Genomic DNA, 72,089 nt, shown 5'->3' on the forward strand with positions numbered 1-72,089 from the left:
CCAGGAGGGATGTAATGAAAATGGCCCAGCCCGGACTGCATGGCGACAAAATGTTTCAAGAGCCTTAATAGCTACGAGGGGCCAGACAAGCCTGAGAAAAGAGATGCTGTCCAGACTCTCTCCCTGTAAGTGTTCATTCCACGAGTCACTGGGTGGAAGAGTGTTGTAAGGAGCCGAGCACAAGTAGCTGTTCATCTGCTGACTGTCCTGTCTATGATCTCGCTCTGCTTCGCCGAGTCAATGGCAGATGGGAATGCATCAATATTAGAGGGAAGCCTCAACCTGCACGGACACGTAGCGCAAAGTACAACAGTGCCAGGCTCCTCTTTGACGGTTGTCTTGCCGTTTTAAGGTAGCTTGCCTCTGCCACTTTAAAGAGAGTTTCAATGATGAGGATTCACCATGTCAACTTGTTGTGGTGGTTTAAATGTTTGGAAACCATGTTATGTCGGCCAAAGTAAATGCTTGACTCCTGATGCGACAGCAGAAACCTCTGAGAAACTAAAAGAAGCCAGACACACAGAGGGGTCATTCAATATAGTCAGTTGTGAAAGGTGCCTGTAAAAAAAAAAGAGTTGTGAACCGTTTGACCCCCCAGCCAAGACCAAGACTTAACTCAAAGAACACCTGTAAGGCACACAAAGCTCTTATCATTGATGGCATGAAACAAAAATAAGATGAGACTTAGTCAACCAACCTGGCATAAATTGACTTATATCCTACTCAAGGAAGCATCATATCTGGTTTTCATTGGGTTATTTTTTTACTCATTTCCATTGGCTAATGCATTTTCCTCCTGGAAAAAGGCTAAGTTTGACCAACAGATACATTTCACATGACATGTTGAAAAGGGTGTCCACCTTACTCACTCTTAATCCAGATATCTAAATCTTGACACTTTTATGGAAGGATAGGAAAAAGAGCGTGGAAGTTGCATTACAGTGGAACAAAACAATATCTTGGCTACAGTTGCTAGGAATTTGTCCATGGTGGAAAGAAGCAGATATGAAAGATTAAGTTTCAGATGTGTGCTGACACACCAATAGCCAAGAAGCCTCTGCAACAGCTCACTGAGGAGATATGCACTACACTTTCCGTAGGCCACGAAGCTAGTACGAGATGAATTTTGCTGTGATATACATATCACATTTACACATTTAAGATTCAGTAAATGTTTGGCCATTAAATCAAATGTATATAACATGACAGCTGATCATGAAATAGCTGACAGGCATCTTTTGGCACTATGATCATGCACCTCCTAGTCACTGCAAGTGGATTGACCCCCTTTGAAATTTGAGACTTAGTTGTACTGTGGAATTTACAAACTTTCATCTCTATAGTCAAAACTTTTCACCGAAAACAGCTTAAAGGGTTGATCTGCCGTCAGTTAACTCAAGTAAAAGTAAACACTCTGAAAAAGGCATACACTTTGGAGAAACGGAACACTTTTTTTTAGGATTACGTGAACTATGAGATCAATTTCAATTGTGAGAAAAAAAAAACACTTGTGTATACTTTGTGTAAGTTAACTATAACAAGTGCTATGAAGCAGCCTTCACAAGGTCATGACAGCTTGGCAGATAAGTAGGCTATAGGTTTACCTCAATGTTTAACCTCTGTGCAGGCCAGTGGAGGTCTTCCACACTGATCTCGGCAAACCATTTCTGTATGGACCTCGCTTTGTGCTATGTGTAGTCATGCTGAAACAGGAAAGAGAAAAACTGTTGCCACAAAGTTGGAAGCACAGAATTGTCTAGAATGTCATTGTATGCTGTAGCATTAAGATTTTCCTTCAATGGAACTAAGGGGCCTAGCCCGAACCAGGAAAAACAGCAAACTTTACAGTTGGCACTATGCATTTGGGCAGGTAGTGTTCTCCTGGCATCCGCCAAACCAAGATTCGTACGTTGGACTGCCAGATGGTGAAGCGTGAATCATCACTCCAGAAAACGAGCTTCCACTGCTCCAGAGTCCAATGGCGTAAAGCTTTACACCACTCCAGCCAACGCTTGGCATTGCACATGGTGATCTTAGGCTTGTGTGCAGCTGCTCGGCCATGGAAACCTATTTCATGAGGCAGTTTGGAACTCGGTAGTGAGTGTTGCATCCGAGGACAGACGAGTTCTGAAGTTGCACGCTTCAGCACTTGGCGGTCCAGTTCTGTGAGCTTGTGTGGCCTACCACTTAGCGGCTGAGCCGTTGTTGCTCCTAGACATTTCTACTTAACAATAACAACACTTACAGTTGACCGGGCAGCTCTAGCAGGGCAGAAATGTGATGAACTGACTTGTTGGATAGGTGGCATCCTATGACAGTGCCACGTTTAAAGTCACTGAGATATTCAGTATGGCCATTCTCCTGCCAATATTTGTCTATGGAGATTGTATGGCTGTGTACTCCATTTTATACATCTAACAGCAACGGGTGTGGCTGAAGTAGCCAAAACCACTCATTTGAAGGGGTGTCCACATACTTTTGTATTCGGACAGTGCATTCGGAAAGTATTCAGACCCCTTGACTTTTAAAATGTTTTGCTACGTTAAATCCTTATTCTCAACTGGATTAAATGGTTTCCCCCCCTCATCAACCCCATACTGACAAATTCTAAAATAATGTTTGTTTTTTAGACCTTGTTTTTAGACAAATGTATTAATGGGTATGGCGTTACTAGCTTGGCACACCTGTATTTGGGGAGTGTCTCCCATTCTTCTCTGCAGATCTTCTCAAGCTCTGTCAGGTTGGATGGGGAGCTTTGCTGCATAGCCATTTTCAAGTCTCTCCAGAGATGTTCGATCTTGTTCAAGTCCAGGCTCTGGCTGGGCCACTCAAGGACATTCAGAGACTTGTCCCGAAGCCACTCCTGTGTTGTCTTGGCTGTGCTTAAGGTCGTTGTCCTGTTGGAAGGTGAACCTTGGCCCCAGTCTGAGGTCCTGAGCGCTCTGGATCAGGTATTCATCAAGGATCTCTCTGTACTTTGCTCTGCTAATCTTTGCCTCGATCCAGACTAGTCTCCCAGTCCCTGCCGCTGAAAAGCATCCCCACAGAATGATGCTGCCACCACCATGCTTCACCGTAGGGATCGTGCCAGGTTGCCTCCAGAAGTGACACTTGGCATTCAAGGTCAAAGAGTCCAATCTTGGTTTCATCAGAACAGAGAATCTTTAAGTGCCTTTAGGTGCCTTTTGGCAAACTCCAAGTGGGCTGTCATGTCCCTTTTACTGAGGGGGGAAAAAAGGCCTAATTGGTGGAGTGCTGCAGAGATGGTTGTCCTTCTGGAAGGTTCTCCCATCTCCACAGAGGAATTCTGCAACTCTGTCAGTGACCATCAGGTTCTTGGTCACCTCCCTGACCAAGCCCCTTCTCCCCTGACTGATCAGTTCTAGGAAGAGTCTTGGTGGTTCCAAAGTTCATCCACTTAGGAATGATGGAGGCCACTGTGTTCTTGGGGACCTTAATGCTGCAGAATTTTTTTTGTACCCTTCCCCAGATCTGTGCCCCGACACGATCCTGTCTCGGAGCTCTACCAACAAATCCTTCAACCTTAGGGTTTGGTTTTTGCTCTGACATGCACTGTCAACTGTGGGACCTTATAAGGACAGGTGTGCCTTTCCAAATCATGTCCAATCAATTGAATTTACCACAGGTGGACTCCAATCAAGTTGTAGAAACATCTCAAGGATAATCAATGGAAACTGGATGCACCTGAACTCAATTTGGAGTCTCACAGAAAATTATCTGAACACTTATGTAAATAAGGTATTGATGTTTTTTTATCTATATATTTAATCCATTTTAGAATAAGGCTGTAATGTAACAGAATTTGAAACCATGCATCACACGTTTGGCTCTAACTTTTGAACGGTTGGGGCTCCCATCAACCGGTTGGGAGGTTGGGGCTCCCATCAACCCATGGAAAAGAGGCCATTCTCAGCAGCATTTAGATAAGGAACAATGTACTTACTGTGTTTACTGTACTTTGTCAAATTTACCTGGAACATAACTTGTGTACAACCAAATCAAATATAAGGGAAGGGTAAAAATCCTGTTATAATGAGCAGTTGTTGATCTAAAATCTGCTGTAGAATCAAATCAAATCCAATGTCAAATCAAATGTCATTGGTCGCATACACATGTTTAGCAGATGTTATTGTGGGTGTAGCGAAATGCGTCTAGCAGTGCAGTAATATATGACAATACACAACAATACACATCAATCTAAAAGTAAATGAATGGAATAGAGAACTAACGAGTGCGGCGTTCAGGTCAGGATGTATGCTTGCCACAAATTAGCTGTTGTGTCCTTCTTCAATCTGCTTTGTACAGGCAGTTATTAAGTAATGAAAATGTATGTGTGTGGTTAAATACAGAGAAACAGGAAACTCAAACTCATCGGCTAGAAGGGGAATTTATTTGTGTTAAGATTACATTGTTATTAATCTTTGTTGTACCAACTTCCCACTGGGCGACAAAAAAAAACCTGGTTGAATCAACGTTGTTTCCACATCATTTCAACAACAAAAACGTCAATGTGAAGACATTGAATCAATGTGGAAAACTGTTTAAATTTGCGATAAGTCCTCAACGTAAGGGAATTTTGTATTTTTTTTTCACCCAACTTTTATCCTAAATCCAATGACATGGTGACCTTTCTTGTTGACGACACGTTGAATTCACGTTAGTTGACGACTCAACCAAAGGTAAATCAAAACCAGATGTTGAAATGACGTCTGTGCCCTGGTGGATTAATTTAGATGTTGTTTTTAATGCAACCCCAGTTGCTTCAGTGGTGAAACTTAACATACTCAACAATGACATTCTGTGTGTGTTTTTTCAAGCTTCGTGAAGGGAAATACTTATGTTGAGATTTGTTAGTTGCCCACAGATGATTTGAATGAATGAGAAAAACAGTGGAGCTGTCCATAAGAGAGTTCCACTGCCTTAAAGATTATTTTCTCCCCTCTACTGAAAGTGCAATCATTTCTTCATTAGTCCTTTATTTGTTTCCAAGTGTTCGTCTTCAGGGCTAACATCTAGTTTATTTGGATACTCTTAATTACAAATGGGAGAATGGGTTCCCCCCTTTGAAAACGAATCTCTATTGCCAACTCCTAAAGGGCAAAAATAACTTAGGGGTGGACAGCGGGCAATTGTATTTCCAAGATTGATGAAGTTAGTAAAAGACTGACCAGATCAATTTGACCCAATTTCATAGTGTTGTGATGAAGTTATTATAGTGGATATTTTTGTTGAACCACAGAAAAGGAAGATGATGAGTTAATGTTCTTCACCTGTTTGGTAGTTTTGGGATTTATTAAAGAAAGCCTGAGGTGGTAGACTGAACCACAATAAATTACATTTATGGCAGTGTCTCTCCGGATAACAACATTTGGTAGCACAGTTTCCTTAAGGATCTTTTCATTTTTCTCTGTGTTATTAAACCCAAAGATGAAACTCACAGAGGTCTACCAAGACATTCCTTCCAACCTCAGTCTCTTGTCCGTCACTCAAGGTTCTATCAAGGGGTCAGACCTGACGACACAAGCTATAGTTATCCATCATCACCTCAAGACACAGCTTGTCTCGAGTCACAACAGAGTCACGGCATTGGGTTGGCATCAAATCACAGAGCATGGCCCTACACATCAACTCCTCCCCAATTAACTACAACCAAAGGTGACATCATGATTCATGCATTGTTTTATGTTAAGTCATCACCTCAGAGACACCTGCCAAAACATCTCCCTGAAAAAACAAATGTGAATGATGCTAAAAGGGGCAACTCATCCACAATTGATTGTAGACATGGAACACAGAGCACAGAGCACATTAATTTGACGGAGCACAGAGCACATTCATTTGGTTTAAAAGCCATTATTAAAAGAAGAAAAAAATTATGCTGGAGCTTGCAAATAGCAAACTACGACTGTCAGAGGCATGATGCAGGATGGGTTATTACATTGCCTTCATTATGATTAATAACATCGGAAGGATCCTCCACTCTTCTCGTCGAGATGGAAAACGTAATTAGCCCGACCGGTTGGCGCTAAGGCAGGGCCTCGTCTTGGCTGAGCTCTCACATTAAAACACCCAGGCAGCTATAGAAGAGAACATGGAGGCAGCATCCACCGTATAAAGTGTACCGGTAATGCATTCTGTTTCCTGACAGCGAAATCCTATTTATTTCAGATTTCCTCTCCCGCCTGAGGTTTTTATTAAAAGCTCTATTGAGCAAATAAATATTGTTGTGCAACAGAGGTCCTTTCGCTTTTTATGAACGACGACGGCGGAAAAAGGCCCTTTCCCGGTGACAGAGAGGGCATTGAGGTTGGGAGGTAGAGAGAGACTGAGAGAAATGGAGGCAGAGTGCGTTCTCATCGGTCTGTTGGTGCACCTGCGTCAGGCACCTGTGAAATGGATATTCCTAATGATGAATGTCGTATAGGCAATATCCTCACAGCAGCAATGGTCACACTGAGTCACTGGATTGTGTTACTTTTTTGCCTTTAATTTTCCCCTTGTTTTCCCAGCCAAACATACTGTTATCATTGATCCCGCCTCACAGTTGAAGGTTCTTCGTGAAAAATGACTGCTCGCTGCTGTAAGATCCAACTAAACTTAAAAAGGCGGGGGAGGGTGAGCCAACAGTGTTTTGGGTACACCATGTTATGTCACAGACTCACTGTACATCAATGTTTTGACTTGATTTGGTCTACCTGGCATTCCACCTTTTAGTGACACATTTCAGGAAAAATGCTTTTGTGGGTGACATGTTATTTTCATATTTACCTTGCAACACTGCTTGGGTTAGTGCTTCCTTAGTTTTCCTTCTGGTTCTGTATAGTGAAAGTACAAGAGTGAGGCTTGGGACATGGCACCTTCAATGTAGCTTATTTTACAAGCAGTAAACATTTAATTTTCAGAAAGCATTTAGGACGAATAAGTGTTTAAGATCACCGCGCCAAATACAAAGACATTGCTCTCACCACATGAACAACATGCTTACTTACTTCTCACTAGAAGTACACAAATGACCTAAATCCAGCTATTAGCTGGCAGGTAAGACTATTAGCACTCATCAATCACTCTCCGTGCTCATCATCCCGAACACAAACAAGCAATCAATTGTTGGACTCGGCTTGAGTCTGGTTACAGACCAAACACATTTATCGAAACTCGATGGAGGTAGCTGAGGTAATTCTTACATTTGTGAGACATTATGTTAAAAATAATGCCTGCTACATGACTCATTCCCACAGTCTAAATTACATTCTCATCTTTCCATTCTGTTGTTTTGGCCTGGTTGCAGTAAATACTTTTATTTTGAAGTAGGGACTTCTTTATATGGAGCCATACAAAGTTTCCTTTGGTCCACAATAGCCTCTTCCTTTGCTCAGATAGTGCAGGATATGAGAGAGAGAGAGAGAGAGAGAGAGAGAGAGAGAGAGAGAGAGAGAGAGAGAGAGAGAGAGGGAGAGAGAGAGAGGGAGAGAGAGGCCATGCAGGTTTTGTAATAATGATGTGCCCTCAGGCCTCTGTGGCTGTGCTGTCTATCACTCTGCTCCATCCCGCCCACTTCCCTTCTCCCTCCCTCTCTCTCTTTGAAACGAGAAATGCACACAGACTGTAAATTGAGGAAATTTGACCAGATTTCTGAAGGTTTTAAGCAATTGAATTTCCCAAACCACTAGCTCACCACAATGCCACAGAGGTCATTGTTGCATTCCGCCACCCCTCATCTTAAAGAGATATTCTACCTCTAACTTGGTTGAAATCCTATTACATCTTTCATGTTCTTCCGATCTGTATAGGCCTATGAACGTTGGTCCAGTATGTTCTCAAGACATGGATGAGTTCCCTCATTTAATGGGTTTTCATAGGGTTTGGGGTATTGGGTATCATTGCCAACAGTGGCTAACAGAAGGTCCCTCTCTACATCATGCCTCCAGGCCACACTACTGCGACAGAGCCCGGGGTGGCGAGCTGACAGCCGGCTGGTGGCTCCTCAATGCGTCGGAGGAAATTAAATTACTGCTCGTGCTGCTCAGTTTGTAAACAACACAAAGACAATGATACGCCCAATTACACTTCAATGCAATGCATGTTAACAACCATGGAGTGTCCTGAACCCCAAAAGGCAACCACAGCCATACACACAGAAAAAGTTTGGGATAAAATGAATGAAAAAATGATATGTCAACGTGCTCTAACAACTCACGTGTTCTGACAAATGATGGGTGCCGGTATTGTGGAACTATTTTCTGATATACAACATGTTATGTTGTTGTTTTTTTCTCTCACGAAACCAGGTTTAACAGCCCACTTGTTATTATGTTATTGAGCCGCAACATACATTTTCACCACGTCCTTGTTGTAGTGCTTGTAACAGAACGAAACCTAAAAACTATCTGCAATTCATTTATGATCTGTATTGCATCATTATTACAAGGCCCATTTGGTTACTGTAAAGCGGATTATTCGTTTCTAATCCTTTTCTGTCGTCTTATTTGTTTATGTTTAAACGAGCAGAAATGTTTGACAAACATCTTGTTCAATGAGATTTTACATCGAAATCATGGAATTCTTCTTCGGGGTCATTTTATTTTAGTTGAAGTCATAACCTTAATAATTTGATCACGTCGAAATTAGTTGAATTGCTTACCACCAGTCAGACAGTAAGGATTTGGGGTGGAGAATATTTACCATGTATCTGCACACTTGTTTGTAAATTACCCAGCTCTAACTTCTTTGACAATAATATATTTGACGAACACCAGAGGAGAATGATTAAATAAAAAAGTATTGATTATATCATGGGTAAATTACATTCATCTAATTGTCATGGGAAATAGAAGTAGCCGAGTCTCGAGAATTCACTTTGAAACGAAAAAGTTGGGGTTGGAAGTGAAACTGATATCTAATCGATATTGGAGGACAATATTTTAGACACAATGCTGAAATGCTGAAATTGGTCATTTCATGTATTTTGTAAATTGGATAATGGTTCCAGTTTTCAGAACAAAACACTTCCATTTCAATTTCAAGTTGTCAGCGTGAAAAAGTCAGCTATATAAACCGATGTGATTGATTGAGTAGGCTACCAGCCTCTGCAATTACTTTCAGAAGACATTTATTTGATTTGACAAAGATGATCAACAACCCAACGTAAACACTTTTCAGAAACACAGTCCATGGAAAATGCAAACGTGGGACATTGTTTACTTTATAACGATTAAATGTTCTGATGAGGCAGAACAGTGCAAAACAGTATTGCTGTATAGCTGTATTAGAAAACATCAGTAGCAATAATGATGATATTAATAATATAATATGAATAATAGCTTATTAACACTAATAATAGCACGTCTAATAATAACAATAATAAATTGCCTCTATAATCATCTAATTATGTTTTAATTAAAGCAAGACATGTTAAAGCCAATATAATCACTATAGAGACCCTAAAGCAGTCTTCATGCAATTTGATGAGTGAATATCATTTGCACAAAAAAAATCTTACATCCCAATATTGCTATGGCGACAATAACAGAAGGGCATAATATATCTTCTACAAATTAGTAAAGCAACAGTCACCTTTTCCTGTGCCTTGTCAATTTACGTTATTCAAGATGCTATTCTTGAGCGATGCTGCTTCTGTACGGTTCATCCTCCATACAAGATGACGTCTCTCAATACTCCTGAATAGCCTGCATCTCAGCGTTTTTCTTTTTTCCCCCGAGTGGTCGGTCGACTCAGTCCAGTTACAGTCGTCTGATCTGGGCAGGAGGCGCCAGGTTATCCCCGGGGAGCTGGAGAGTCAAGGACTGTAGCTCGAAATGCAGAATAATGTAATTCTATCTGGTCTGAATTCAACCTAATTACAGCAGAAAGCAAAACAGGCAGAGAGGCTAGCGACTGCAAATGGGTCGGGATGACAGGCCCATCAGCTTAATGCCCAACATCCTCGAGTGGAGAGCTTTGGAAAAGACTCACCAAAGTGCGCGAGCCTGCCTGAGTGACGGGAGTCAATGCATCTCAGAAAACACATTCTCTTTCTTGTGATTATCGAAAATAAAGGCTCCTTTAGGCCTATAAAAACACAAATAGACATAACAGCAAAATTATAATAACAATTCGCCTACAACAAAGTCATAATTATAAATACTGAGTGATAGGCTATTAGGCTGCATTATTAGTATTATTGTTGTTATTATGCAGTCTGTGCAGGCTGCTATTTACTTCTTATTATTTTCACAGAACCTTGAGAGAAACCTTTGTACTAATTATGAATGCAGTGCTGTCTGCCTTTTGATGATAGTCACGAATTCAATCAGTTAAGGTGGATAACCAACATCATAGAATATCAACTGCATATACGGCATCAGTAACTGCACAGCACAGAATATAGGCCTATAGCTTAAAACGAGCCAACAGGTGCCTGTCCCCTACAATGATCACAAACAGCCTGTTTTTGTTCCAATTTGACGGTTTGTTTCACATGTCACAGCCCATCGCCGCTTAACTGCAGCGTTGAATTGTTAATTTGACAAGTTCCTAGAGGACTGATCTTTAAATGGCTCCTAACTATCCCAGTTGTTTGCAAACCTCTTGAAGCCTTCTGCAGAAACGTTGCACTGGGGGGTGGGGGGTCACTATAATATTTCGGGGATCCAACTGTGACAAATTCCTTTTGTCTGTGCTTTGCCGCTACTTTATTACCCAGACGCGCAACACTGCCTGGAGACAACGATTCATCACAGGCTGCATGGAAGTCACCATAGACATCGCCTCCGGGCAACCAGCTAAAGGCTTTCATATTTACATTTGAGAAGGGGATTTGGGGGGGGGGGGGGGGGGGGGGTTTGATTAAATTGGCTTAAATCTTAATATGGATGAAATCGTTGTCAAAGTTGGACAGAAAAATCTATGATTTTCTGATGGCAAATGTTTAATGTCAAATCCACTCCATAGTTTCACATGTATTAATGTGCCCGGTTCATAATTAACTTACAGTTTAGGCCTATTGCTTAGGCCTATGTATGTTGTCTTGGAGTTTTATTGGATTTGATGCTATTGGTGGCTTATCATATTCAATTGTGTTAAAAAATATATGGTGCATCAAAATAGTGTTTAACTGTTGTACCTGGCTGATTCATTTCATTTCAGAATGAGGCGTTAAAAACAGGTTGTGAAATGAAACACGAGTTGGGTAGGTTCAAGTTGTCAGGTTCCATAATGAGAGCTTCTTACTGTTCAAAAATAATTGGGACATAAACGAATTAAAGCTAACCTTTTGCCTCTTCTTCGAATTGGTTTTGAGTTTAGCATAAGGCTATATGTGTTGGTGAAAGTAACTCGCAGGCCTATAGGCAATGATCTATCCCATACCCATAACATATGCCTATGTTTTGGTCAATTAAACTCGCTGCCAAGCGATATGACTATATGGTATAGGCCTATACATGACTCTCATTCGGCTAATTCACAATGTGCTCCATGAGTATCTTAAATAACTCTCAACTGCGCCCACACCTTGCGTATGACCTAAGGGCGCGCGCAGGTACACCGAGACATATTTTGCTCTCGAGGCTTCGTTGTGAAGAACCAAAGAGATAGCCTCTCCGATAACCGTTATGTCACCAATTGGAGATGATGTGTGATACATCATGGTCGTTTTGCACATTCATAAAGCCATAATGACGCATTCATCGTCCAAATGTCCAGTGGCATAGCCTGTCATCCCCAACGTGACATCAATAGGTAGGCTAGGCAGTTTAACAGCAATTGAGTTACATTTTACGCGCTTCCCAGGATGGCTCTCCAACATATTCGTTGCCTCTTTATTTTATTCGATCATGTTTAAAAACAAACACATCTTAGGTTTACAGTACCCCCATTCTCGTCGCCTCACGTATCAACGTCCATTATTGATATAGCTTTAAATTCATACAATTGATTTTTATGCTTCCCTATAGCCAGTTTGAGCAGTTGAGAGATATCTTTATTCACACGGAAGCTGAAATAAGCCTGGCCTGAATAAGTGCGTAATAAAACGAAGATATATTAAATCCGTTTTCCCCGTGTTGCAGTTTTATTATGAGTCATTTTTCATTGTTATTAAATTTAGACCGGGAAATCCGCACTCTTGCTTCAGGCAGAGAAAGGTTAAATAATTTGTGCCAATCAACACTGTGTTTTGCATTGTCAAGGGTAAACCATGATTCTCTTATGGACTTTATTGGCATAGTCATAGGCTGGTCTAATAATCTGTACTAATCCAAAAATAATAGTTTTAAACGTATGCTGAGGCTATATAGTGTTAACAATTGCTTTGTTTATAAAACAAGCTTATATTTTGGGTTCTGACCCCTCGGCAGTTGAACTAAGCTCATGAGGCAATTTAAGTCATATTTTTTGAAGAATCAATGGGTACATATCATTCATTTATAAGTAAAAAAATGGATGTTGCAACTGCAGATTGCCGCTTTAATTTATTTTATGAAACCTTATTTTGTGTAGGCCTATCGGAGAGTGTGTTTATGTCTTTCTGAGTTGTTAATGCACAAGTGTTGTTGGACAAGTGCAACATTCACAGTTTGCTTTGCAACATATTTTTTTGTCTTCTTGAGTGATGTTACTAATTGAAGACCATCTTGCCATAATCATGATTAGGCTATATAGCCTGCCCTATATTCCCACTCCTCGCTAACCGTTATCTTCTTGCATATCAAATGTTATTGGTGCGTAAAAAGGACCACATAGGCTTAATTGTAAATTAGTTGAAATTCTCGTGGCTCGATTGTCTAGTTAGGCTATTTGGCTGCTATCAGGCTTTACAATGAAAGGGCAATAAACAGGGATGTGTAATATCAAATAAAACCCATAGTTACATAGCAATTAAACCATAGTTTCATGCATGATAGTCCATATCTATTAGCTAGTTGTTCATGTCTTACCGTTTTATAGTGGGATTAAGGTTGGTGATAGCCTATGTGCTTAAACTCAGTTCTATTCTGATGTACACCGCATGTCATATTATACAGCACAATAAAACTGGGGCTGCGGGTTCTTTAAGAGAAGGGAGCAGGCTGCAAAACATTGAAATGCGTGGGCCAATGGATGACCGAATGGCAAGAGTTAGGCAGGAGGGGTGTCTCGACAGCTGCTAAAATCACTTCAGATTCACTGGAACGGAGCTATCTTTTCCAATTAATATTCATGTTTAGCACAGTCAACACTTCATTTTGTTACATATTTTGATACGATGAGGATGAGTCGGCAATGGCCTCTGCCTTTGTAGATGTTGCAATATCAATGCCAGAGAAAAGAGCCGGTATCCGCTTCACAGGAACTTGGGAACTGCTCAAATTGAAGATTTGGCTGTAAGTAGTCTGGCTAACTATTTTTACATTACCAATAAGCTACTCATCTCTTTCGATTAATGTGCAAGTAAATATGTTAAAGATCATGCTACAAGGTGATGGATATGCATTTTAAGACTCCCCCAGAACCTATCCCGATGGATTATTAACAGTGCATTTTAGTACACTCCAGTTCTATGTCTTCCGGACAGATAATGGAAACGCTTCGGACGGTGTTGGTCGCGCACTGCTCAAGGAAGTATCTTTAGGCTAAAAGATCTGAACACAGACGGGGGGCATCATTTCTGCATCCGATACTGCGACAATAAGGGAAACAAATAGCATACTTTTCATCAACATATGAGACGTTTTGAGACGCTAATATGAATACAACAATGGAGCACACTGGAATTGAAGAGGTAAACCAGACACACCAGCAGCACGAGCCCATCAGCTTTGGAATAGACCAGATTCTGAACAGCACGGACCAGTCCAGCAGCTGCATGCTGCCCAACCGAACCAGCGACACGGATTACACGCTTGCCCCAAACGTTTACACCAATGGCTATAACAGCGTCTATAACCCGGCCTGCTCTATGGCGGCTGGACTCGCAGGTTCCTATAACGTGAACATGAACATGAATGTCAGCATGAACATGAACGTTAACGTGAATGGTGGGAACGCCGGTGGTGTTATCAGGGTGCCAGCTCACAGACCCATGCCACCGAATCCACATCAGCCCCCGTCTACCCATCCACCTGGCTTCGCGGGTGGCATCACCTCAGTGACTTCAATGCCAAGTATGGGAAATGCAGCAAACTTTACCTTCCCGTGGATGGAGAGCAGTCGAAGGTTCGCAAAGGACAGACTCACTGGTAAGATTCATCTAAACTTCTGAAAATGTATGTTTCTGTAGACAAAAAAAAAAAACATTGCTTCGTGGATTTCCCCATAGGCCTATCATACCTGATATATCCTTTTCAGTTGAAAAGAGGTTCACACTTCAATATAATTCGTTTGAAAGTTCACATTTATTTGTTGTTTTTCAGTTTAACCCACATCCTTGCAAGCAGGGCGTATGCCTAAGCAAAACATTAAGCATCTTGACGCTGTCAATTAAGAAGGCATGGTAGGCAATTCTGTGACTGACTCATTTATCAAATCATATGTGCGACTGGGCATATGGCATGATGTGCGACTGGGCATATGGCATGAGGAATTCGATTCTACATCAAGGTCTGTCTATATGTATCATATTAGTTCATTTAAAAGGCAAATAAATACTTGCAGGTATTGTTATGAATATATGTTGTGTACATTTGTATAATTATATGGTATAATGTCAGCCGTTAAGATTGGCTTTCCGTTTAATAGGAGGGAATAAATGTGATAAATCACTGGCACCCTAATCAAAATGATAGGTCTCCATAGCCTACAAAATGTACGACATGATTTGAAGAGATTTTTCCCTTTCAAAATGCAATAGAACAGATATATTTCTGAAAGTAAAATTCACCGTCCAACACCATCTGAATAATCTTAATAATAACAACATCAATATCAATATACCTATAATACAATTAATAGGTTAACGCCAATAATTCTAACAATCATAATAATATTATCCTAATAATAATAGAATAGAGTATTGCTGTTATTAGGTTATTATTATTAGTAGTAGCTATAGTAGTATTGCTTATTGTAGCAGCCTAATAATAATATGACAATTTGCTATAATAACAGCAATAAAAAAACAACAGTTTTCTAGCTTATTATTATCATTATCAGGCCTATGATACATTTACTTTTAGAGGCATATAGTAGCTAAGCTTTGCAGTTGTGGAAAATAGGCCTACTCTAGCTCCTTCCAATACAAAATGGGCCCTAAACTAGCGAGTCAGTTTACGACAAGGTAGGAATTGATGATGCCCGCCTGCAGGTGTGTTACGTAAATAATTCGTACCCTGATGAAGACAGCTTGGCTGTCGAAACGTTGGTAATTACATTTTTGCATCTGAGCTCCTAGAGTGTATTTTCACGTACATAATTTGTGTCTGGGCTCTACTGGCCCATTTAGGCCTATAGTTGTGTATACAGACGACGATTAGAGAAGATAGCAACACTGTCACTATCAAATGACACACTTGTTAGGCGTTCTGACATTTCCCTTTCCACGTTGAACGTCACGACAGTAAATACAAATAATCTATTCGTGTAGGTCTTGAATAAATGCTGTCTTATTTGAATAGAACCGTCTTCAACACACTGTTGAACAACTATCCAGTTACGTCCAACCTAATTGAACCATTGAAATCAAATAAAAAGGGAACATAACTGTGACAAATTCTATACAAACCCTGAAGCATGGCATTTAAACATGTAGCGTACGGCCCGCCGTGTTTATTTCATCCATAAACCTTTGAATGTACGTTTATCTTCACCATTGGGGTGTCAAGGTAAATGAGATGACATTGCGAACGCTTCAGGTTTCGCCAGATGTATTGGCCTATATATGTGACATTGGCAGGTGTAATGCATTATCTATCTACTATCATTCACATAAACAAATTCTTTTTGCTGTAGGCCTAAGCACAAATGTAATGGTATAATATATCTCACTCAAGTTCAGATTTCTCTTATCTTCACGCGCTTTTAGTTTAAGCTATCAGAATACCCTATTATTGCGTAATTCAGGCGTTTAATCTGTAGATTAATAATTAATACATGAAAGTGTTGTGTCTGGGATTGTGAACAGGATTTAGGCCGTACTGTATATCAATGCCTGCAGGTCCTGAATCATTTGACCAACGCTTTTCTGGCATTTTGGGGAATTGGAAAGTGGCATTTGGTTCAAAATAATTTTTCACGTAGGCTCTAGGTGTCTGGTGTTTTCGATTAGCATAGAAAAGGGCACAACACAAAGGGTTGCATGGGCCATGATAGGCCTATAGGCCTATTGTTTAATATTTTCTAATTCGAGGAACATTTATTTTAACGATTAAGGAAAGAGAAGAACGTGGTAAATTAAATCCTAATTCGATGGCCAGCTTTTGGCCTGTACATATTACAATGACCATAACCTCAGCTCCCACTCGGCCGAGATATTAGTTTTTCTGGCATGACGTCACCACAATAAAGACGAAAATTAGGATCATCATGTATTAGCCCTCATCAAATATTAACAATGCTATAGCTCTGTGCTTCCCTCATTAATTATTTAAACCAGAACAGATATATGAACTATAAAATATATGGTGTAAATATGCGTACCTATTGTATTCATAGTCACAAAGGGCTTCTCGTTTAATTTGGTTTATCTTTGGTGTTGGTTATGTAGCCTCATTATTACCCACCAACAAACCTTTATTTTAAGTGAGCACTTTTTGTTATCATTTGTGATCAACATTTGAGAAAAAGGCCTATCTTGAAAGTGCTTGAGGTATTTACGGTGTAGCCATTTGTCAACATTGTTTGAGACATTCATTTTTTAAATCACACATCGTAGGCTAATATTCGGATGTTTTTGCCATCGATTTCATTTGAGTTTAATATCATAGGGGCCTAATTGTATTTCCACCTTTAAAAATAATCACAAATAAATTCCTTTCGGGATCCCTGATAGGTCTACTAGGCTACAAATGATAGGACAATAGTTTTAGTTGCTGGATGGACTTAGTTCAGCATTCAGCGCCAGTCTTTTTGGTTGACCTATCTTAAAATAATATCTCAAATCGTAATGCGTTTCTCTGGATACTTGAAATAGACCTCTCCTTTTTTAAATAAATTATTCCCTTTCATATTGAATTGCAGCGCTGCATTTCACCGCAAGCGTCAAAGCAAGTGAAACAGCGAACAGGCCTAGAATTGGAGATGCGATATTCACAACAGACCGGACAGATTGGGAGGCGCTGAAAGGGAATAACACATGTTTTTATGTTAATTGACTTGGCAGTTTGCAAGTTTGAAAAAGCAGAGAAGTGCATAAACAGATGTGTCCCATCAAGTCAACAAACATAGTTGATCTTGTGGCTCTATAGGTTCTGTGGAAATTGTAGGCCCTTGGTCTGTTGTTAGTTTCATAGCAAAATATTCTTACCACCAAAGCCATTTAAACTTTTACAATATCTGCATGTATTACCACAAAAAAATATATCCATACTGTAATACACTATAGTATTGAAGTGAGGTAACAAATAATACCAATCTATATCCCTATAATAAATGTATTTTGATGAGATTTCAGCATTAGGAGAGTTGATAAGTGGTTATCACTCTTTAGAGAACTATAAATACCTTAAAATAACGTGATGACATATAATTACACAAACCACGAACAGATATAACAGTTGTAATTACTATGTAATGTGTACTGCGTATTACATTGCACCTGCTTGTTGTACCTGTGCAATGTCCCATAATGGCCATTGAATTTAGAGCATGCCTTATGTTAATGCATAGAGTAAATCCAATTGTATTCCTGTAGTAGTGTTCTATCTTAGTTAAAAAGAATGACCTTCCTCACAAATATATAAATGTAATGATGGCTACAGTAATTGGATGTTAATGGGAAAAGCCGTACTGTTTTCTCTGGAAGTTGCTTCTATTCTCAGCCAGTGTGGCAGGGGCAAGTGGCTCTGTTTTGCCTCACAGTGTAATAAATAGCAATAAATGTTCATGTTATATTTCAATACCCCGGTAAGAATCCTTTACGGACATATTTATTAGATTGCTACGCATGTAATATCCGTAGTGGGGAAGAGAGGCGCTCTCACAGAAAGGTGTTATTAAGTATATTTGGCTTTATTATTTCTCCACGGTAGCATTTTATTTTTTGATATCCTTATGCTAAATCATATTACCCAGGCATCAGATTTAGTATTCTCCACCATTTCCTTTGTCATCCGTTGTAAAAAAAAAAAAAACATTCTCACAGAATCAATTCTTGCAATGTTTTCTTGAAAACAAGATACCCACCTTTCAAATACAAATGAAATAAGATAATTGAATGAAATAAAAATGTATAACATTTAACCCTTTTGAACACATTCAATTTTCTCTCCCCTATGAAATACATTGATCTTGGGAATTGAATGGTGATGTGGTAGTCAAGTGAAATGTCCTATAGCCTCTGTGGCCATATTTGGTCTTTCTCAGTTACGGGAAACAGTATTTTCTTCAATGAATACAATTATTGTGGTAAGTGTTAAGTGCGTGTAAACACTCTGACAACTTCTTGCAATATGGGCTGTAATTAAAAGCAATCACATCAAATTATAAAGCCTGTCACTGTAAAGAGGCTGAGGGCTAAATTTAACTAACTGCCTCGTTCCATAAATGTTTGCAGGTTTTGATAACAGACAGGTGTGTTCTGGGCTCTTGGCACACTGCTGCATTTAGTGGAATACTACGACACACTTGGCTCTTTATTTTGGAAGCTGGTCAAAACTAGCAACATCACAGACAAAGTCAAATTAAAACCTATTTTACAACGTCTAGACCTTTTGTATTTTGTTCTATTTCCACATTAAATTAGTCAATCATCATCAATATGAATATTGTTACGTTTCAACTGTTTATTTGGAATACCTTATGTCAGAATTAAAGTTAGGTTGAAGGGAACCTTTAGCATGTTCGACTGGATGACAGTCTGTTTGCATGTTACTCTTGGGTTGCATATGAACGTGCTTGTACTGTATGTGCCTGGTCCATTAGCTGGTCCACAGATGGCCTGAAATAGAAGTCTAATGTGGTATTATCTGTACCCAGACCTGCATGTTGAGCCTGGAGCAGACCTGCTTGCTCCAAATGTGTGACCTATTAATCGAAACTCCTCAGGCAATGAAGGGTTGGACCATCTATAGATTATACATATTGTTTTAAACACTTTTTCAACACTCAACACTTCGAGTCACTGCAAATGTATTGCAAATGTACCCAATTTACATTTTTTTAAGTATTGAAAAAAAAAAAAGTGTATTTATTTATTTATTCTGCCATTTAGGTTTATAACCAATCAGAGAGGTTGGGAGTGATTCAAAATTATTGTTGAGTGCATTATGTGGCTTATGTTTCATTTGTGTTTTACCTCATCTCCAGAGTGCCTCTGTGGAAAATACATTTTGATTGCTCACACTGAATTCCTGGTTACTAAATTCTCAACACAGTAACATGGGTCCCCCCAGGACACATATGGAGATGTTTTCATATGCATTTTGGCTCCTGGTGAGCTCTCTGACAGAACTAGACACATAAACATACCGTAAGACAACAGCTTGTGAGGAACAGGGAAGCCTACTTCCGATCCCTTCGACAGAAACATCTGTTTTTACAGGTTATGTTTGTATGACAATATGGCTTTAGAAAGGATTTATATTCAAACATATTATATTGCGTTTATGAATGTTCTGTTTACTCATGCCCGACACCAGGGGCGCAACTTTCACTGGGGACAGGGGGGACATGTCGTCGTCGTCGTTGTCGTCTCCCCCCCCCCCCCCCCCCCCCCCACAGATTCTGAAACTGCATTTTTGTCCCAATGCCATTTCTATAATTGAAAAGTGAGTGATACAAAACTCCACTTCTAAAACCAGTGTTGCGCTGCTGCCTGACGAATAGACGACATGCACTAATAATTTACCTCGGCAAAGTGCTTGAGATTGGTTCTTTTCCTTTGTTTCATGTTTTAATTGGTTCAAAAGTAGCGTGTACATATCGCCTAAGTTACTATGTTTGGCTGGATAGCTTAAAAAGCTAACTGTAATGATTCGGCATCAAACCAAATGTGATACTTTTGGCCTAACCAATCAGTTTAATGGTCCTGAATGGTTCAGTTGGTAAAGCATGGGATTAGTAATGCCAGGGTGTGGGTTCAATTCCCAGGGCCACCCAAATGTGAAATCTATTCTCACATGACTGTAAGTTGCTTTGGATAAAGCATCTGATAAATGGCATATATTATATATAGTTATTGTACTAAATGACAAAAAAAGACAAATGTAACAAATCCCCATCTTGACAAAATAGCAATAAGAGGTACTTCCAGAGTACCCCCACCCGACCCCCACAGCTCCATGTGGGTCCCTGACTGTGTCTCCCTTTCTTTAGCGGAGCAGGCAGAGGACAGACAAGCAGGAGACCCCAGTGGGAGGCCAGGAGCCCCCCCGGCCCTGCCAGGCCTCTGCCCTCTCCCCAAGGGGGACATTGGCAGGGTCCCTACCTGGAGCTCTATGGAGACATTAGCCAAACACTATTACCCCGAACTCGCTCACCTGCGAGACACCGGCCCATTTGCAGACTATCCCTTTCGAAAGGGTACTTGTCCAGGTGAGTCACTTCCCTGGTCTTCTTTTACATGTGTCCTTTATCTTGCCCTGGTTTGTCTTCTCCTGGTTTCCATCAGGGGTGTTAAAATACCAAAATGCATAGCTAGGTCCATAGGACAACACTGTATGTACTGAAAAACTATGCATTTGTTGTGAGAAAGGACTGTTTTCACCTTGTAATCATATTACAAAGGTCAATAGCCAGTGATGAATCATTAAATGTTGGCCAATTTCTAGTAAAAATAAATAAAAACAGAGATGATGAAATGTTGAATTGAGTTAGGGATGGACAACATAATCACAATTATAATATGAGTGATCATGCATGAAATACATGACAAAGAATGGTATATGTCAGAGAAGGTTCTCACTTGACCAAGGTTCATCTCTGGAAAAACAAACTTTGTCTCTCTCTCTCTCTCTCTCTCTCTCTCTCTCTCTCTCTCGCTCTCTCGCTCTCTTGCTCTCTCTCAGCCGCCCTTTCTCCCTTCTCGGTGACCCGGCGCATCGGCCACCCCTATCAGAACCGGACGCCACCCAAAAGAAAAAAGCCCCGCACCTCATTCAGCCGTGTGCAGATCTGCGAACTTGAGAAACGCTTTCACCGACAGAAGTACCTGGCATCGGCAGAGCGCGCCACCCTGGCCAAGGCCCTGAAGATGACAGACGCACAGGTCAAAACCTGGTTCCAGAACAGGAGGACAAAATGGCGGTAGGGGCCCATTACAGCAACGCATTACAGCAACACACGTCTAGACATTCTTTAACACTGTCTGTTATCAACACTCTTAGTGTTGTTGTTTTTTATTGTCGCTTTTGGACATTTTTTATTTCTAGTTTTTTCCCCAAAACTGCTTTCCATTGTTCGTGCTGCCTTATGTTTTATTCATTTTGATACATCAGATTGATGCAGGAAGTGTCACAAAGTAACAACTAGGCAGCTGTTTAAATTAGAGTATGGTATACTATGTGAATTGCTTTGCTTGAGGTGAGCAAGCATTTGGGATGTTTTAAAGGAATATTCTATGCGCCCAAGGCATTTTGTTGTGACAGGGAAACACCTTTTTTGCTTAGCTTAGCTCCTACTTGTTTTTTGGAGGCCAATTCCCTTGACCAAGCACAATTAGCCCAGTTCTTAAAAAGGTTCTCTGGAAAGATGCTGTCCAAAGCAATATTGACACGCTCGTCTGAATAATTGAGTGCATTGTCCATGGCCGAAACTCTTCCCCCTAACTTTATGGTCATTTGAAATGAATGAGTGGACATTCAAATTATAATGCCTTACTTTTATTTAACCTTTGATGACAAACAAGGAACTAAAGGAAATGCATATACTGTGGTAGTCATTCCTGTACATCTGAGTCATCTTGAATCATAGCCTCTGTGATCAGATAGTGGTCATTCACTGAGATCCAACTGATCTGGCTGACCTTCACCTGATGTGGACAAGGATGTGTTGTTGTTATCCATATTGTGAACAGCACATGGGTTCATAGGTCAATAATTGGATTTGTGATGTGACTCACCTTTGACAAGCTGGCAAATTATGCATTTCAATACCAGGTGGAAAAGTAAAGCCTGGGATCTTATTTCAACAGGTATTTATGTGCCAGGCGTCAACACAGGCCATGTTTTCTACAGAAACATGAAAAAAAAGAATGGCTAAATGGCATATCATGAATAACCAGGGAATTGGCTAACTCACTTTCGTAATTTCCAAGCTAGTTTTGGTGTGATTTTTTTATATTTCCCCATAGTGTGTTGATAGGATGTGCATGAAAGATGTATTTGTGTCACAGCTACGCTAGTAACAAGCAAATGATCAAATGAACAGCAGCACAATCAGATTACAATAATGTAGTTAACAATAACGTGTGGCTAATGGAAGGAGGATGGTGTGTATAAAACAATATTTTAGAGGTGTTTTTCTGACTGTGCTGCACATGCAGACCTAACCATCACATGGACACTATATATACAAAAGTATGTGGACACTCCTTCAAATGAGTGAAATCGTATATTTCAGCCACACTCGTTGCTGACAGGTGTATAAAATCTAGCACACTGCCATGCAATCTCCATAGACAAACATTGGCAGTAGAATGACCTTACTGAAGAGATCAATGACTTTCCATGTGGCACCGTCATAGGATTCCACCTTTCCAACAAGTCAGTTTGTCAAATTTCTGCTCTGCTAGTGCTGTCCCGGTCAATTTTAAGTGCTGGGATCATGAAGAGGAAACGTCAGCGAAGTGGTAGGCCACACAAGCTCACAGAACAGAACCGAGGTGTATAAAAATCGTCTGTCCTCGGTTGCAACACTCACTACCGAGTTCCAAACTGCCTTTGGAAGCAACGTCAGCACAATAACTGTTCGTCGGGAGCTTTATTAAATGGGTTTCCATGGCCGAGCAGCCTAAGATTACCATGTGCAATGCCAAGCTTTGGCTGGAGTGGTGTAAAGCCCGCCGCCATTGGACTCTGGAGCAACTGTAAAGTATGGTGGAGGAGGAATAATGGTCTGGGGCTGTTTTTCATGGTTCTGGCTAGGCCCCTTAAATCCAGTGAAGTGAAATCTTAACAATACAGCATACAATGACATTCTAGATGATTCTGTGCTTCCAACTTTGTGGCAACAGTTTGGGAAGGCCCTTTCCTGTTTCAGCATGACAATGCCCTCAAAGCGAGGTCCATACAGAAATGGTTTGTCGAGATTGGTGTGGAAGAACTTGACTGGCCTGCACAAAGCCTGGACCTCAACCCCATCGAACATCTTTGGGATGAATTGGAACACCGACTGTGAGCCATGCCTAATCGCCCAACATCCGTGCCCGATCTCACTAATGCTCTTGTGGCTGAATGGAAGCAAGTCCCCGCAGCAGTGTTCCATCATCTAGTGGAAAGCCTTCCCAGAAGAGTGGAGGCTGTTATAGCAGCAAAGGCGAGACCAACTCCATATTAATGCCCATGATTTTGGAATGAGATGTTCGACAAGCAGGTGTCCATCCACATGCTTTTGGTCATGTAGTGTACATACAGCATAATATCCACGTAAGAATGACATACATCCAGGGCCGTAACCAAAGTCTGAGTTGTAGTGAGGTCCTAAAATGATATTTAGAGAACAAGCAAAAATTACCCCAGCCATTATCACATTGGTTGCTGTAGCTTCATTCACCTCAGTCGATCTACAAACACGTAAAGCTGTGTTCGAATACTCACACTAACCACACTAACCACGCTATTTGTGATGTAAACTGAGTATGTAGTATGCTTATTGGTCATAGTATGGATAGAGTTAGTATGCCATAAGTTCCCGGATGTCGTACTACATTCACCAAAATATGAAGTGTACAAGCAGTGGACACTATTTCCGTGATTTTCGGGCCCGTAATGCAATTTTTCAGAAAATGGGCTTGGCATCACGTTGTTTTCAAGTTTGAAGAAAATGGCGAAAAAATGCAGCCGAAGTCCGACGAGAACGGATACAAATTCATTGCTTTAACTAATTATGACAAATCTTAAGAAAATGTTGAGCAATGTAATAAAGTAGTGACTTTTCAAATAAGTTACGCTACACGTTATGTTGGCTGACAATTTGTTGGCTACGCTATCATTTTGAACTGCAGGGCATATCATTACAGCATTAGCTACCGGTATGTTAGCTAGCTACTTAACGTTAGTTGGCTACTAATACATTGAATTTGCCAGTATATTAACTATATGCTATCTAACTAACTACACAACGTTTATTGACTTGATTATTCGCGTCATTCTTAGCTAGGTGGTATAGTCGTTGTGTGTTCTCAATGGACATGAGTTCACTCTGGCTATTTACTCCGATTTCAGAGCACTCTCCCAGAGTGCAGAATAACTGATGAATTTCCGGATGCTCAACACCTGTTGAATATGGCCGGTGTCAGTAACCAGTTAGCAAGAGGGGGCATAGCAACATCATCAACTTCCGATAGGCAGGCGTAGCGCTAGTATGTACAATTGAAAGGATACCGTTCATTTACAGTATACTAAAATTAACTAATAGTATATAGTATGTAGTATATACTCATTAAGTATGTAGTATACAGTAGGTTAGTATGGGTATTCGAACACAGCTATAGCCTATTAGCTATACAATTAGCCGCTACATATTAACTGACATAAATTCAGCACCGGGATTAGAAAGTATAATTTAATATGTACAGAGGGATCTGTTAACAAAAAAAGTATTTGAATAATAACAAAAAGTAAACAAATGAGTTTGTTTTACAGATTTTTTGTTGTTGTTGCAATTTAAAGCTATTTTCCTGCAATTCTATACATTTTGCCATTCCTTCAGGAAGTGTTCATACGCCTTGACTTGTTCCAAATTTAGTTGTGTTACAGCCTGAATTCAAAATGGATAAAAAAAAGACAATTCCACTTATCTACACACAATACCTCATAATGACAAAGTGAAAACATGTTTTGAGAAATCTCATTTACACAAGTATTTACACCCCTGAGTCAATACTTTGTAGAAGCACCTTTGGCAGCAATTATAGCTGTGAGTCTTTCTGGGAAAGTTTCCAACATTTGTCCATTTTTATTTTCAAAATTCTTCAAGCTCTGTCAAATTGGTTGTTGATCGTTGATAGGTTATAGTCCTGCTGAAAGGTGAATTAATCTTCCAGTGTTTGGTGGAAAGCAGACTGAACCAGGTTTTCCTCCAAGATTTTTCAATTTTTTTTATCTTGAAAAACTTCCCAGTCCTTAACGATTACAAATATATCCATAACATGATGCAGCCATCTATATGCTTGAAAATATGGAGAGTGGTACTCAGTAATGTGTTGTATTGGATTTGCCCCAAATGTAACACTTTGTACTCAGGACAAAACGTTAACTGCTTTGACACATTTACTAGTTTAGTGCCTTGTTGCAAATAGGATGCATGTTTTGGATTTTGTTTTATTTTGTACAGGCTTCCTTCTTTTCACTCTATCAATTAGGTTAGTATTGTGGGGTAACCACAATGTTGTTGATCCATCCTCAGTTTTCTCCTATTACAGGTATTAATATCTGTAACTGATTGAAAGTCACCATTGGCCTCATGGTGAAATCCCTGAGCGGGTTCCTTCCTCTCTGACAACTGAGTTAGGAAGGACGACTGCATCTTTGTAGTGACTGGGTGTATTGATACACCATCCAAGTGTAATTAATAGCTTCACCATGCTCAAAGGGATATTCAATGTCTGTTTTTTTTTACCAATAGGTGCAACCTGGTCTCAGAGCATTTCGTATTATTCTGTATGTAAATCCGAGAAACTCCTTTAGTATTGAACGTAACGTTTCGAATGGAATGTATTAATTTACCCCATAATGACAAAGCAAAAACATGTTTTAGAGATTTTTTCAAATGATCACATTTACATAAGTATTCAGACCCTTTACTCAGTACCTTGTTGAACCACATTTGGCAGTGATTACAGAATTTAGTATACCTGCATTTGGGGAGTTTATCCCATTCTTTTCTGCACATCCTCTCAAATTCTGTCAGATTTGATGGGGAGCGTTGCTGCACAACTATTTTCAGGTCTCTCCAGAGATGTTCAATAGGGTTCAAATCCAGGTTCTGGCTAGGCCACTCCAGGACATTGAGAGACTTGTCCCGAAGCCACTCCTGCGGTGTCTTGGTTGTGTGCTTAGGGTCGTTGTCCTGTTGGAAGGTGAACCTTTTCCCCAGTCTGAGGTCCTGAACACCCTGGAGCAGATTTTCATCAAGGACCTCTCTGTAATTTTCTCTGTTGATCTTTCCCCGATTCTGACAAGTCTCCCAGTCCCTGCCGCTGAAAAACTTCCCCACAGCATAATGCTGCCACCTCCCTTCACTGTAGGGATGGTGCCAGGTTTCCTCCAGACATGAAGCTTGGCATTCAGACCAAATAGTTCAATCTTGGTTTCATCAGACTCAAGAATCTTATTTCTCATGGTCTGAAAGTCTTTAGGTGCCTTTTCGCCAACTCCAAGCGGGCTGTCACGTGCCTTTTACTGAGGAGTGGCTTCCGTCTGGCCACTTCACCATAAAGGCCCGATTGGTTGATGGTTGTCCTTCTGGAAGGTTCTCTCATCTCCACAGAGGAACTCTGGAGCTCTGTCAGAGTGACCATTGGATTCTTGGTCACCTCCCTGACCAAGGCCCTTCTCCCCCGATTTTGCTCAGTTTGGCCAGGCAGCCAGCCCTACGAAGAATTTTGGTAGTTCCAAACGTCTTCCACTTAGGAATAATGGAGACCACTGTATTTTTGGGGACCTTAAATGCTGCATACATTTTTGGTATCTTCCACAGATCTGTTGCCTCAACACATTCCTGTCTCGGAGCTCTACGGACAAATCATATCCAATCAATTGAATTTACAAATCAGGTGGACTCCAATCAAGTTGTAGAAACATGTCAAGGATGATCAATGGAAACAGGATGCACATGAACTCAGTTTTGAGTCTCATAGCAAAAGGTCTGAATACTTATATAAATAAGGTATTTATGTTTTTTATGTTTAATACATTTGCTAAAATTTCAAAAACCTTTTTTATTTTTTTTGTCATCATAGTGTATTGTGTGTAGATTGATGGGGGAAAATTTGAATTTAATACATTTTAGAATAAGGCTGTAATGTAACAAAATGTGGAAAAAGTCAAGATTACTTTCCGAATGCACTGTATGTTAAATTGTTTAACTAGGTGGCTAATGTTAGCTAGGCTAGGTGTTAGGGGTTAGGGTTAAGTTTAGGAGTTATGTTAAAGGTTTAAGTTTACGGTTAGGAGAAGAGTTAGCTAGACACATTAAGGTTAGGGCTTGGGGAAGGGTTACCTGAAAGGGTTAAGGTTAGGTTTAGGATTAGGCTGAAGGGTTAAGTAGTTGCAAAGTAGCTAAAAAGTAGTACGTAGTTGTATAGTTACTAATTAGCTGAAAGGCTAAAGTTGTCAGTGATGAGATTCAAACTGACAACCTATGTAGTTGCAAAGTAGCTAAAAAGTAGTTAAAAAGTTGCTAATTAGTTAAAATGCTAAAGTTGTCCGTGATGAGATGCGAACTCGCAACCTTTAGGTTGCTAGAGGTTCACATTATCTGTATTATGTAGCCATACCAAACTTAACATATCATACTAATTTGAGTGTCCCAGGTTTACTTTTACTATGTTACGTCTAATCTATGAGACCAGGCTTATAGGTGCCCTTCTTGGTGTGTCATTGGAACACCTCCCTGGTTTTTGTGGTTGAATCTGTGTTTGAAATTCATTGCTCGAATGAGGGACATACAGATAATTGTATGAGTGGGGTACGGAGATGAGATAGTCATTCAAAAATCATGTAGTCCATGCAACTCATTATGTGACTTGTAAAGCAAATGTTTACTCCGGAACTTATTTAGGCTTGCCATAACAAAGGGGTTGAATACTTATTGACTCAAAACATTTCAGCTTTCATTTTTAATGAATTTACAAAAATCAATTGGGGCCCTATGGAGGTCAGGGCCCCTGGGCATGTGCCCTGCGTGCCCGGTTGGTAATTCAGCCATGATTATTAGCTTAGATCGCTGGCTAGACTAACTAGACAAATATACCAATACATTTTTTTTTTTATTGACATGGGCTAATTCAGTGACTGTCAGTGAGTGACATATAACAAGAGGAAAACTGCTGATGCACAACAAAGTTTTGAAATTGCACCTTGTGTATTCTAACTTTTAGCAGTAAGTTGAGACCCCAACTGAGTCCCCTTGGTGTCCTCATATGTAGTTACGACATACATCATTGTAAAAAAATTAAATTGTTTCCATCATAATTAATTAATGGTAATCTAAAATAATTAAGGGTTCAAATTAAATTATTAAGTAATATAATCATGTTTATATATAGTAGTTGTTATAAAGTAGTTATTTTGATCAATGTCACTTTTTGAGGGCATTTAACACATATTTCAGGAAGTATCTGGCTTTTTGCTTTTGAAAGTAGGATTTATGATGACATGAATATGAATATTTAGGCACTGTTTTGACAACAACAAAAAAATATCTTCTTCCCACTGTGGAACCAGGAGACAGACAGCCGAGGAGCGCGAAGCAGAGAGACAGCAGGCCAACCGTCTGATGCTGCAGCTCCAACAGGAGGCCTTTCAGAAGACCCTGAGCCAGCCCCTGCAGCAGGACCCTTTGTGCCTGCACAACTCCTCCTTGTACGCCCTACAGAACCTACAGCCCTGGGCGGAGGACAACAAGGTGACCTCCGTCACCTCCCTGGCATCTGTGGTCTGACTGACCGTGTGTGCGTGCGTGCATGTGTGTGTGTGTGTCGGGGGGAATGGTGTGTGTGCATATGTGTAATTCATAATAAGAATATAATAGTAATGTTGAGGATTTTTCTAAATATGGGTGGGCCATTTGTTGGGGAGGGACCACATATCGACAGTAGACATATGCACATAAAAATGCATTTTATGCAGACTTTTGCATTGTGGGAATTGTACAGTAATATGTTTTGTTATTTAACGTGCATAACAACCGACAATAAGGACAAGGAGGAAACCTATAGTATATGACGTTTTCTCTATGTATTTCTTTATAAACCACGTATTCTCTTTTATAGATCATATGTGGACTTCTTGGCGTGGACAGACATACATTTAGTTCCACTGAAATGGACAATGATCAATGAGTCTTCTAAGTTTTTTCAGACCTGATTCTGTCAAGTAATTTTCCTACCTTACACTAGATTTTCACTCTCCCTTCAGCTGTCGGTCTAAACAGAGGACGGAGCTAAATCCTACCTGAAATCTAACGGACACATCAGTAGATGCCTACCATCAAGACTGTCCTGTTGCCAACAGGGAAGCACTGACTCTCAGCCATATTGCAACAAAACTGGATCTGATTCCTTTAACTGGAATGGATTCCTCTAACTGGATCTGATTCCTTTAACTGGAATGGATTCCTCTAACTGGATCTGATTCCTTTGCGTTTGGCTTTGTACAATGTAGTAATGCATGTTTCCGATATTTCTGTGTGCACTTGGAATTGCTGTTGAAGTCACCAGGTTTCCAGGTGGATCCCTTCCCTGACTGCAGTTTGCAAGTGGTATTGTGGAATATCTCTTCGAGAATTCCTCATAACTTACTACATTTAAAGGTGTTTTATATTAAATGATATTGTGACTTTTTGAAAAGATTATCAAAATTGAAAGCCTCTTTTGTTGTTGTGTCTTGTGGTTTCTTTCACCAGAAAAGATAACTGCATAATTTCACAAAATCACACCTCCTAAACTAAGAGTGTCCTTTACTCTAACAACCTAATGTTGTTGATTATTACACACTTATTTGCATCTTTCAGTGTTACTCTTTCATTTCAATATTCCATCCTTTATGACAACTTCCTCTCCATAGCCAAACCAGCAGGGTATGTTTCATATAACACCAGAAAAGGCTGTATAAAGTTTTAAACAGCATGCTTTTATCAGTAAAGTGAGTGTTACTACAGTATATACAATTTAGTGCAACAATGGTTTTTGTGAGATTTCTTGGATGCTATCGATGTAATGATTAGCCTAACTCAACACATTTTCTGGGAAACGAGGCCCAGGTGGGAGGTTTTCTGAAAAGTTTGTTCTAAAACGCTAGACCTTGTGGGTAGAACAGTGTCGGTGTTGTCTGTGAACCATGTCCACCCATAAACTGAACAGTCGTCAACATCCAAAATCATCCATGTCAAGTCAAAACAAAAAGGTCCTATCTGAAGGCACAAAACACTGCTAATCTAGATAGATATCTAGGGTGGGGCATATATAACTGCATTTCTCTTGTAGGTAAAGGAGCTTCTCTCTCTCTACTTCACATAGATCACAGATGGTTGCCCAAACCAGGAAGTAGTACTTTTCCATTGTTCAGTGTTCCCATGTTGTACTGTTTACAAAAAGTCCATACAACACATCAGTCATTGATATCAAGAGAATCTGGAGAACCTTCCTAGTTGAAAACAACTGTCAGCCACCCTTACTGCGCAGAGATGGCATGTTTTTTCAGTTTCGAGGGCGTCTCACCTGGTTGAGATCCTGTCAACTGCAGGCAGTTGTCCAGGTGACGCCTACTCAACCCCCATTTCCTCTGCCCAGACCTTGGGCCTCTTTCATCCTGTTGTCTCCAATGCCATGAAGACGTGACTTGGCCCATTTTACAAAAATTCCTCAGCCTTACTGTTTTCAAAACCATGCACTGTGTTTTGCTACAGGTGCTTAAAGAGGCTGAGTGTTTTTTTTTTTTTTTTATTTTTTTACCTCTCCGCCACATATAGCCCTATCAGTTTCCAATAAAATGTCTCCACACAAAAACAAGTTTTGGAACAGGGCACCAAAATATACATCACATGTTATAAGTTTCACTCTACCATTTTTTATTCATTAATTTTCCAGTTTCGTAAAGTGTATTGAAAGCAAAAAACTACATGGTCAGTTGTGATTTTGGATCCATTTACAGAATAAAAGGCCTATATAAAAAACTTGTTTTGGATACCATACCAGCATTCACCCAACCTCTTTAGCTGCCTTTGTGTAAATGAAACCTGTTAATAGACAAACACATAAACATGTGGTTCACACTGAGAGAAGTATCGAAGACCTCGTTTAATTTTCGAATTTGTTCCAACACTCAATCTGCTGAGCGTGTGACGAAACCCCAAACCTTATGTTACGGTTTAGTTTCTTTGTCCTCTGCCTCAGCCCTCAATGGGATCCGGCATCTTTAGTAGAATGTATGAATTGAAAATACTTACGAATGACTGACAAATGTTTTGCATTGAAGATTTGCTTCGGTGGGAAGAAGTCAACACACAGCAAAGATAAACCAATCCGTAGGTCTCACAGGAGATTGGATCTTTATTGTTTTCTTTTCAACCGATATAATTTGTGAAACATGTTTTAGGCTTTTACTTTGTCCTGAACTAAAGTATCAAGAATAGGATCACAATAATATTAAATCCAAATGGATTTATGTTTATCAAACTAAATGGATTTATTCAAGTATTACAAGTCGGGGCTCTCCTGAAGGTATATGTAGCTATCTACTAAGGGCATGTGTACAGTGAGCATGTTGTCACCAACCCAGAGAAATAAGTAGCATTGGCTTTCAGTGTTTGTTTTTTTTAACACACAAAGACAAGCTAGCCTACTGTATCATATGATATTTTACGTAAAATGGAATCTGACATGTGGGATGGAGGAGTCACCTTGAGGTAGTGACAGTAGTTTTTGTGGCATCAGTCCAGAGTTACCTGATCGTGCTGACACAAGTACTCTTATGATTCAGAGGGCGCCTGGAAGAAAAACTGTTGATTGAGTGCAGGGGCCATGTATCACCTGTATAAAGGGCTCTTGAGACAAGCCAGAGCAGACTTTGCTGCGCAAACAAGACTTCAAACCACATGCATGAAAAGCCGCCATTCCTTGATACGGGTCAGTCACCTTAATGACTGCTCTGTTCGTATGTAGTCTTAGCAAAATACTTGAACCGGCATAAGGTTGCAACACTAATTATCACCATCACCATCACTTTTCAAAGAGAAGGACAGCTGACAAACCAACAATAACATTTAATGGATGTAGAAGAAACAAAAATGTCAAATCCTTAATAGGAATGAAGAATACATTAATGTGAACCCTTAAAAGTGGTCCTGTTCTTTTGACCCACAGCAACACGTTACATTAAGTTAGTCTTGTACCTAGTAGTGACATTATTGTTTTTACACAACAACACTGAATCAACATGTTGTAGATAGTATTTTTATTTTTTTTTGCTTAGCAATGGCGTTGAGTGATTTCTGTAATTAGAGAAATATGCACAGGTCCTTATTGCAAACACTACTTTATTACTGTGCAATAACAGAAGTAGTAATGCTATTGTAGTAGATAGTGTTACAACACAAGTATAAACGCAATTGTATGTCATGTAAAGTGTTTACACACCATTACAAAACAGCAGCATCATACTACAGTAATGTTCCAATCTCTGCAAGTATCACACACACAGACTTATTTTTAAGTTATTTGCAATGACTCCATCTAGCGGACGCAAACCAAAGTGTATGTTTCCCCCTTTTGTCCCACCCCAGCCTTTGATTCGATTGGACGTTTGATTTCCACTACTACCTTTTCAGCTATCCCATTGGCTTACTGAATGTCACTTGCTTTTACGGAACAGAACAATAACATTCAGGGGAAAATGGCTGACGATAGCATTCCAGATATAACCAGATTTCAAATGTATTTATTTGGTGAGCACGTCTGCACTGCCAAGTTTAATTTTAGTGAACTGTTAGTAATAACAGACGTGAGTCTTTCGTTGTGTAGCTAGCTATAGCTGTCCCAAACACACCATATGTATCTAGCTAGTTCAATTTAAGCTAGGTAACAGTAATGCGCTTCTCGCGCCAATTCAACAAACCGCTCTTGGTTTGCGTTTTAGCAAGCTAAGAGGCTAACTAGATGAATTTGTTGTCAATGATAATGTTATATTTCCGTTTTCAATTGTAGTACGCCAACAGCTATTTGCTTTGAGTTTGCTAACCCTTGTGTTGTCAACTTAAGGTTGTACACTCAAATCGGACAGAAAGGAGTTCAAAGTTGAGGAGGACGATGATGCGGATCATCAGCTGTCACTCAAAGCAGTAAGATCATCACTATGCCAATTCTGAGCCCGAGCTTGTGTTAGACGAGAGCAGCATTTCCCAAACTCGGTGCACGTTTTTGCCCTAGCACTACACAGCTGATTCAAATGATCAATGCTTAATGGCTAGTTGATAATTTGAATCAGCTGTGTAGTGCTAGGACAAAAAAAAAAGACGAGTTTTAGGAACCCTGGACTAGAGAATATCATAACACTGTACTTGGCCAAAGGTTAATTATTTAGTTAAAAAAATAAAATAAAAATGTCCTGACAAACGATGCATGCATTAAAAAGGTCCATCGGGATTAGGTCTTGACAACTGACACGTTTCAATTAAACTACACTGTGAGAGTTTCTCTAATTGGAATGTTTTTATATATTCTTCATCGATTCCTTTTATTTGTACACTTTCTGCAGTATATTTATCTTTGAACCTGTGCAAAATGTGCACCTCTTAGAGAAGAATGTAAGACATACATTGCATATGCATACATTGCATGTACCAAGTTCACCTTTGTCAATATTATAAATGTCAGAAAACGTGACTAATAATACAATGAATACAATATCTAGTCATAGTTCTTTGATGTGTATTTAAAGGAATACCATTTTAATCAACAATGTGTTTTCTTATACTTAGCTAACCTTTTCCTACCATTGCAAATGACTCAGTCCCTGTCCTCAAAATGGATATCATCATAGTAATGTTCTTTCAGTCACTCTCCCTTTTTGCCACCAAGCAGAGGTGATAGTTGACAGAGAAATGTGGGAGACTGTAGGTTGCTGGTGTGTTCCAACGTGGTCGAAACATACAGTATCATATCTGTGAAACAGCTGTGTGTGTGTGTTGGTGTTGCAGGTGTGCCTGGGTGCTGAGGCAGAGGATAAGTTTCATACGGTGGAGATCGAGGGCGTCACATACGACGGAAAGACCACCAAAATTCCACTGGCTGTGCTGAAGCCGTCTGTGCTGCCCTCTGTGAGTGTTTTAGAATGATGAATCGCCATAGTTCTGTGCTGTTACTTACCTGAAGCTTCTTTTAACCCTGTCCGTTATTCCACTTTTATAATAGTGAAAAGCACTCAACTCCATTACCGTGCAATTACTAAGCAATTACTAAAATAACGTGTTGTTACTGTAGTAATTACAGTGTTACTACGACATAGGTCTACAAAGATGCTACAGGTATGTTTGGCCATGATACAAGCCACAACACTGCTGGATGCAATGAACCACACAACCCATTTCCAGTGTATTTCACATGATTTTGCACACACTACATTGGTGACTCTAGAGACAGCTACTTACGCTTGTTAATGACTCTGAAGCAGACCATGAGTGGCTATGTCTCCATTATGTCAGACTTGTTGCTCCTAAAGTAATCCAGTTTCCACCTATTAAATGGAAAATATGACTGCTGCCCTGATCCAGAGAACACTGTCACCATTGCTTGATCTTTGGGGATTTAGGCTGGGTATCAGTATAAGCAATTTTGTGACAACTGCTGATGTAAAAAGGGCTTTACAAAATACATTTGATTGATTGTCTCTGTTTATGACCTCCATTGTTTAAACATGCTTGGCTTGTTGCCTTCTGCATAGCTCGGGCCAATGTTACAAGCTAGTGTGTATTTTGGTTCTGGTTCAGGGCTTGAAAACACTAGCTATGAGTGGATAATTATGTTATTTATGGAAGTTATAACTACCTGAACACTTTTACAGTAGTTATTCTAACACATACATCTGTGTTTTGTTTGGTTGCTATCGCAACCAGAACAATGGCCTGGCAGTTTGGAATTCACATTCACAACTGTCTGGCAGCACCCACTTCTTTAATATTTATCAAGCAGATACATCTGAATAGATGTTTTGATAAGATCATGTAGTAATAGATCATTTGATAAGACACCTTTGCTTGCAGGTGTGTGGGATCCTCCCTCCCTTCCTCAAGTTGAATGTACATTCTGTAATAAATGTAGTTTGTGACGTTGAACATCTATGGATTTTTTGTTGAATCGACTTCCTTATTTTATTCCTAATTTTGGCAGATGAGTTTAGGAGGGTTTGGGATCACCCCTCCAGTAACCTTCCGCCTCCAGTCTGGCTGTGGACCAGTGTACATCAGTGGACAGCATTTTATCAGTGAGTGACTTCATTTGCACTCTACTGATTTAGTTGTTTCTATACTCTCTTTGGGCTAGATATAAGGTGACATTTTTGACAGTACAAGACAGCAGCAGCAGCATTGAGATTAGGTGTAACCTAATCTCAATTTGTAGATGTGAAGGACTCTGATGACGAAGAAGAGGAAAACAGCTCGTCACCTGTGAAGAGGCCGTCAAGCTTGACCTCAGGGAAGCGTCCAGCTCCGGTATGTTCCTCCTGCTGTTTACTTAGCTCATTATTGGATTGGATTCAACTGCATGCATTTAGGTCCAAAATGATTGGCACCCTTGATAAAGCCAAAACAGACTCAAAAATAAATAATACAAATACTGATCTATACAAATACTGTATTCTTAAAAATAACAATTGGAAATTATGTTATTTTATTCTAATTCTCTGAGAAAGACAACAAATAATAATAAATAAAAAAATATATAGGGGTCAAATTTATTGGCACCCTTGTTTTCAATACCTTTCACTACTTCACATTGCGAGGATAATGTCACTGAGGCTTTTTGTCAAATGTTTTATGAGAACATGGAGAACATATTGGGAAAAACCGTAGAGCATTCCTCCACACAGAATCTTTCCAGATCCTTGATCAAGTTCATGATGCCGTTAACCTTAACAAGGGCCCCAGGACCATTGGAAGCAAAATAGCCCCTTAACATCAAAGATCCACCACCATATTTTACAGTAGGTATGGGGTTCTTTTCTGCATATGCATCGTTCTTTCAATGCCAAATCCACCAATGATCTGCATGGTCAAAGAGCTTTATTTTCATGTTATCTGACCATAGCAACGGTTCTAATCCAAGTGTCAATGCCATTTAGCAAACTCCAGACATTTACATCAAATCAATAAACTTTTTCGCATACACATGTTTAGCAGATGTTATTGTGGGTGTCGAGAAATGCTTGTGTTCCTATCTAACAATACACAACAATACACACAAATCTAAAAGTAAAACAATGGAATTAAGACATTTAATAAATATTAGGACGAGCAATGTCTGAGTCCGGAGTATAAATATATACAGTATATATGTGATGGGATGTATAGACATTATGGACAGTGCGGATAGGATATATAGTATATCAGTGTTCCATGATTAAAGTGACCAGTGTTCCATGCCTGTGTACGTTGGGCAGCAGTCTCTATTGTGCAGGGATAAGTAACCGGGTGGTAGCCGGCTAGTGACAGTGACTAAGTTCAGGGCAGGGTACTGGGTGGAGGCTGGCTATTGATCCAACTATGTTCTCCAATCTCAAAAAACATGTTAGAAAAAGGCTCAGTGCCGGTATCCTCGCAAGGTGAGGCATTGAAAGGTATAGAAAACAGGGGTGCCGGTCATTTTGAATACTATCTTTTTGAGAGAAAAAATATTACTTTTTGAACCAAATCTCTTTCACTGAGCAATTGTATAAAAAAATATAATTTCCCAATTTTTTGGAACGTACAATAATAGCTCAGTATTTGTATTCTTTATTTTGTAGTCTTTTTTTGCTAATCTTTATCAAGGGTGCCAATCATTTTTGTCCTGACTACATACTGTACCATATTCCTCAGCATATTCCTTTACTACCAAAAGTTAGAAAATATTGTATCCCTTTGCAGAAGAAACTGAAAATGGAGTCAAATGATGATGATGATTGCGATGAAGATGACGACGATGATGAGTATGAATCTTCTTTTTTTGTATTTTAGGTTTGTTGGTGTGTGTCTTGCGTCATGTATCTTTGTTGGACTACCATTAGATAACGTGACATACATTTTCGTGTTCTATTCTTTTGTAGTGATGATGACAACGACGATGATAGTGATGAAGATGAGAGTGACGTGAAAGTACAGAAGGTCCCAGTCAAACCAACCATAAAGAAAGTAAGCCCTTTTATTCTGTTCTACTAAAAACATGACACTGGGCATAGATTATGTATCTTATGTGTCCACTAGGTGTCATGCTATACAAGGACTTGTCCATGTAGCAGAGCATGCCAATAGACCACGTTCACATTGGCAGCCCATTTCTGATATTCTTCCCACTAAATTGGTCTTAAACCAATCACATCAGGTCTTTTCATATCAGATCTTTTTCAGGGCTGATCCGATTGGTCAAAAGACAAATTAGTGGGAGGGGGGGGAAACATTTGAATTGGGCTGCCTGTCTAAACACAGCCTTAGATCCAAAAAGTACTAATATGTTGATATTTTGCAGACGAGAGCGACTTACAGTAGTGAGAGCATACATTTTTTTGCCGGTCCCCCATGGGAAACAAACCCACAACCCTGGTGTTGTAAGCGCCATGCTCTACCAACTGAGCCACACGGGACCATCTTAGAAAGTTAGGATTGTGACATATTGTAGGCATATTATATTTGATATATTTTTTGTTGTTGTCTAACATCATGTCTTATTTGTGTAGTACATATCAGTGTCAAATACAATTTTGTAAATGTTTCATAGTTATTGTATGTTCTGTAAACTAGCTCTTTCATTTCTGCACCCGTTGACCTGCGGCCATTTTGCTCGAGACGGAGCGGAGGAAACTTTTTCATCTTGTTCCCTCTTGTACCCATCTGTTTTTTCGAGACTAAAGCACAGGGTCTGCCGGGTATAATGATGGGATTTCTCCTCTGTAATCTACCTGAGCACTCTACCAGCACTGTGCAGAGTGAGACACATACTATCGCAGTAAAGACAACTCGACAAACACAGCCTACAAGTCTAGGCATTGGGAGTTCCTATTTCCTCCACCCCCCCCACCCCCTCTCCTCGATAAGGCACCCAGAACTCCATGTCCTGTCCCTCAGTCCTCCCACCTTTCTCTTTCGTTGCTCTGTTTATCCTCTCTTTCTGTCTGATACCCCCTTCTCTTGTTCAACAGTCCGTCATTGCACCTGGCCTTTGTCTTTGAACAGTGTGCGTGTTCGCGTGTGCCTGTGTGTGTGTGTGTATCATTGTGTGCGTGTGTCTGTTTGTGATTTTAAAGGCAGCGTCCAAGTCTTAACTGTGCCAGACCGCGAGAGATCAAAGCAGGGCAGATGCACATACCTGCGACATGAGCACTGATTCTAGCCCCAGAGCCAGACGACAGCTGAGCATTTCGGTCACCTGTTGATTTATTCTGCTACACACACAGCTCCTCTCGTTCATTCATTATTTATTTGTCTTTTCTTCTACTTCCTCTTCTTTTCTTTGCTCTCTGTCTCTTTGTCATGCTCATACTGTATTATAGTGATGAGCAGTGGCAGCATGGATATTAATAAGCTTCCTGGGTTGAAACACAGAGGACAGAGAGCATACTAATTGCCGTCCTTTACTCCCCAACGACCTCCTTTACTGATCTGACTGAAGTAGCGTACAGACAGACGGACAGTGAGATAAATGCTGTTCAAACTGAAAAGTATTAAAAGTGCTATGGTCTATTTTGACAAAAGCAACACTTTTTTTGCAGTGTCAACATGTCCTCCCAAATGAAACGATTACTGTAATTGGATTTTCGATTGTGTATAGTGCTTCCCGCATCTCTCCCAACTAATGGTGTTGTCTCTCAGAGCCTGGAGCCTTTGGGGCAGAAGCCTAAAAGTGTGACATTGGCACAGAATGGCTCACCAGGGAATCAAGGGGGACCATTGGCTAAACCTCAAACCAAGGTAGGTAAACTTTTATACCTGTTTAGGCCTCTTTAGGCCATGAAGCCAGAGTAATTACGCACATCCAAAAGAAGCACTGTTGGCTGCTCCCAAAAGTGGTATTTTCATTTGCCAGATAAATTGTAGAGTTTTCAATCTATGGGAAAAGGTCATGTGATTCCAAAATAGTCCTAGAGCTGAGGAGGCAATGAGAGTTTCCAAGGAGTTGTTTGTGGTTAGGCAATCCCAAAGCAGACAGTTTAAGGGGGCATTTGTGGTCTGGGCTTCAAAACAAACTCCTGGAAAACACATGTTCTCTGCCAGCTAGTTTAGAAAGAAGATTCTTAAGGTCGGCATTATGCTGCTGAACATGAAAAATTGCAGACATCTTTCGCCAAATAGGAGTTGTGATGTGTAGCGAACAGACGCATCAGCTGTTTCCTTCCATGAAATTGTTCATGCGGGACAATGTAGAAAATCCTGCGCGCTCTAGAGACATTTCTGTTGCCAGTCTTGTCACAAGAGACGAGATTACATTTTTAAATGTAAATAAAGCTTATTAAAACCTGTACATTTTCATAGTAGTTACATTTGAATGTTCATGTCAAGACAAATATTTATAAGACTTGTCTTCTTATAAGACCACTGTCCCAGAGGTACTTGCCAGACTCTCAGCAAGCTGCTTGGAATCAAAGCACAGCAAAGAATGTGATGAATCCAAGTAGCAATTAGCTCTAGACTGGTACTTCATTTCTCAGGTGGAATGTCTTGGACGACAGCCTTACAAACCCAAGGATTGAACTCTCTCTGTGTTAAACAAACACATCTGACCCCTGAACACGTTTCCCAGGACGGGGTTTAAGACCACGACCCCTCGGCCTGACCTACCGTTTTGGGTTGAAGACCACTTTGATGCTAAAATGTCCCTCCCCCCACCTCCCACCTTTGCAACCTTCTCATTTTCCACCCGTCCTTAAGAATGCCCTAATCAGCCCCCACCCCCGTAGCCCCCCAAATGACTCCAGCTTGATTTTAAACATTACCAGTGACCTGTCATTTCTCTCTTGTATTGTTATAACATATGCTACTTTGATGAGCATTAATCAAGAAAGAAATAACCATGTGAGAATCTCTTATTTCGTTTTTTCAAAACTTCATAGCAGTGTCTCAAAAAGTCAAAATGTCCTTTTCTCTCAAACAATATGTAAGGTAAAATGCCTAAAACACTTCCTGTCATGACAAGAAATGATCAAAATCCTCCTAGAACATTGTTTCGGACAGAAAACTGTACCCTTTGTCTGTGATGTCAGACGCTAATGCACAATGAGGTGAGACTTGCTATGCTAATCACCCGGGGCATTGCGTAGCCCTCAGGGAAGCGTGCGGTGTGTGGTAGAGCGCGCTGGCTAATCTATTTAATTCTGTAATGGCCGCTGTTCAGCACGTTACGACAGCCGTTGTTAAAGTGCTAGCGTGGATTAACCAACAGGCTAACCTCTGAAACCTGCCAGTTTAACTCCCCAGTCCCACCCTACCTAATCCTAACCCCGACCCCCCACCCCCCCCAGCCCTCAGCCACCCCTCCCTCCCTCTCTCCCGCTCAAACAGCCTCCTCACACCCCTCGCTTCCTGTACACACCTTCTCCCAATTGCTCTCATTACGGGTGTTTGATGCCTGGAGCAGCAGGCAGGTTGCTCCCAGATGCCCCTGAGGTTGGAGGAAGCAGGCGTTTTCTTAGTGCAGGTGACTGGTCATTAGGGTAGCTCGTCAGATCCTTTGCCAGTGCCTCTCACCATATTTCTAAACTCTTTGCCCCGTCATCTACTGTTTTTGGTGGAGCGAAGTGGGTCGATATGACTGCCGTTCAAGTTTGTCGGTCTGAATTTTGTAGTCGGTAGTGTCTTAGTACTTTTTGATTGATGGAAGTGGAAGCAGGCTGCCTGTTCTGTGGTGATGCCTCCGAGCATGCGCCACGGTCGTAAAGCTGTAAGATGCTCTGCCTGGGATCCTCCTTGGAAGACATAAATCTTCACTATTGGCAAATGTTTTATTTTATGTTTTCACAAAAACAATTATCACAGTGCAGTTAGCACAAAACCTATAATATTATGTGTTATAGCCTAACTAGACAATAGGCAATAAAGGCCTGGGGAAAGTTGTGTAAAGTTAGCTGGCAAGTGAGGCTGAACATCTCCGCTGTTTTGGTGCCCTGGCTACCACTCTGTGAACAGCATGAAGCGAACCCATGCACATGCACCCATACTGTGTGTGACTGTGTGAGAGTGTCAAGTGTTGCATCTCACTCATCTCATCAGTATCCTATCCTATTCATTGATTGTAGGCCCTGCTTTACTGAAATTGCGAGACATTACAAGCCAAGAAATTGCGAGATATACAGTTGAATTCGGAAGAGTCATTAAAAGTTGTTTTTCAACCACTCCACACATTTCTTGTTAACAAACTATAGTTTTGGCAAGTCGGTTAGGACTTCTACTTTGTGCATATCACAAGTAATTGTTACAACAATTGTTTAGAGACAGATTATTTAACTTATAATTCACTGTATCACAGTTCCAGTGGGTCAGAAGTTTACATACACTAATTTGACTGTGCCTTTAAACAGCTTGGAAAATTCCAGAAAATGATGTCATGGCTTTAGAAGCTTCTGATAGGCTAATTGACATAATTTGAGTCAATTGGAGGTGTACCTGTTGATGTATTTCAAGGCCTACCTTCAAGCTCAGTGCCTCTTTGCTTGACATCATGGGAAAATCAAAATAAATCAGCCAAGACCTCAGAAATAAATTGTAGACCTCCACAAGTCTGGTTCATCCTTGGGAGCAATTTCCAAATGTCTAAAGGTACCATGTTCATCTGTACAAACAATAGTATGCAAGTATAAACACCATGGGACTACGCAGCTGTCATACCGCTCAGGAAGGAGATGCGTTCTGTCTCCTAGAAATGAACGTACTTTGGTGCGAAAAGTGCAAATGTCCTCAGAAATGTCCTCTGGTCTGATGAAACAAAAATAGAACTGTTTGGCCATAATGACCATCGTTATGTTTGGAGGAAAAAAGGGGAGGCTTGCAAGCCGAAGAACACCATCCCAACCGTGAAGCACGGGGGTGGCAGCATCATGTTGTGGGGGGTGCTTTACTGCAGGAGGGACTGGTGCACTTCACAAAATCAGTCAGGAAGCTGAAGCTTGGTCGCAAATGGATTTCTTAATTGACAATGACCCAAAGCGTATTTCCAAAGTTGTGGCAAATGGCTTAAGGACAACAAAGTCAAGGTATTGGAGTGGCCATCACAAAACCCTGACCTCAATCCCATAGAAAATTTGTAGGCAGAACTGAAAAAGTGCATGCGAGCAAGGAGGCCTACAAACCTGACTCACTTACACCAGCTCTGTCAGGAGGAATGGGCCAAAGTTCACCCAACTTATTGTGGGAAGCTTGTGGAAGGCTACCCGAAATGTTTGAACATTTTACTAGGATTAAATGTCAGGAATTGTGAAAAACTGAGTTTAAATGTATTTGGCTAAGGTGTATGTAAACGTCTGACTTCAACTGTAGCATTCCATTGCGAGATACAGCTTTTGATTGCCTATAAACTGTTACAGACCTATATCCATCCTGCCCTGCCTTTCTAAAATCTTTGAAAGCCAAGTTAACAAACAGATCACCGACCATTTTGAATCCCACCGTACCTTTTCCACTATGCAATCTGGTTTCCGAGTTGGTCATGGGTGCACCTCAGCCACGCTCAAGGTCCTAAACGATATCATAACCACCATCGTTAAAAGACAGTATTGTGCAGCCGTCTTCATCGACCTGGCCAAGGCTTTCGACTGTCAATCACCACATTCTTATCGGCAGACTCAATAGCCTTGGTTTCTCAAATGACTGCCTCGCCTGGTTCACCAGCTACTTCTCAGATAGAGTTCAGTGTGTCAAATCCTGTTGTCCGGACATCTGGCAGTCTCTATGTAGCCTCCAACTGCTTTTTAATGCTAGTAAAACTAAATGCATGCTCTTCAACCGATTGTTGCCCACACCCGCCCGACTAGCATCACTACTCTGGACGGTTCTGACTTAGAATATGTGGACAACTACAAATACCTAGGTGTCTGGTTAGACTGTAAACTCTCCTTCTAGAATAGTTATTCTATTTTCATGATTACTACACCAAAGTGTGTTGCTCTAAATTGCAATTGCAACATTTGGAGGAAAGGCAGAAACGTATGAGTCAGAACCGTGCACTAGGCCTATCTTTTTTATTTCGTTTTTATTTTATTTGTATTTCACCTTTATTTAACCAGGTAGGCCAGTTGAGAACAAGTTCTCATTTACAAGAGGGTGTCTTGTCCTGTTTCTGAAATCGGCTTTCATCCCAGTCACCAGCAGCAGAGCATTTGCGTTGGTGCATGTCTGACATCAATGTGTGCGCAATTACAATGATAATTTAATGTGTAATGGTGTAATGGAATGTTTTGCCTTGTGGTAGGTTTTGTGGGTTTTGACACTCTTATGTAGGTGTCATAACCAGCCATAAAATAACTACCATGGTAGGTTTTGTGGGTTTTTACACTCCTATGGAGGTATCATAACCAGCTATAAAATAATGTCACAACAGGTCTAAATATATGTGTCATGACAGTGTTATGACCATATGATAACAGGTTATGACAAGTTATGTCTGCTGTTATGACATGATTATGATTGTGTCATAGCGTGTTATGACGCTGGGTGTCAAGAACAGTGTTACCAAGTAAACAATAAAAATGGACGTTACACACGGCATATCACATTTAACAAACTAAACATTGAAATGCAGTCAAGGAATCAATTATTTTTGAGTCGACTCTCAATCACTACTTCATCGTCGTTAACAGTTGGAAAAATGGCAGGGAAAGGCAAGCAACCGCAGTGAAGTCCTGTATGACAATACTTTGAGAAGTTAAATGAGAAGGAAATGCTAACTTTGTGAGGGGGAATTGAGGTATAGTAATGGTAGTACAGGTGCAATGTTTAACAATCTGAAAGGGACGCACCATGAGACCCAAACCGTTGCTGAATTCACATGGAATTTTAAGATAAAAAAAAAAATGTTTTTACTGAAAATCAAAGAAAACAAATCATGTGTTGTTTGAACATTGTCCATTTCACACATCCCCTAATGTGCACCTGTGTCTTGCCTACCCGATCACGATTGTTTTTATCCCATCGCAAATTTGCCACATTTTTCAATGGTTCTGCATTGTTCTATTTTAATTAAGTTGAGCTCTATTGTTTTATCAATAAAAACAGGACTTTTTTTGTCCTGGTCTTGAGAGTGGAAGTTTCTCAGCGAAATGTATTTTGTCTCCTTACCTGGCCCCAAAGCCCTCCTACAAGACACCAAAGGAACAATTACTACCTCAGACAGTCTGACTTAGCCGGCAGAAGTGTCATCATGACCATGTATTTGTAGCGAAGACGAGCGAATCGGAGACGAGCGATTACATCAAATGATAGTGTGCAAGTGATTAAGTCACATGTCCCGTGGCATCTGTAATAAGTGTCTGGCGCAGATTAAACAGCTTGCTCTGCTCTGTCTGTTTATCAGCTGTTTCAGTTCCACAGCTGTCCTTTGGAAGTGGAGAGCCGCCCCCCAAATAATAAATACGCCGGCCATTTCTTGGCCAGGAGCCAGTGGCATGTGGGTTTTTTCAAGTCGAAGGTGTGAGGGTGTGTGTGCATGTGTGTGTGCGTTTTTCCATCTGTGCGATGGAGGCCAAAAAAAGTGGTTCCTTTGTCCATCCCACAATCAAGATATCTGGTCTGTTATTATTTTGGGTAATGATCAGTTTACACAACTTTTAATATGTTCCAAATACAATGGAACGCATCTACTTTCAATATGTTTCAAATGCAATGGTTTGAATTAGCGACATGCCTATTATATTCTCACTGTCCGGGTCCACACGCTTGTTGTGGACGCACACCGCCTGATGTTTCCGTGGTGATTCTGAGTGACATGCCATTTGAATGTGCCAACTTTGAATATACTATCCTCATTTGCTCCCATCACCTCTTTAGCGTAGATTCTGCTATCTTTACATCAGTTATTGTATGCTGATATTTAACATTCAAAATAGCAAAGATTGTCTAAAAACCTTTTGACGTCACGTCGAAACACTAATACGCACAATCGGAGAGTTAATATGATACTTTTCATACATTTATTTTTGACAGGCGGCTTTGGATTGCGTGCGGGTCATTATTTTCACTGTACTATGGTGCTGGTACGGGTAAAAAAAAATAAGGCAAGTGTCAAGTGTTCGCTATGAGGAAAAATATCACTCCTTGGTCATAAAAAACAGAATGCTTTCTTATTGTTAGTTCCTCAGTCGCATGACAGAAAGTCTCTCCAAGAAGGTCCCTCTCCCCTAGTTTTAACACAGCTCCGTCCATCAATGAAACCCTGCAATCACAGTGGATTCCAGCCGGGCCTGCATGTAGCAACAGGCTCCCTGCTTGTATAACGCGAAGCCACGGTGTATGGCGTGTCAAATTGTATCACACTCACACACTCCTAATTGATGACTTCTGGGGCCTTGTCCGCCCAGCTCTGGACACACCTGTAGCCCTGTTAACGCCATGTTCGCAGAGGACTCTCTGAGGCTCACACACACTGTATGCATGCCTGCATGCACACACACACACACACACACGCACAGACAAACAAACAAAGGGCCTCTTTGTGTTGTAAAGGAAAACAATGACGATGGGACTCAAACGTTGTCAGTTTACATAACTGCTATGAGGGGGAAAAGTCTCTCACCACTATATAGAGCCTCTGGGTTCGTAATATTACTCAATATTACTTATCAAAGTGTTCGTTGGTAGCTTGGTAGCTTTTCATTCTTAGCCGTAGCGCAAAACGTTTAGGGAAATGTGAGCAAGCGGCCGCTGCGTTTCCCATTGTAGAATGACCCCTTTCACAGTGTCAGTCTAGGGGAGTTAACTAATATTTTAGTTTTTCTCTGTTGCTCTGTTGCTCAACGCTAAAGTCTGGGTTTGCCCTCTTCTGCTTGGAAGCAATAAAAGGATAATTTTTACATATTTGTCAAAAGGTGCTGTAATTAGGGTAGAATTTGGTGTCCGTTTGCTTTAATCCCCTTCCAGCTGGCTGCTCAAGCTGTCCCTAATGGGGGAACCTCTCTCAGTCACACTAAATCGGTCAGGATAGGGGCTGTAGCCAGCATACTAAGCACAGGCTGGTCTTGGGCTCACAAGGCCAGTTCACTAGCTACCACCAATCGCATTGTTATGGAACAGTTGAAAATGGGCGAATGGCATAGATGCCCCTCACAAATACATTGATTGGATGTACATGAAGTGTTTTGGCCAGTAGAGAATTATTTTCTTATGTTGTCATGGTGGGAAGAGGAACACACTAAAGACCTACAGTACCAGTCAAAGGTTTGGACACACCTACTCATTCAAGGATTTTTCTTTATTTTTTATATTTTCTACATTGTAGAATAATGAAAGACATCAAAACTATTTAATAACTAATATGGAATCATGTAGTAACCAAAAGAGTCAAAATATATTTTAGATTTTAGATTCTTCAAATAGCCACCCTTTGCCTTGATGACAGCTTTGCACACTCTTGGCATTCTCTCAACCATCATCACCTGTAATGCTTTCCAACAGTCTTGAAGGAGTTCCCCATGCACATGTTGGCTGCTTTTCCTTCACTCTGTGGTCCAACTCATCCCAAACCATCTCAATTGGTTTGAGGCCAAGTGATTGTTGATGCCAGGTAATCTGATGCAACACTCCATCACACTCCTTCTTGGTCAAATAGCCCTTTCACATCCTGGTGGTGTGTTGGGTCATTGTCCTGTTGAAAAACAAATGATAGTCCCACTAAGCGCAAACCAGATGGGATGGCATAGCGCTGAATAATGCTGTGGTAGCCATGCTGGTAAGTGTGCCTTGAATTCAAAATAAATCACATACAGTGTCACCAGCAAAGCACCCACACACCATCACACCTCCTCCGCCATGCTTTACGGTGGGAACTACTCATGCAGAGATCATCCGTTCACCTACTCTGCATCTCACAAAGACACGACGGTTGGACTCATCAGACCAAAGGACAGATTTACACCGGTCTAATGTCCATGGCTCGTGTTTCTTGGCCCAAGCAAGTCTCTTCTTATTATTGGTGTCCTTTAGTCATGGTTTCTTTGCAGCAAATCGACCATGAAGGCCTTATTCACGCAGTCTCCTCTGAACATTTGATGTTGAGATGTGTCTATTACTTGAACCCTGTGAAGCATTTATTTGGGCTGCAATTTCTGAGGCTGGTAACTAATGAACTTATCCTCTGCAGTAGATGTAACTCTGGGTCTTCCTTTCCTGTGGCGGTCCTCATGATAGCTAGTTTCATCATAGCGCTTGATGGTTTTTGCGACTGCACTTGGAAGAAACTTTCAAAGTTCTTGAGATTTTCCAGATTGATTGACCTTGTCTTAAAGTAATGATGGACTGTCATTTCTCTGCTTATTTGAGCTGTTCTTGCCATAATATGGACTTGGTATTTTACGAAATAGGGCTATCTTCTGTATACCACCCCTACCTTTTCACAACACAACTGATTGACTCAAACGCATTAAGGAAGAAATTCCACAAATTAACAAGCCACACCTGTTAATTGAAATGCATTCCAGGTGACTACCTCATGAAGCTGGTTGAGAGAATGCCAAGAATGTGCAAAGCTGTCATCAAGGGAAAGGGTGGCTACTTTGAAGAATTTTAAATATATTTTGATTTGTTTAAAACTTTTTGGCTTACTACATGATTCCATGTGTTATTTCATAGTTTTGATGTCTTCACCGTTATACAACCATTATACAATCCATACAATGGAGAAAATAGTAAAAATACAGAAAAACCCTTTAATGAGTAGGTGTGTTCAAACTTTTGACTGGTACTGTATGTAGCCTACGTAGAAACAAGTGAATATTGACACCAATCTAAGCCTAAGTTTCAACTTTTCAGTTACGCTAGTTAAGTTACGGGAACAAGCACACCTTTGAATGATGTTGATCTTGTTTGACTTGCAGACACCAGTGGGAGGAAAAGACAAGAGTCAGAAGGAAAAGTCTGGAGCTGGCCCATCCAATGTTCTCACCGTGCCTGAAATCAAGAGCAAGCTAGCGTCGTTAGCCAAAGAGGTAACACGTTCATTTTAGGGTTATGCGGTATAATGTATTTTACTATAGACCGGTATTGATGCACGGACTGGTTTGGGTTTTTTACCTTACCTTCTATAACTGTATTTCAATGTTTGGTTTGTTAAATGTAAAACATCACTCTGTTTGTATAGTTTATTCCACTACTTGAATTGTCTTTCTCTCTCTCTCTCAACAACCCCCCCTCCCCCACCCCCACCCCAAGTGACCTCGACCACAAGGTCACTTGGCGACCGTTCACTCTTCAGTGTGCATGGTCAATGCAACAATATGTTGATGACAACAATGCTGCTTTCTACTTTTCTTCTTAACCCTATCAGTCCCGAGACCCCAGGAAACATCTGCTTTTCATTTTTCTGACATTCATTTATCTACATGTCCAGCCATTATATTTAGCCTCACAATGAAGTGTTTTACCATTTTCTTTTCAGGACAACCAGGGCTACAGGTAGAACACAAAACAATTTGACATAAATGTCAATAAAAAAATAAGGTCAGCCAAAGCATAAACCCGATAAAAAGGAATGTATATGAATGTTGTAAGTACAGAATAGTATTTATTTTTTATTACTTTTTTTGCTCACTGGGAAGTTAATATCCAACGAGTCAGTGACAACTGTGTGGAGTTTGTGAAAGTAACTATGTGAGCTTATTACAGTATTATAGACCCTGGCCTTCTAATGACTCTTGTGTGTCTTGTGAGCGAAACAGAGCAAAACATTTGTGGGTTCGTGACAGTCTCAGCTTTTCATAAATAGTTTTTAATAGTTTGTAGCTCAAACCATTCGGACTCTACAGACGTTTTTGTACAAAAGTCCCAGCTCAGGCCCCTTCGGGGTTCACCCGTGTCTCACAAACACCGCTCTAGCTCAGCCCCCGTTAATCACACAGACAAATTTTTGGTATCTATTGATGCAAAAGAAATCGACGAATACAATGGTACAACTCGGAAGTCTTTAGCTCAAACACACTATGTTTAAAAGGGGTTAGTAGTCCAAAACGTGCCAGCCATACGGTGGGCCTCATTGAGTTAATATAAATCTGTTTTATATAAAGAGTTTTATATATTTACACTATTAGTTTGTGTATCTTACTGTCTACAAACCGCCAGTTTGTCTTTTCTGAGCAGGTTGTGGCTAAAATAAATTGTGCTAATGCTAATCGCTAGTTAGCTGGCTAGCTAGCTAACTAATAAATGTACTCAGAGCAAACGTAGCTCGCTAATGCAGCCTAATACCAGTGCTGGAGTAGGCGTAAATTAGCATGTTGTTTGTGCAACAGTATCTTCTAAAATCAGAGAACTATGTTAGGGTCATGCACAACTCATAAAGTCAATTTAGAACGTATTATTGAAAAACAAAAATTTGAAAAATACGGTGGCTTGCGAAAGTATTCACCCCCCTTGGTATTTTTCCTATTTTCACCCCCCTTGGCATTACAACCTGGAATGAAAATATTTTTTATCAAATTATATCGTTTTATCATTTGATTTACACAACATGCCTACCGCTTTGAAAATGCTAAATATGTTTTATTGTGAAACAAACAAGAAATAAGACAAACGTCCGTGGGATGTTCAAAGTTTGGGATATTTTTTTAGAACCCAACCCTGATCTGTACTTCTCCACAACTTTGTCCCTGTCCTGTTTGGAGAGCTCCTTGGTCTTCATGGTGCCGCTTGCTTGGTGGTGCCCCTTGCTTAGTGGTGTTTCAGACTCTGGGGCCTTTCAGAACAGGTGTATATTTACTGAGATCATGTGACAGATCATGTGACACTTATATTGCACACAGGTGGACTTTATTGAACTAATTATGAGACTTCTGAAGGTAATAGGTTGCAACAGATCTTATTTAGGAGCTTCATAGCAAAGGGGGTGAGTACATATGCACGCACCACTTTTCCGTTTTTTTATTTTATGAAACAAGTCATTTTTTAAATTTCACCTCACCAATTTGGACTATTTTGTGTATTTCCATGACATGAAATCCAAATAAAAATCCATTTAAATTACAGGTTGTAATGCAACAAAATAGGAAAAATGCCAAGGGGGATGAATACTTTTGCAAGGCACTGTATTGTGATATCATATTTTGGTCTTATCGACCAGCCATAAGTCATTTTCATGCTTCACAGTTAAAGCTTAGAGCGCCAAGTCTTTAGCAAAAGTCCACAGGTTATCTTGTGGTGTTCTCTCCCTCTGCATGCTTCCATACATAACATGCCATAAACGCCAAAGTCTGCTTGGCATCAAAGGTGTTCTCTGAAGATAATTCACATTGATGTCTTGTTTTTCCCACTGATTCCATTCAAAAAGGGCTGCAGCGAAGCCTCAGTGGAACACATGAAACACATCCTCCATAGTTGTGTGGGAATAACCTCTGACCTCGCCAATTGCCACCAGGCCTGAGGTGGTGGGGGGTGACTGACCACTGGCGCACACACAGCCATTACATCATATAGAGGGATTAGCTTCTCTCTTCCTCTTCCTCTCTTACAGTAACCTCTTCCAACTGTATTAGCAGAATCAGCTGTACAAGGCCCACCTCATATTTGCCTCGTGAATAAAAACAGAATTGTAGGTTATAGATGTTATTACACTGTAATAATGTTGTTTTTCCCTCTAGTGTGATTAAGCATTAGTTTGATTAAATGTCTCACCCAGATTAAAAACATATTTACTGGCTCTTTTCCAATCAGGGAAAACCTCTTCCGAAGACCGAGGCGAAGTTTGAAAATTTTGCCAAAAGTTCTTTAAGGATGTCAGATAAAAAAGTAAGTATTCTTGTTGCCTTGATAGTGAAAGCATCTGCTGTAGCATCAGCATTGTAGTATGTATGTAGTTATTATAGACTATTGACATGAATTGCTGAATAAATAATCTGAAACATTGAAATGTATAACACACAGTTTTGTTGTAAAGTGTGTGCAGTGAAATATGTTCATCTTGGGTCCGCGCTCTCTTTTTGGGATGGAATGGGAGTAGACCTGCCAAGGCAAAGTCTTCCCCATTGATTTAATGTCGTAGTTCTCTCACAAGTGTGTCTTTTGTAGCCCTAATTAAGGGACTTGAGGTTTGTGAATGGTACCAGACTCTGTCATGTTCAAGGTCTCTGACCAACTGAAGGAATATTCCTCTAGATGAATCTAGGGCTACTGTACGTAATGCAGTAATGCAGGGACTTTATGTACACTGAAGATTATTTTTACTCATGTCGATGCAGCACCCTAGCAGTATTTTACTTGGAGTATTTAAGTAAAGAGTCCTTTTATCTTGACCACATGGGGCCAAGATGGTGATGACACTGCATTCACTAATCACCATTTTATTCCAGTTTAGTTTCTGGGAAACTATTACAACTGGAATTGGAATGTTTTTGTCAAACAAGAACAAGCCCTCTTAAATGGTTGGGTGTGTGCTTGACTTGAGAGTGTGTGTGTGTGCACGCGTGCTTTTGCGGTTGTATTTGCAAATGTGAACATTCAAATGTGTGCGTGTGCGTGTGTGTGTGTGTGTGCGTGCGCAAGAGTGTGTGTGCACTAGGATGGGTCAGGTCACAGACCAGGCTGTCTTTTTATTGATGAGGAATCCTTTGAGATGAATCCAACAGCCTGACATATTAAGGCCTCCATTAAGAACATGCTGTCATCATCGGCAGTTGTTGTGCAGGTGAAAAGTCTTTAGACTGCAAGGTGCGGTCAGGGGAGGCTTGATCCCAATGTGTAGAAAACATCTGTGGAAGTGATTTGGTTCCGAAGCCAAAGACTCTGGGATGTGTCAGACTCGAGCACCTAGTCATTCTTTCTGGTATGTACTATTGCCCCCCACCTAACCCCTTGTACCCCTACATGCTGTCTCAATTCATTGTTCCCCAGGCATGGCAAGGCAAGGCGCACAAAATACATTCTTTAGTAAAAAATCATAGCTCTCTGCTATGCAGCATGTAATTTGCATGCATTATAATTAGTTTCTCTCTATCTCTCTCTGTCTCATACAGGTGGTTAAAGACCTCTGGAACTTTGTACAAACATTGAAAACAGAGAAGAAATAAGTCATTGCATTTCTTACAGTTATGTTTTTCTCCTCTATGCTTTCCCCAAGAACATTGAAGCTCTAATGTTTTAACCCATTACTAAGAGCATCAGGGAATACATGTGTAACAATGCCCCGCTAAAGAAATGGTGTTAGCCTACTGTTGGTGTCCATCGGGGAGCCACAGGCCTTTGCACTATGTGGATGTTTTGCAAACTGTTTCATATGTTCAATCAAGTCCCTGCTTATTAAAGGAATAGTTCATACATGATTTTCGAATTACTAACTGTTGTTATTATTTAGTCATTTTCACCAGCATCTGGTTAGCTCAGAATGTTAGTATTCTTAGCATGTCCATTGGCATCAATTGTGGCAATGCTAGAATAAACGTTCCAAAATTACCATATCACTCCAGAGATGATCATTAGTAATTAAGGGAATGATTTCATTACCGTCGCTTTGTAATAATAACTGGGTTGCTCGACGAAAGCCTAGGTAATTGGGAAATGATGTGTTTTTATCATGTACTTTGTTAACTGTACCTTTAATGATGACATTGTTATTTGTAAATAGTCCGTACAATTTAATGCGCCGTAATGGCAGCTTCAAAATACTGTAGATCGGTTATCGAAACAAACTCCTCTGGTTCTGGCTTGTGTATTTTTGTTTTTAATGTTGGTTTTAACATTGCTCTCTAATTTTGCATTGAGTTTTGTTTTCTTTACACTTTTGTATACTGTAACACATTATGGGGGAGAATGGCAAATGTTTATTGAAGAGATTGCATCACTCATTGAGCTAAACTATCAATGAACCACGCTCCATTGACCACAATTGGATTTAGGGTCTTAGCCAATTGAAGCTTACATTACAGTTAAAGAAAGATTTTTAAGCTTGGAGACAATTGAGACATGGATTGTGTATGTGTGCCATTCAGAGCATGGATGTAGCAGGTGACAAGAGCTCCAATTGGCTAAGATATACAGTTGAAGTCGGAAGTTTACATACACCTTAGCCAAATACATTTAAACTCCGTTTTTCACAATTCCTGACATTTAATCCAAGTAGAAATTCCCTGTCTTAGGTCAGTTAGGATCACCACTTTATTTTAAGAATGTGAAATTTCAGAATAATAGTAGAGAGAATGATTCATTTCAGCTTTTATTTATTTCATCACATTCCCAGTGGGGCAGAAGTTTACATACACTCAATTAGTATTTGGTAGCATTGCCTTTAAATTGTTTAACTTGGGTCAAACGTTTCAGGTAGCCTCACAAGCTTCCCACAATAAGTTGGGGGAATTTTGGCCTATTCCTCCTGACAGAGCTGGTGTAACGGAGTCAGGTTTGTAGGCCTCCTTGCTCGCACACGCTTTTTCAGTTCTGCCCACAAATTTTCTGTAGGGTTGAGGTCAGGGCTTTGTGGTGGCCACTCCAGTACCTTGACTTTGTTGTCCTTAAGCCATTTTGCCACAACTTTGGAAGTATGCTTTGAGTCATTGTCCATTTGGAAGACCCATTTGCGACCAAGCTTTAACTTCCTGGCTGATGTCTTGAGATGTTGCTTCAATATATCCACATAACTTTCCGTCCTCATGATGCCATCTATTTTGTGCAGTGCACCAGTCCCTCCTGCAGCAAAGCACCCCCACAACATGATGCTGCCACCGATTTGCTTCATGGTTGGAATGGTGTTATTCGGCTTGCAAGCCTCCCTCTTTTTCCTCCAAACATAACGATGGTCATTATGGCCAAACAGTTCTATTTTTGTTTCATCAGACCAGAGGACAGTTCTTCAAAAAGTATGATCTTTGTTCCCATGTGCAGTTTCAAACCGTAGTCTGGCTTTTTTATGGCAGTTTTGGAGCAGTGGCTTCTTCCTTGCTGAGCAGCCTTTCAGGTTATGTCAGAATATGACTCGTTTTACTGTGGATATTGATACTTTTGTGCCAGTTTCCTCCAGGATCTTCGCAAGGTACTTTGCTGTTGTTCTGGGATTGATTTATACTTTTCGCACCAAAGTACGTTCATCTCTAGGAGACAGAACGCGTCTCCTTCCTGAGCGGAATGACGGCTGTGTGGTCCCATGGTGTTTATACTTGCGTACTATTGTTTGTACAGATGAACGTAGTACCTTCAGGCGTTTGGAAATTGCTCCCAAGGATGAACCAGACTTGTGGAGGTCTACAAATTTTTTTCTTAGGTCTTGGCTGATTTCTTTTGATTTTCCCATGATGTCAACCAAAGAGGCACTGAGTTTGAAGGTAGGCCTTGAAATACATCCACAGGTACACCTCCAATTGACTCAAATGATGTCAATTAGCCTGTCAGAAGCTTCTAAAGCCATGACATCATTTTCTGGAATTTTCCAAGCTGTCTAAAGGCACAGCCAACTTAGTGTATGTAAGCTCCTGACCCACTGGAATTGTGAATTATAAGTGAAATAATCTGTAAACAATTGTTGGAAAAATGACTTGTGTCATGCACAAAGTAGATGACCTAACCGACTTGCTAAAACTATAGTTTGTTAACAAGAAATTTGTGGAGTGGTTGAAAAACAAGTTTTAATGACTCCAACCTAAGTGTATGTAAACTTCCCAACTTCAACTGCCTCTATTCGCCTATGTAGATATTCCATACAAAATCTGCCCTTTCCGGCTACAATAGTCATTTACAACATTAACAATGTCTACACAGTATTTCTGATCAATTTTATGTTATTTTAATGGACAAAAAAAAATGTTTTTCTTCCAAAAACAAGGACACACACTACCGTTCACTTAGGGGTTCACTTGGGATCACTTAGAAATGTCCTTGTTTTTGAATTTTTTTTTTTTTAAATGTCCATTAAAATAACATCAAATTGATCAGAAATAGGGTGTAGACATTGTTAATGTTGTAAATTACTATTGTAGCTGGAAACGGCAGATTTTATATGGAATATCTACATAGGCGTACAGAGGCCCATTATCAGAAACCATCAATCCTGTGTTCTAATGGCACGTTGTGTTAGCAAGAGGACCAGTACATTAGAGTGTCTAGTTTGAGAAACAGACACCTCACAAGTCCTCAACTGGCAGCTTCATTAAATAGTACCCGTAAAACACCAGTCTCAACGTCAACAGTGAAGGGGCGACTCCGGGATGCTGGCCTTCTAGGCAGAGTTGCAAAGAAAAAGCCATATCTCAGACTGGCCAATAAAAGGAAAAGATTAAGATTGGCAAAAGAACATAGACACTGGACAGAGGAACTCTGCCTAGAAGGCCAGCATCCCGGAGTCGCCTCTTCACTGTTGACGTTGAGACTGGTGTTTTGCGGGTACTTTTTAATGAAGCTGCCAGTTGAGGACTTGTGAGGTGCCTGTTTCTCAAACTAGACACTCTAATGTACTTGTCCTCTTGCTCAGTTGTGCAACGGGGCCTCCCACTCCTCTTTCTATTCTGGTTAGGGCCAGTTTGCACTGTTCTGTGAAGGGAGTAGTACACCGTGTTGTATGAGATCTTCAGTTTCTTGGCAATTTCTTGCATGGAATATCCTTAATTTCTCAGAACAAGAATAGACTGATGAATTTCGGAAGAAAGTTATTTTTTTCTGGCCATTTTGAGCCTGTTATCAAACCCACAAATGCTGATACTCAACTAGCCCAAAGAAGGCCAGTTCTTTAAAAAAATATATTTTACCTCTATTTAACTAGGCAAGTCAATTAAGAACAAATTCTTATTTTCAATGATGGCCTAGGAACAGTGGGTTAACTGCCTGTTCAGGGGCAGAACAACAGATTTGTACCTTGTCAGCTCAGGGGTTTGAACTTGCAACCTTCTGGTTACTAGTCCAACGCTCTAACCATTGGGCTACCCTGCTCAACAGTTTTCAGCTGTGCTAACATAATAGCAAAAGGGTTTTCTAATGATCAATTAGCCTTTTAAAATGATAAACCTGGATTAGCTAACACAAGTGCCATTGTAACACAGGAGTGATGGTTGTTGATAATGGGCCTCTGTACGCCTGTGTAGATATTCCATAAAAAATCAGCCGTTTCTAGCTACAATAGTAATTTACAACATTAACAATGTCTACACTATATTTCTGATCAATTTTATGTTATTGTACAAATGTTATGTTATTGTACAAAACATTAAGAACACCTTCCTAATAGAACAGCCTCAATTTGTCGGGGCATGTACTCAACAAGGTGTCAAAAGCGTTCCACTGGGATGCTGGCCTATGTTGACTCCAATGCTTCCCACATTTGTGTGAAGTTGGCTGGATGTCCTTTGGCAGGGGGACAATTTGTGATACACACGGGAAACTATTGAGTGAAAAACCCAGCAGCGTTGCAGTTCTTGGCACATGGTCAGTCTCTGTCATGGAAAGAGCAGGTGTTCTTAATGTTTTGTACACCCGTTTTACAGTTGCATGGCGGGAATGTCGACTGGAGGAAGGAAGGCAGGCATTGGGCAAGTTCAAAAGACTACTTGTAATTTCATCTGATATTTCAAATATTCTTGATACGTATGACGCATGACGGTTCATAGTGAGGGGTTGTTTATTTATGCCTTGTTGAGATCAACATATCCGTTCATTTTTTTGTCTGTTCTTTCTCCCGTTTATCAGAAAAAACGAAACCTAGCCCTGAGGCATTTGTAAAACAGCTTCACTTTTAGTAGTGTAATCAGATAACCGTCAACACCTGGCTCTCACACTGGTTCCTTTCACTAAATAAATGCTGTAGTCTAGTAGTTTAATGACTTATGTTAGGTGACATTATGATGGATCCTAATTGAAGGGTGGATTGCTTTCTAATTGATGTAAGTTGCAAAGCTGAATGCACACTACATTGCATCATTCAAGTAAAGCTAATACATCATGCTTCATGTTTGACTACTTCACATTACATAGAATATATTACCCTTTTAGCCATGGGTAATGTATAATGCTGGGATCACACCAACTCTGGCAACAGCGGGAAGCACAGTCCTTTCAAAAGGAGAAGTCTGGCTCTGCAGGGACAAGGTTACATTGCCGTTGCCTCATCAGAAGCTGATTTAAAAATGGCATTGTTTACACAGAAATATGACATTTATGGGCCACTTATCTAGATTAGAGAACAAACTCAAAAAGTGCGCTCACCTGAGACATGATCTTACCCGTTCTTACCATCCATAAATATGACGCACATTAGTTATGAATTATGATTCCAATTAATCACTTAGGACCAGTCACCACTTGGTGGCAGTAATGTCCATGGCTTACTTCAAAGCATGCTTCACCTAAGTATGAATTGATTGTCCCCCAACTGTGATATAGCTCAGACCTTCCATCCGTGAGCTATGAGAATCGTTCCCCCAAGTCAGTGAGTTTGCCCTGTAGCTCGTAGGAAGTGAGACACGCTAGAGGATGTAAGCAGCACGATGACACATCACTTTATGGTCCTTGGAGACGACTGGCAGGCACGTGGAAAGCCCCCTGCTGTGCTTGACTTGAATTCCAGGCCAGGGTTTTGACTTAAATGCAGCCTGGAGGTACGGGAGATAGACGATGGGAGGAAAAGATTGAGCGGAAGGCTAGGAGATGTGCGTCAGGTCCGAGGTTTATCGGCCAATGCCAGTGAGACTTGACAACGCATAGGGAAATGTCGCCCTTTACGCTCACTCTCTCCCTGCACGTTGTGGAGCGTGACATTACTGGCCACATTCGTGACAACCTATGAAGGGTTATCATGGGCATCTAAACAGCACTGAACATCAATGTTCACATCTGAGATATGTTATTTGTGCTGTTGGTCAGTGTGTTCTCCTACACTATTGGATGGACTGGTTGTGGTAGAGTATGGATACAGAGGATGTGTAGATTCTGCAAAATTGTACAGTCCTGAGTGGACCTCAGCCACCTGTCCTTAGACTGATCTCAGATCTCATTGTTTTACCAATGTTTTTACATCTTGATTCTTTGGACCTACAACCCAGTTCCAGCCTTGTACTAATCCTCCTTCAGTCAGTCAAGGGATTTTTTTGATCATTAGATTAGTTTAATTGTGTGTTAGTACAAATGGTTACACCTCGTTAAACTGTAATAGAAATGGAATCAAATTGACCTCACCTCTGGCAAACTACAGAGAGGCGTACTGCAGCCACCTCTGGCTGACTACAGAGACATGTACGACAGCCGAGGGCCCTATGAATAGCTGAGGTCGACTGGTGTCTTGACCGTGTCAAATCCCCCCTCCCCCCCCGAGATCTCTTTTAGAAGTATTGTTATTTCCGTACTTAGCAGACAACTGTACCCGGACGGACCGACATAGCTTACATTTCAGTCCTTACCAATTCGTAATGGCTGCATATTCTACTCAGGCTGACTCGCTCTCAGAGACATTCTAGCAGTAACCTTCAGCCTCTCACAGCTGATATCGAATTGGACATAACTATAATCACAACGCTCTGACAACGTCACTTCAAACATGTCCAGTGCTGCAACGACATTAGTGTAGCGTTAGGGGTGCATAGAGTCTTATAGCTCTGGCGTAAAGGCATACAGCCAAGGTGTAGATGTTGTTGACCATAGATCTTTCCTCACGTTAGGGGCATATCAATGGGCTGAGTGTGGGGTCTACCTCCCTCCCACCCCCTTTCAAATGTTGTGACCTTTCTTTTGAGGAAACACTGATCTATATGCCAGTAAGTGACAGGCTGACACCACCTAGATACAGCCAATTAAATGAACAAGAAGGAAAAAAAGAGGGAACATTTTAAGCATTCATGGAGAGCTTTCAAAATGGAACTGGAACAATGAGTTGGCCTCGGGGGAAAAAGTGATCATGCTGGTATGTTTATATTAGACAGAAAGGAAGCCGTCATTGTAAGGGATTTATTTTCACAGGAACCACTTTGACAGTCTACTGTCTCTTGACAACAATTCCTTGGATATACTTCTTACTTCCACACATATGTACATCTTTATAGGCAGAACGCAGGTAGCGTTTCTTTTTCAGCTCTTCTTTTAGACTGTTACTTCTAGGCCAATTACATTGCAAGGAGGTTTTGGGGAGTAGGGGTTATCCAAGGATGGGGGACTTTGCTAGAACAACTTCCCAAAACCACACGTTAGGAAGAGATCGTCTGGAGGAGGAGGGTGGGATAGAGGATGTGAGGGGGTTCATCATCTATTCCCATAAGTGTCCCGGACCAGTAAAATACAGTGTTGGGTACAGCAATAGGCCGCGGTTATTAATAAGAGGGGAGATGTGCTTTGCTCGACAAGCGCCAACACGCGGGAGCATTACCTCCACGGCTGGCTATGGCAAAGATGTGAGCTGCATTCCTCTGCCCACAAACCCAGGCTTTTTTCTAACCAACAGAGCAGAGGCAGTAACAGTAGTTGGGAGATGTCTCACTTTAGCAAGATAGTGATGTGGATTTGTTGTGGACTTTTTCAGTAGTGTCTGTGTTGCAAGTTTGTGTTTCACCTCTTTGGAGCTTGGATAGAAGTGCATGTTGGTGGACACGTTAACCTTTAGCATGCACTGTCTTTCATCAGCTTTTGCTCCAGCCTTGCTGCTCTAACACACCTCATTCTGCTCATAAAGGTCCTGAATCAGGTGTGTTAGAGTAGGGCTGGAACAAAAGCCTGCACACCCAGCAGGGTTACAGGAGGAGACTTGGCCACCCCTGTATTAAAGGCCCAGTGCAGTCAATATTCTGTTTTTCCTGTGTTTTATATATTGTACAACTGCTGATGAAATTTAAACTGTGTGAAAAACATTAGCTTAGTGTTATTTCCTAATAATTGCTGGTTGAAAATACAAGATACACAGGACCTTCTAATCAGCAGGTTTGCATGGGCGGGAGTTTCAGCTTTCCATGGTGACATCACCATGTGGTAAATTGGTTAAAGTATCAGGAATCAAAGTAAGACCCAGATGCAGACTGTCAAAGTAACAATATTTAATGTTCCAACAGGGACAAGCAGAAAACAGGTCAAGGCAGGCAGAGGTCGGTAATCCAGAGGAAGGCAGAGTGATCAGGCAGGTGGGCACAGAGTCCAGAAAACAGGCAAGGGTCAAAATCGGGAGAACTAGCAAAGAGAAATAGACAACAGGCGCAAGGGGGGAAAAACACACGGGTAGACTTGAAAACATACAGGACAAACTGGCACAGAGAGACAGAAAACACCGGGATAAATACACTGGCACAGAGAGACAGGAAACACAGGGATAAATACACTGGGGAAAACAAGCGACACCTGGAGGGGGTGGAGACAATAACAAGACAAGTGAAACAGATCAGGGCGTGACATAAAGGTACAGTGCAGCCATTTTCATCTCAATATCAAATCTTTTTCTGGCTAACAATTAAGCACTTAACTTTGATTGTTTTCAATTATAATGGCTTCTTAGCAAAGATCAATTTCTCAAGCAAGGAATTTGAAATAGTTTTTCACTAAAAAGCTATTTTTGCCAATTTTTATTTACAGTAAGGTACTTAATTGTTACCTAGAAATGCTTTGATATTGATATAAAAACAGATGCATTGGGCTTTTAAACAATCAATTAGTGTTGCGATTCACCATCGTCATGTGGTTATTTAGAGTGTCACTGCAAAGGTGAGATATGCTACCTCGAAAATACTTCCAATTGAGAGCCCTCGTTTTCCTCATAAAGGTCCCCTGTTGCTTCCCTCCACTTGAGTCCAACCCCAGCACAAGCCTCGGGCTGTAGGTTATTTAAGCAGACATTTGGCTAACATGTCTCACTCACAACAGTGGAGTTGAATAAAGCAATTTGTCAGTCCCCAAACACTTCCAAGAATATGATTGTATCTGTGATGAGTGTAGCCCCTGAGGTGTGAGGGTATTTAGTACTCTCACTTAACCGTAATGGGGGAACCTTCAGTATTCAAAGAATGATGGTAGCTTTTTTTTCAGCTAAAGAGTATCTGCTCTGGAAGCTCTTATCAAGATGAGTTGAACCCATTTACAGCTAAATGGTGTGTGACAAGCGCTATGATTTGCTGCCTCACTCTGTGCCAATGTGATCGGTTCTGCATATGTTGTCTAACGTACATATGTCTGTCAACGCAAAACCTATGTAGTTTACAGTGGTGGAAAAAGTACACAATTGTCATACTTGAGTAAAAGTAAAGATAACTTAATAGGAAATGACTCAAGTAAAAGTGAAATTCAACCAGGAAAATACTACTTGAATTAATGTCTAAATATACTTGAAATCCTTTCAAACTCGTTATGTTAAGCAAATCAGATGGCACATTTTTTTATTTTATTTTATGGCTAGCCAGGGGCACACTCCAACATAATTTACACACAAAGCATTAGTGTTTGGTGACTTTGCCAGATCAGAGGCTGTAAATATTACCAGGGATGTTCTCTTGATACAGTAAGTACGTGAATTAGACTGTTTTCCTGTCCTGCTAAGCATTCAAAATGTAAAAAGTACTTTTGTGAGTCAGGGAAAATATGTGGGAGTAAAAAGTACATATTTTCTTTAGAAATGTAGAGGAATAAAAGTAAAAGTAGTCAAAAATATAAATAGTATTTTTACTACCCCCCAAAAAAATACTTAAGTAGTACTTCAAAGTATTTTTACTTAGTTACTTTACACCATATCATATTTCAAGTTAGCAGAATCACATAAACGTGTTGGGCTGATCATTTATGTATAATATAGTGTTTTTAAAAGTATTCTTCTGATATCTATTTTGGGGAAAACATTTTATCTAAATTGCTACATATTCATAGTATTATGTATTGTTTTGCATGTTAAACAACATATTGTATATTGTTGTAGACACACAGTTTACACTCGTCCATGAGCTTAATTGTCAACATGCACTTCATTAGAACTGATTTAATATCTATTTCTTTTGCACGGAAGACACACACCTGGCTTCAAATGCGATTTTTGCACAGAACATGAATAAATTATAGCGCACGTGTAGCATTGAACACTGAACACTCATAAAACAATGTTCCCAGACAACTCATCTAGTGGAAGGATCAGTTGCTGTTTGGCCCCACTTAACGTCCTCCCCTGCACATTCTGCTAAGGTTGGAGAATATACAGGTCTTCTTGCAAAGAAAATGTACAATTTTACTCAAGGGGTGTGTGCGTGCGGTGGTGGATTGATTTATAACTGACAATGCAAAACACCCAGGTGTTATTCAACTCAGCCTATTTGAGCAAAGAGAATTGGTCATTTTCTGCAACACCGTTGTGCATGATTCTAGACACTCCTCGCAGTTAATATCATGATGTTAATAACTAGTGTTTAGTGAGTTATCATAAAGGAAATCCGTTGTTGCAGATTTCACAGCAAAAATGTAGTCTATAACATAGTGAGTGTTTCCCCTCCTCAAAAATGAAGACACTCAAGCAACAACAGAAACTCAAAGGGTGTTGACTAATTCCGTGTTTTACAGTGGGTGGAGGTATCAGTCTGCTCGCCTTTTTAATCTTCAAATCTACATCTGGAAAAGCACATTTTTTTCCTTCTGCAAATAACATCTGCAGCTAAAAGCCCAGACAGGTAGTTAGAGCTGATTGGTCATGGATGGATTCCCCCCCCCCCCCCTCTCTCCTTCTCGTTCTCTCTCTCTTCTTCTCTCTTTTTTTCTTCTCTACAAAGCCCAGAGGCTAGTATTTCACTGATTACAGAGTCCCCCATTTGAATGGCCGTTTGTGTATTGTCAGAACAAAGGGGCGAGGAGGCTCTAAAGAGGTGCTAGACAGGGGAATGGATTGGGCTCAACCATTAGGCTGAGTGGAGTTGCAGGTTGAGGCTAGCTGCAGGGGCACCCTCCTGCTCTGAGGGGACTCCTCCTACCTACTGCGGTTGCTGCTATCGCTAAGAAGCTACATGGCTTACTGGCGGTCCATCAGAAGGGGCATTGTATCAAATAAAATAAAACTGTATTAGTCACATGTGCCGAATTACTTACAAGCCCCTAACCAACAATGCAGTTTAAAAGAAAATATGAATAAGAAGTAAAAGTAACAAGTAATTAAAGACCAGCAGTAAAATAACGAGATTATATACAGGGGCTACCGGTACAGAGTCAATGTGCGGGGGCACCGGTTAGTTCAGGTAATATGTACATGTAGGTAGAGTTATTAAAGTGACTGCAGAAAGGATAACAACAGAGAGTAGTAGCGGTGTAAAGGAGGGGCAATGCAAATATTCTGGGTGGCCATTTGATTAGATGTTCAGGAGTTTTATGGGTTGGGGGTAGAAGCTGTTTAGAAGCCTCTTGGACTTGGCGCTCCAGTACCGCTTGCCGTGTGGTAGCAGAGAGAACAGTCTATGACTAAGGTAGCTGGAGTCTTTGACAATTTTTAGGGCCTTCCTCTGACACCGACTTGTATAGAGGTCCTGGATGGCAGGAAGCTTGGTCCCAGTGGTGCACTGGGCCGTACGCACTACCCTCTGTAGTGCCTTGCGGTCAGAGGTGGAGCAGTTTCCATACCAGGCAGTGATGCAACCAGTTAGGATGCTCTCGATGGTGCAGCTCTAGAACCTTTTGAGGATCTGAGGACCCATGTCAAATCATTTCAGTCTCCTGAGAGGGAATAGGTTTTGTTGTGCCCTCTTCACGACTGTCTTGGCTTGCTTGGACCATGTTAGTTTGTTGGTGATGTGGACACCAAGCACACTTGAAGCTCTTAACCTGCTCCACTACAGCCCTGTCGATGAGAATGGGGGCATGCCTGGTCCTCTTTTTCCTGTAGTCCACAATCATCTCCTTTGTCTTGGTCACGTTGAGGGAGAGGTTGTTGTCCTGGCCTACCACTGTTGTGTCATCTGCAAACTTAATGATGGTGTTGGTGTCGTGCCTGACCATGCAGTCATGAGTGAACAGAGAGAACAAGAGGGGACTGAGCACGCACCCCTGAGGGGCCCCTGTGTTGAGGATCAGCGTGGCGGATGTGTTGTTACCTACCCTTACCACCTGGGGGCGGCCCGTCAGGAAGTCCAGGATCCAGTTGCAGAGGGAAGTGTTTAGTCCCAGGGTCCTTAGCTTATTGATGAGCTTTGAAGGCTCTATGGTGTTGAACGCTGAGCTGTAGTCAATGAATAACATTCTCACATAGGTGTTCATTTTGTCCAGGTGGGAAAGGGCAGTGTGGAGTGCAACAGAGATTGCATTATTTGTGATCTGTTAGGGCGGTATGCAAATTGGAGTGGGTCTAGGGTTTCTGGGATAATGGTGTTGATGTGAGCCATGACCAGCCTTTCAAAGCACTTGAGTGCTACGGGTCGGTAGTCATTTAGGCAGGTTACATTAGTTCTTGGGCACAAGGACTATGGTGATCTACTTAAAACATGTTGGCATTACAGACTCGGACAGGGAAAATGTTGAAAATGTCAATGAAGACACTTGCCCGTTGGTCAGCGCATGCTTGCAGTACACGTCCTGGTAATCAGTCTGGCCCTGCGGCCTTGTAAATGTTGACCTAATTAAAGGTCTTACTTACATCGGCTGCGGAGTGCGGGATCACATAGTCTTCCAGGACAGCTGGTGCTCTCATGCACGTTTCAGTGTTATTTGCCTCGAAGCGAGCATAGAAGTAGTTTAGCTCGTCTGGTAGGCTCGTGTCACTGGGCAGCTCTCGGCTGTGCAGCTCTCGGCTGTGCTTCCCTTTTTAGTCTGTAATGGCTTGCAAGCCCTGCCACATCCGATGAGCGTCAGAGCCAGTGCAGTATGATTCGATCTTAGTCCTGTATTGACACTTTGCCTGTTTGATGGTTTGTCAGAGGGCATAGCGGGATTTCTTATAAGCTTCCAGGTTAGAGTCCCACTCCTCGAAAGTAGCAGCTCCAACATTTAGCTCAGTGCGGATGTTGCCTGTAATCCATGGCTTCTGGTTGGGGTATGTACATACGGTCACTGTGGGGACGACGTCATCGATGCACTTATTGATGAAGCCAATACCTGATGTGGTGTACTCCTCAATGCCATTGGAGGAATCCCGGAACATTTTCCAGTCTGTGCTTAGCATCTGCTTCATCTAACCACTTTTTTATTGATCGATTCACTGGTGCTTCCTGCTTAATTTTTGCTTGTAAGCAGGAATCAGGAGGATAGAATTGTGGGCAGATTTGCCAAATGGAGGGCGAGGGAAAGCTTTGTATGCGTCTCTGTGTGTGGAGTAAAGGTGGACAGAGTTTTTTCCCTCCGGTTGCACATTTAACATGCTGATAGAAATTTGGTAAGACGGATTTAAGTTTCCCTAAATTAAAGACCCTGGCTACTAGGAGCGAGTGAGTGTTTTCCTGTTTGCTTATGGCGGAATACAGCTCATTCAGTGCAGTCTTAGTGCCAACATCAGTCTGTGGGGGTATGTAGACAGCTACGAAAAATACAGATGAAAACGCTCTAGGTAGATAGTTTGGTATACAGCTTATCATGACATACTCTACCTCAGGCAAGCAAAACCTCGAGACTTCCTTAGATATTGTGCACCAGCTGTTATTTACAAAAATACATAGTCCGCCGCCCCTTCTCTTACCAGACACCGCTGTTCTATCCTGCCGGTACAGTGTATAACCAGCCAGCTGTATGTTGATAATGTCGTCGTTCAGCCATGACTACGTGAAGCATAAGATATTACAGTTTTGAATGTCCCGTAGGTAGTTTAATCTTCCGCGTAGGTCATCGATTTAATTTTCCAAAGATTGCACGTTTGCTGGCAGAATGGAAGGAAGTGGGGGTTTATATGATCGCCTACAAATTCTCAGAAGACAGCCCGCCCTCTGGCCCCTTTTTCTCCGCCTTCTCTTCACGCAAATGACGGGGATGACGGGCCTGTTCCCGGGAAAGCAGTATATCATTCCCGTCAGACACGTTAAAGGAAAAAAAAGATTATGACGGTCCGTGGTGAGTAATCGTAGTTCTGATGTCCAGAAGTTATTTTCGGTCACAAGAGACAGTAGCAGCAACATTATGCACAACATAAGTTTAAAAAACAAGTTACGCAAAAAAAAACACAATTGGTTAGGAATACGTAAAATGTCAGCCTTGTTCTCCGGCGCCATGTTATTCCAATCCTAACCATACAGCTGACCTCTGGGAGTGAAATGGGACTACATTCTCAAAGCCCACCTCTACCTGAAGAAGTGTTTAATAGTTTAATAGCAGTTAGATGGGTCGATCCATTCTGTTAACAGTTTTTGACCTTTAAACACTCACTAAATACTTCTCGCCCACTGACTTGAAGGTAATGACTTCAAATCAAAGTGTTTACCGCCTTAAGGTGGATTGACTAGGTCGTGGAGGTTGGAGGGCTGTGGCATGGTGTCGACACGGGTATAATCTCATGGAAGCTTCTTTTTGGAGGTGTTTTTAGTTTGTTGTCGAAGTTACAAAATGGTTACACATTTAGACACAGACACTTCTTTCAAATATATGGTTGTGTATGTACAGTTGTATAGCTTTTTTGACACTTTCCAGTCTTCAAAACTGAAAGCTGACATTATGGATTGAGTCAACCATTCTGACCAGGTTCTCCAAGTCTTGCAGCAATTTTGTGCCACATTACCAACAACCAGCACCTTAAATTGGTAATTACAGCAATCCAACAAACATTTAGGGGGTAATTTCGATGCAGAAAAACTTCAAGAGCTGACAACAAATTACTTACGTCATTTTGCTCCCTGAAACTTCTTTCACCAGTCCACCCAATTCTTAGCAGTTATTATGTCGTTAGTGCATAACTCATAGAATTCAGCATGGGCTTGAAAGGTTAAATGAGCCCCCAACATTAGCCTCTGCTATCCAAGTGAATCTTCATATTGTGCCAAAGATACAAAATGGACCAGAAAAGTAGAGGTATGTGGCTCATTGATCAGTGTTATGAAACAAAAAAATGTTACTACATCATGACAGTTTTTGGCAGTTGCCTTTTTTCACCATCCATTAAGCTGGAGCCTGAGAGTAATTGTAAGAGGAGTTTAGTGAGGCGTGCAAATACATCATGAAAATGATATATGTTCGCAACTAGTGGCGAGGGATCCATACTGTGTGTTTGTTTTTTATGTGTATATGTGAGACCTCTGTTGAACTGAGAGGGAGAAATATCATCATTAGTGTCATGCTGGGTACTGAAGCTAATGGATTTGTCAATAGGTTCTGCATGTATCACGGTACTCTTGAGATTTTTTTGTTGAGGAGCAATAGTTTAATTTTGACCCCACACTCACATGGTCTCTTTCTCTCCCTCTCTCACACACACATACTGTGGCCCCCAACTTCAAGGCACACACCCACACACACTGTGGCCCCAAACTTCAAGGCAAAGATGCCCTAAATGACTCCAAGCAAATGTGATGGGGGACAAATTACAAAATACAAAATGCTTCCCGGCTTTTCTTCAAGGCTCGCCCTCTCTCTCAGCGACACTCTTCTGGGCACTCTCTCCGTCACCCTATTGCACACCGAGGTGTCACGACCCCGCAGTGACCTGCTCCTGACTAGCCCACCTTACGCCACGGGACTCCGGGGGCCCAGGGCCAAAGAGCTAAGCCAACAGTGTGAAAGGGGCCGCCAATATACTAATGGGGTTGGGTTGATTCCTGGGAGATGAGAGGAAGAGGCTATCACCCGCCTCCTCACACGCTCGTTGGGCTGTGACTTGGAGTGAAAAGGGTCTGGACGGCTTATACGAGCCACTAGGTCCTTCTCGGCCATCCCCTCACCTTGAGAATTCAATAGGATGCAGATGCCCCCAACCCCCCCCCCCCAGTCGATATGTTCGTGTCGGAGATGAAAGTGGGAAGTGAGGGGAGGAAAGGGGTGGCAGGGGGGTCCTGACACTAATATAGTACATTGGAATTCACTTACAGAACTTCCAAGTTCTTTTGTCAAGCTTAAAGGCCCGCTAGGCTCTTTGAACCCCTGGCTGACCGCCCTCGGATAGCTTTTTTTTCACTCAGCCTTTTTTTCTAGCGTCAATGAGATATTCTCCACATTCCTGATGACCGTCACGACACAGTCTCAGACATCTACCAGTAGCGATGATGGTGCAAAGCCACGGTGCATTTTGTAACAAACTCTCTTTTGCGGCTGTGGGGTTTATCCCAAGACCATTAGCTTACTTGCTTGTTCTTTTCTTCACTCAGTCAGTCGCTGTGGGTAACCTAATCCTAACTCTTGAGTTGCTGGCTTGCCTGCCCACCTCCCCCTCCTCTCCTCAGAAGGACTGAGACAGCTCCCCATTCATAAACCTCGACTCTAGTCATTGTCAACCAGTAGGCTCAACTTTCCACCCAAGAAAATTCTCAATTGTTGATCACAATTCTGACTAACCTTCATAGCCACTTAGCCTAAATTCGAAATGTAAACAGTTCTAAGAACAAATCTGACATACGCCGTAGTTCGTGTCGCTTAATGTGACTGATTAGAGCCCAGAGTCAATGCAATGTATCCTCCATCCTAGAATAAACTATGGAATGGAAAAGTTTCTCCATGTGTCATACCTGCTGTAACGTGGTTCTACCAGAGGGGTAGATACCATAGAAGTGCCACAAAACAGTGAACAAGGACTTTTTATTGTCACGAGTCTTCATCATTTATTTCAAGATTGCCACCAAGCTTTTTCAACATCTGGCCGAGGCAGTAGAAAAAACGTTGACTTCAAAAAAAAATTAAAAAGTGAAAATGTGCAGGTAAGCAGTACGCAGGAGCTTCTTCTTTTGAAGCTTGCCACAAGTGTCACACAGTTGAGCAGCACATCAAAAGACACAGCTCTGTTCACTCTGTACCACAGCTCCTGGTTTATACTTTCAAGGCATTGGCACAAGCCTGTGCATTGGAGGCGATGAGTATCTACTCAATGCTGGCTCCTTTTGTGCAGTATCATAATTATAGTTTATTATGCCTGTGGTTTTAATCACTTTTCATAAAGCTTCATTTTGGACTGCCAGCCAATGCTTTAAACATATGGTCTTTTGTTGATTGTAAGTATTTTGGATGTACACCAAATGAAAGCTCCAGGTCAATCTAATCATCAGACATTCACACATTGTGTTTATTCCTCTGTTCCTATCATAAATTATTTTATTTTGTGTAATTAGGATTTTTTTTTACATTTTGTCAATGGAGGACCTAGGAGTTTCACAATTCTGGGGAGAATATTTTGGCATTATATTGATTCACACAGCCACCCTCATTCTTGCCGGCTATTCAAAGTACCATCAACTATAGTTTAAATAGGTACCACTAACCCAATGGGAAAATTATGTTTTTATTTTTATTTTAAACGCATTGAGGATGGAATGCTGTAATTCCCGTTGTAATAGGGCAATAAAGGGGAATCACACAATGGTCCTAAGTGGCAGGAGGGATGATCGATCATTCCACTGAGAGTTCAGAGGGCCTCGTAAACACATTCACACCTCTCTTTCATTTAAATGCGGGATAAGTTATAGCATATTATTGAAAAATCGAGTTCCACAACAACCTGCATTTCAATGCTGTCTGGGAGAGTAAAGCCCAATCCACAAACGAAGTGGCCTCCAACATAACTTGAACCCAAGAGAAGCCGAGAAAGAGTAGTCTTGACTGTTGCCTAACCAACTCGGGACACAATTTTGTAATATTGTGTTCTGAAAATACATTACACAATGTTTATCATTACAAAGGTAATACAACAAAAACTGCGGCAATAATAAACTAATATTAATTCGATTAATAATACTAACACTGAATAACAAATATATATATAAAAAACAGATAGGCATTTATGAAAAATACAAAATATGATTTAAGCTTCAAATGAAAATCCACTATTCGCCCAAGTAAGCTATTTTAAACTTGAAATAGGCTTACACCTGCTTTTAAGGTAATATCGAATAGCTCCAAATAAAATGAAGCCTATATACAAAAGTCAAAAAAAAAAAGGTAAAAAACAAGTCAATCAATTCGTGTGTTCCTCCTTGTACCAACTCCCTCCCAATCACTATCATTTTTGACTCGAGGAAAACATTCTCCAAACTGATGGCCTCTCAAAGATTACCCTATCAGGTGCAAACCGCTGACACGTTTCCACCCACCACCAACAGAAAAACCTCACTGTGCCCAAATCCTTAGCCGCAGATACTCCACTGACAGGCATTACACCATCGCCCCTGCTACGAAGATCTGCCGCTGCGTTAGATTCAGGTTTCATATTTATAGCTACCCTCTGGATAACACCAACGTTTTTATCAGAACGCGAGGTATTCCACGTAAAAAAAAATATATATATATAGATATATTTTCATATTCGATTTTACGCACTTGTCCCCTTTTGCCATTTTCCCACTGTGGAGTCGGAAGATTTAAAATGATCCTTGCAATGTGTAGATATCCCCCGCAGGTACGGACGGAACTGAAGTACCTCTGATCTTTGGAGGAGCACCTTTGGGAGGAAAGAGGGTGCGCGCAATGGATTTTTAAACAAGGGGAAATCTACTAAGCAATGGTTGCAAGTTGAATATTTCCGCGCCTGGCAATACACCGCTGTCTAAACGGACCGTGAGAGCGGAGCTAGGAGATTTGGAGGCGGACAAGAAACAATACGTTACCTTTTCCCCCTGGATCATTTTCTTACAACAAGGAAGCACCTAATGTTGCATGCAGTGACATTTTTGCACTCCAGTTATTTATCATCACACTGGGATTCAAAGGCACCTCCGGGATTGTGTGCGTAAGGACGCTGGCGGGTCTATCCTCAACTTCTCTCGGGGCTTTAAAACTGTGGAAACAGGTGTATTTCAGCAAGTCAAGATGTCTGTTGTGCCTTCGAGGTTCATATACCTGTAAGGATTCCATCTTTCTATTACTTTCGTTTCTCAAAACACGTACATTCTTACCAATAGAAGTCGCTAAAAGCTACATAGTTGCTACCGTTGACATTCAGGTATGGATATAGCCGTTTATATTTTATGTAATTGCTTGTGATTAACCCCCTCCTCCCTTTTCTCTCTCCAGGTGTTTACATTTTCTGGTCCTCTATTTCCAGCTCCAGGTAGGTTGATTTGATTGTTCTGGTTATGAACACTGCGTGTGTGTGTGTGTGTGTGTGTGTGAGTGTGTGTGTGTGTGTGTGTGTGTGTGTGATTTTGCTGGACCCATTCTGGATTTTTTATGAACAAATACTCATACAATTGGATACAGTAACTATACACTATTTTAGCTTATGGGTACTTTGCAACCTTGAACATACCTTGTTAGACGCGCGTTCTTTTTCTCAGATTTCAGTTACTTTTTAGTGTTACCTTAATTAGATAAGATGAACACAATTCCCTAATTAAAGATCGATGTTTGTTCTTCATCAAACAAAAATACAAGCAAAGTAACTCTACCCTTGTTAAAATATAGTACATTTTATTGTAAGGAAATAGGTTTGGAATGTAGAGGAAACTACCCTTTTGCATCTCGCTAATGAACGAGGCATCCCCGAGTGCACCAGATAAACCCACCGCACTCAATTGAGCCAGGCAACCAGCATTGAAACAGAGAAAAACTGAGATGAAAATACATTTCAAGGACGTTTAGATAATGAAATTAGCTGTTTTGGTCAATTTCAGACTCGTGGATCTATTTTGTAATAATAGTATAAACCGCACTAACTCCGCATCTTTGACGCA

At 40.9% G+C, this 72,089-nt stretch overlaps 3 protein-coding genes across 8 annotated transcripts in view; all 3 read left to right on the forward strand.

The window, feature by feature from the left end:
* Positions 1 to 13,109: 13,109 nt before the first annotated feature.
* LOC110505090 (T-cell leukemia homeobox protein 1) lies at positions 13,110 to 30,966 on the forward strand. Of its 4 annotated transcripts, XR_005041227.1 has the most exons (6): positions 13,112 to 14,237; positions 20,467 to 20,685; positions 21,159 to 21,396; positions 28,758 to 28,938; positions 29,451 to 29,578; positions 29,617 to 30,966. XR_005041227.1 is itself a non-coding variant. In XM_021584056.2 (5 exons), exons 1-5 carry the CDS (start codon positions 13,745 to 13,747, stop codon positions 29,372 to 29,374), a joined length of 1,200 nt encoding a protein of 399 aa, XP_021439731.1. In that variant the 5' UTR covers positions 13,111 to 13,744; the 3' UTR covers positions 29,375 to 30,966. The 4 variants fall into 4 exon arrangements, 3 of the variants coding, with proteins under 3 accessions (XP_021439733.1, XP_021439731.1, XP_021439732.1); XM_021584056.2 differs by having other exon boundaries at positions 13,111 to 14,237; positions 29,306 to 30,966; XM_021584057.2 differs by having other exon boundaries at positions 29,451 to 30,966.
* Positions 30,967 to 32,880: 1,914 nt separating this feature from the next.
* On the forward strand, positions 32,881 to 53,156 carry LOC110505092 (nucleophosmin). Of its 2 annotated transcripts, none has more exons than XM_021584059.2 (11): positions 32,881 to 32,976; positions 33,290 to 33,369; positions 34,228 to 34,347; positions 35,417 to 35,510; positions 35,648 to 35,739; positions 37,153 to 37,214; positions 37,332 to 37,416; positions 39,091 to 39,189; positions 48,294 to 48,404; positions 51,121 to 51,195; positions 52,419 to 53,156. In XM_021584059.2, exons 1-11 carry the CDS (start codon positions 32,925 to 32,927, stop codon positions 52,470 to 52,472), a joined length of 924 nt encoding a protein of 307 aa, XP_021439734.2. In that variant the 5' UTR covers positions 32,881 to 32,924; the 3' UTR covers positions 52,473 to 53,156. The 2 variants fall into 2 exon arrangements, with proteins under 2 accessions (XP_021439734.2, XP_036826089.1); XM_036970194.1 differs by having other exon boundaries at positions 37,356 to 37,416.
* A 17,211-nt stretch (positions 53,157 to 70,367) lies between these two features.
* LOC110505093 (fibroblast growth factor 18) overlaps positions 70,368 to 72,089 on the forward strand; it is a 10,755-nt gene continuing 9,033 nt past the window's right edge. The window contains exons 1-2 of one of the 2 annotated variants that reach the window (XM_036970225.1): positions 70,368 to 71,258; positions 71,431 to 71,467. In XM_036970225.1, coding sequence (XP_036826120.1) covers positions 71,227 to 71,258; positions 71,431 to 71,467 — 69 coding nt within the window. In that variant the 5' untranslated portion in view covers positions 70,368 to 71,226. The remainder of the gene's footprint in view (positions 71,259 to 71,430; positions 71,468 to 72,089) is intronic. The other variant, XM_036970224.1, reaches the window with a different exon arrangement.

This window comes from Oncorhynchus mykiss, chromosome 31 (assembly GCF_013265735.2).
Source record: "Oncorhynchus mykiss isolate Arlee chromosome 31, USDA_OmykA_1.1, whole genome shotgun sequence".
NCBI lineage: Eukaryota > Metazoa > Chordata > Actinopteri > Salmoniformes > Salmonidae > Oncorhynchus > Oncorhynchus mykiss.

What these genes read in the sequence shown, in the direction of transcription:
- LOC110505090 (XM_021584056.2), top strand. Translation starts at nt 13,745, where the DNA reads ATGAATACAACAATGGAGCACACTGGAATTGAAGAGGTAAACCAGACA. An exon ending in CGCAAAGGACAGACTCACTG is followed by an intron (nt 14,238 to 20,466) that starts GTAAGATTCATC and finishes CCCTTTCTTTAG; the next exon opens with CGGAGCAGGCAGAGGACAGA. An exon ending in AACAGGAGGACAAAATGGCG is followed by an intron (nt 21,397 to 28,757) that starts GTAGGGGCCCAT and finishes CTGTGGAACCAG; the next exon opens with GAGACAGACAGCCGAGGAGC.
- LOC110505092 (XM_021584059.2), top strand. Translation starts at nt 32,925, where the DNA reads ATGGCTGACGATAGCATTCCAGATATAACCAGATTTCAAATGTATTTA. An exon ending in CAGTGGACAGCATTTTATCA is followed by an intron (nt 35,511 to 35,647) that starts GTGAGTGACTTC and finishes CTCAATTTGTAG; the next exon opens with ATGTGAAGGACTCTGATGAC. An exon ending in TCAAACCAACCATAAAGAAA is followed by an intron (nt 37,417 to 39,090) that starts GTAAGCCCTTTT and finishes GTTGTCTCTCAG; the next exon opens with AGCCTGGAGCCTTTGGGGCA.